At 40.9% G+C, this 70051-nt stretch overlaps 6 protein-coding genes across 8 annotated transcripts; 1 reads left to right on the top strand and 5 right to left on the bottom strand.

Moving 5' to 3' along the window:
• Positions 1-12453: 12453 nt before the first annotated feature.
• Positions 12454-23650, bottom strand: LOC111216303 (cGMP-dependent protein kinase 2-like). The gene is made up of 22 exons (XM_022737792.1): positions 23396-23650; positions 21168-21257; positions 20507-20569; positions 20262-20388; positions 19894-20060; positions 19636-19749; positions 19233-19338; positions 18897-18960; positions 18462-18539; positions 18246-18334; positions 17460-17525; positions 17231-17278; positions 17087-17128; positions 16841-16952; positions 15875-16011; positions 15669-15758; positions 15088-15229; positions 14688-14851; positions 14253-14369; positions 13873-13935; positions 13578-13653; positions 12454-13243 (listed from the first exon to the last, which is right to left on the bottom strand). The coding sequence occupies exons 2-22, from the start codon at positions 21253-21255 to the stop codon at positions 13157-13159; spliced, it is 2040 nt and encodes a 679-aa protein (XP_022593513.1). The 5' UTR covers positions 21256-21257; positions 23396-23650; the 3' UTR covers positions 12454-13156.
• Positions 23651-25623: 1973 nt separating this feature from the next.
• LOC111239071 (phospholipase ABHD3-like) lies at positions 25624-30841 on the bottom strand. Of its 2 annotated transcripts, none has more exons than XM_022768836.1 (9): positions 30452-30841; positions 29212-29372; positions 28910-29092; positions 28706-28751; positions 27800-27912; positions 27474-27647; positions 27334-27382; positions 27058-27223; positions 25624-26892 (listed from the first exon to the last, which is right to left on the bottom strand). In XM_022768836.1, exons 1-9 carry the CDS (start codon positions 30569-30571, stop codon positions 26687-26689), a joined length of 1218 nt encoding a protein of 405 aa, XP_022624557.1. In that variant the 5' UTR covers positions 30572-30841; the 3' UTR covers positions 25624-26686. The 2 variants fall into 2 exon arrangements, with proteins under 2 accessions (XP_022624557.1, XP_022624566.1); XM_022768845.1 differs by having other exon boundaries at positions 30703-30841.
• A 3869-nt stretch (positions 30842-34710) lies between these two features.
• Positions 34711-38501, bottom strand: LOC111239355 (cathepsin B-like). Its single transcript, XM_022769220.1, has 10 exons — positions 38420-38501; positions 37601-37724; positions 37382-37467; positions 37092-37206; positions 36822-36937; positions 36660-36745; positions 36443-36586; positions 36221-36337; positions 35062-35190; positions 34711-34976 (listed from the first exon to the last, which is right to left on the bottom strand). The coding sequence occupies exons 2-10, from the start codon at positions 37721-37723 to the stop codon at positions 34900-34902; spliced, it is 993 nt and encodes a 330-aa protein (XP_022624941.1). The 5' UTR covers position 37724; positions 38420-38501; the 3' UTR covers positions 34711-34899.
• Positions 38502-38903: 402 nt separating this feature from the next.
• fdft1 (farnesyl-diphosphate farnesyltransferase 1) lies at positions 38904-46279 on the bottom strand. Of its 2 annotated transcripts, XM_022769211.1 has the most exons (8): positions 46068-46279; positions 44002-44099; positions 42754-42937; positions 42473-42601; positions 41598-41789; positions 40907-41083; positions 40283-40435; positions 38904-40186 (listed from the first exon to the last, which is right to left on the bottom strand). In XM_022769211.1, the coding sequence occupies exons 1-8, from the start codon at positions 46164-46166 to the stop codon at positions 39959-39961; spliced, it is 1260 nt and encodes a 419-aa protein (XP_022624932.1). In that variant the 5' UTR covers positions 46167-46279; the 3' UTR covers positions 38904-39958. The 2 variants fall into 2 exon arrangements, with proteins under 2 accessions (XP_022624932.1, XP_022624924.1); XM_022769203.1 differs by lacking the exon at positions 46068-46279 and having other exon boundaries at positions 44002-44449.
• Positions 46280-48821: 2542 nt separating this feature from the next.
• On the top strand, positions 48822-52858 carry LOC111235948. Its single transcript, XM_022764527.1, has 3 exons — positions 48822-48977; positions 49169-49312; positions 50484-52858. Exons 1-3 carry the CDS (start codon positions 48964-48966, stop codon positions 51655-51657), a joined length of 1332 nt encoding a protein of 443 aa, XP_022620248.1. The 5' UTR covers positions 48822-48963; the 3' UTR covers positions 51658-52858.
• gata4 (GATA binding protein 4) lies at positions 51935-60789 on the bottom strand. Its single transcript, XM_022764538.1, has 6 exons — positions 60048-60789; positions 54531-54697; positions 54297-54422; positions 54066-54147; positions 53677-53825; positions 51935-53410 (listed from the first exon to the last, which is right to left on the bottom strand). The coding sequence occupies exons 1-6, from the start codon at positions 60568-60570 to the stop codon at positions 53285-53287; spliced, it is 1173 nt and encodes a 390-aa protein (XP_022620259.1). The 5' UTR covers positions 60571-60789; the 3' UTR covers positions 51935-53284.
• Between the last annotated feature and the right edge of the window lie 9262 nt (positions 60790-70051).

Below are 70051 nucleotides of genomic sequence, written 5' to 3'. Positions count from 1 at the left end.
AGACTATAAAGACAGTTCATTAGTCTGTCCGTGGCAACTTTGACAAGCACACAGATGTAAATCTTTAAAAAATGGCTCACAAATAAAGAGTTTCACTTTTTTATAAAAAGCCCTGTAATTTTCTCAAACAGCCGGACACTAGTTTTTTTCTTTCTTTTTTTTTCTTTTTTTTTTGTCAAACTTGGCTCAAAAAATAGTAAATCATGTATTTGTTGTGGACTATTTCCAGTGACAAATTAATGTACATTTTGTGCTCTAGTGAGCATTTCTGGCAGGAGGATGGTGGAGGTGTGACTGAGTCAAAGCTACAGTGCCCATGTTCATGGCAATGAAGGAATATGTCACCCGGTGCAACGATGTGGTACGTTTATGTGTTTTTGGTGTAACCTTTATCATGTTTTTGCTACATAGACAATAATTGTTAGAAGAAACAACTCATTGGTTTCAGTATTTTCATGGGGTTCATTGACCAGAACAGGATATCACCAGCCTTTGTCCTTTAAAGATTAGCCCTGGAAAAAAAAGAAGAAAATCAGAACAATGTGTCTGGACTAAAATACAGAATACATCATTCAGAAATAACTTTCACAATATGATTCATGCTCTGTTTTGTATATGAACAAACCGCATTCCAATACGCTGTAGTGGTTTTAGTCATTTGTCGTGAGTTTCCACATAAGAATCATTCAACATTTGTCCCAGATAAACAACCTGCAGCAGACTGTTCTGTGCAGCTGAAGGAGACATTGGTGTTGTAATCACATGAGCACAATGACGGACACTGCCTGATAATGGATCAGGGTCGGCAAAGTGATCTGAGTCACAAGTTACAAAATGTTCTTCATGGCTCACAAGCACAGCGTGGAGCGAGAAGGCTGCCACTCGAGTCGCTGCATTGACACCTTCACCTAATTTGTATATCTTCACTTCGCATGTTTTGCTTTGAGGATTTCTTTTTTTGCACACTAAGACGACTTTCCTAGAGGCAGTCTTCTACTTCCTTTAAAAACAAAAAATACAGATGCAACATGGAAACTGCAACGTTAAGAAAAAACTCACTGATCAGAGTCTGAAACTGTTTTCCTTAATGCGAGCTGACAAGTAAATGACTAAAGATAGAGGGTGACATTGCACGTCACCTTCCAGCTTCTGCCCTGTCAAGAGACAGACGGATCCATAAACACACTCTCAGATGCTGCATTATACGGAGAGGACACGACCCACAACTCTGCTCCCTTCAAATGGGAGCCAGAATGACTCACAGATGTGAGCTGCTTGTAGACTGACTTTATATAGATGCAGAAAACAGCAGATTTTAGCCTTTTGTTTGAGTGTTTAAACATGCGTAATCAGTCTCACTTCATTTTTTAAACACTGTAAATTTAGTAGAACCATAAAAGTTTTGTTGTAAGCACTGAGTAAACTCATCTTTGTCTGCTGACTCCGTGTAACTGTATAAGTGAATCCATCCACAGTCACTCAAAGCACGGCTGCTTGAGATATTCTTATATGGAGAGAGTGAGTGTTTTGTGTCCTGCAGACAAGCAGCCACACAGCCAGTCCAGTTGGAGATTGTTTGGCTCATTAGTGATTCTGTCTGCAGTGACATCAGAGAGAAAAAAAACGACAAAAAAACAGTGACTCAGCTACCAAACATAACTGTCTCAGGTTGGAGAGGTACATGGAGAGAGCGGCGGTTACCTTGCACATCGAGAGTGAGCTCAACTGTGTGTGTGTGAGTGTGTGTGTGTGTGTCTAACCAGGCTGAAAAGCATGTTTTACTGCCCTCTCTGGTTTCAAGTTTCAAGTCTCTTTCACCGCTGGGTGGGTGTGGTAAGGAGTATGCTTAACCACATCCAACTGTGATGTCATGGTGTACCGACGCACCCTGGAGTACGCTCCTACATCACATCAGGAAGGTGAGAAGTTAAATTTAAAGAAGTTAAAGCCTTATAAAAACAAGTAATCAAAGGAAAATTGGTTACTAAGTGTTTGAAGAGAATTGTTGAAGGATAGATTTGACTAACTTGTCCTAACTTAACCTTACCCTTAAAAAAGTGTCAACTCCCACAGTTTAATGGTCAACCTTGTGCAGGTCAGATTTTTGTGAGCAGATGAGAAGTGATCCCAACAACAGAATTCTGTTTAATATGAATTAATAGAAGTGTGTGTTGGGATAGTAACAGATGTGAGAGCTCAGCATGCGCACTGAGCTAAAAGCTGGGAGGTTGGTGGCAAGAAATGAACTTGCACCGCGGAGAGAAAATCACTATGTTTGGGTTTTTCTAATCCACCTCAAAGGCATTACTACAACAGGGAGGCAGGAGTGGCACCAGACAGACTGAAGTGCCTCGCCCCAGGACACTTCAGCGGCAGGTGTGGAGAAAGCACAGCGCGCACCTATCTGCCTCCACTAGGAGGACCATCAGTAAGTATGCTGTTCTACTTATCAGCATTACTGCCATCAGGATACCACTGCAGCAGCATGTGTGAATGTATTTCTCTGAGCAGCATGTGCAGGATGTCAGATACTCTCAAGTGGCCTAAATACAGTAAGTAATGTAAAACAATTCTGAGCCAAGCCGCTGTGACCGCAAAAAAGGCTTGATTATTGAATACATTAAAGAATAATGGTTTTGCAAATGCTGTTCAATACTGTTCAGTGGATTCCACTGTGGCACCCATCTCCTGCACAGTATTGACAATCTCAGCTGAATAGGACGTGTCACTGTGGATACAGAAAAGGGCAGGACAGTTGACATCCTTTGAAAGTCAGTCAGTGATCATCAATATCTGCTTTTGTCTAGACAATAACGCCTTTATAGAACAGTATGACATTTTAGTCTTTTTGCTTGTACACTTCCTTGTAAACAGATCAGAAGATTGATCCCATTCTTACATCACGGTGTTAACTATGGATGTAGTGCCAGGAGGCAATTAGCTTAACTCAGCATAAACAGTGGAAGCACAGGGAAACAACTTGCCTGCCTCCATCCAAAGATAAAAGAAAAGGATTAAAAGTCTGCTATGCCATGCTAGCAGATCTGTGAGGCTATACTAGCAGTGTCTTGTGCTAAATCCTAACGTCAGTGTTATAGCCTCAGTTGGCAGTTCTGTACTTAAATCTTGTTATTTTAGGAAATACACACACACACACACACACACACACACACACACGCACACACACATATATATGCATAAACATATATATATATATATATATATACTTGATCACTTGATCACTTTCTTGCTGAGGGTTAGATGAGAAGCTCGATGCCACCCCTGTCTCATGTGTACAGTACATATGCTATATATTGAGCTGGAAGCGTTAGCTTAGTTCAGCACAGTCTGGAGCAGCTACCTTGTCTCTGGCCAAACATGACAAATCTGCCCACCAGGACCTCCAAATCTCATAAGTTACCACAACATGTTTTTACACCTCAGTTTTTGTATAAATAAATCTTGACGAGGTTAATTAGGTAGAAAACTGCAAGAAAGACTACCCTCCAAACAATAACCCACTCATCCTAAATCTCTGAAGATGATTTTCCAGCTTTGCTCCACACAGAAAAATATAAACTATGTTAAACATGGGTGACAGCCCCTTACTGTGATCTATTAAATCAGCTAATCACAAAGTCTAAAAGTCAACCTGACAACAAAGACCAACTCTTTAATCCAGAGGGAAATGATTTCAACTTTGACCTTTAGCTGAATTTAACAGCATTTTCCTGTTGTGTCCAGGCTGTTGCAGATAGGATATCCTGTCACGCTGAGAGGATGAATGACATCCTGACCTTTACTGCTTCCATACTCCGCAGGGAGTATGAATAGATACAGTTAGGGAAGGTGTCCTTGATAAGTAATGACAGTAACCCAGCAATATGGCTTTTTCACCAGTGGCGTGCCGTCGGGGCAATCAAGACAAGCTGTCCTTGACCACTTAAAGCTAAAAATAGACATCAATTAGAGCGATACCAAAAGGGAAGCAATATTTCTCCTTTCATATCAGGATCTGATATTGCCTGTTATAGTTATTGCATTATATGCATGCACAGATGAACGTGGAAACTAAACATACGTATTAGAAAATTACTTTGTGTATTCAAGTGTTAAGAGGTAGCAGTAGCAAGTAAATGAGTAAATTAAACAGTGATTTATCATCTCTGTGCTTACTTTATATTCTCTAAACAGTCTTATAACATACATATAACAGAAGTCGTCTATTTTGGAGAATCTCATTTGACCTCAAAATCCTGCAGAGGTTGAAACATTTCCAAGAGGCTGTGCAGCAGGAAGTCTTTCCCCAAAGCATTAAAGTTAACGTCACAAGCTCAGGTCTGGACAGATTTCTACTCCATCACACACATTTGTGACTTAACACCGCCGCACAGAAGCTTGTGCTTGTATGCCCTTGAAGTTTCTTGGGAACTTGCAGCTGCTGTGGCTTGATGCTTCAGCTATATCTTTGAAAAGGTTTGAAGGAACAGGTTCCCCAAGTTCTTCCTTTTATAAACAATTTACAAAAGGTGCTCTTAAGTGTATCATCTAAATGTGTTTGTAAGGATTATTTGAGATGGCTTGAGTTTGACTAAGTGTGTAAATGCTCAGAAAATGGTTTCCTGCTCATTTAATCTAATTAGAAATCAGTTCATGAGACACAAAGCACAATAAAAAAGTCAAAAGAAAACAGTTAAGCTGGAAATGTAATGCAGCTAATATCATAACAAATCATAAACAAAAAAGATCTTTGGCATTTTTAAGCCATAAATAAATTTTTATCTTAGAGTATCACAAGAAACCAAATCTTTGCAACATTTTTGCCCTTTAGCACTAAACTGTATTCTGTATTTTTATATTAAAAATTGATTGACTGTAACATGAAAGGAGGTGCCCTCTTGTCAGCATTATTTTTATTTATTTTTTCAGTAAACACACTGATAAACCCACTTTACATGGCTGCCCATGACCAAAAGGCAACTAGCTGGTGGAGCATTTAACCAGATATTTCCCTCTTGCCTTGCCTTAATGGACCTAATTGGTGGAGACCAAAACGGGGATAAAAGCATAGTGAATACTGGACTTGCATTCAATCCAAGTGGCCAATAAAATCTATAAATACTGTTTGAGGTAACCATATTTAAACAGTAAAGTTTTCAAGTTTTTCTTGAAGTCAGACAAATTTTGATTTGTTGCTGTCTCAGCAGCAGAGAGCTGTCAAGGCTGATGGAGGTCAGTGAGTCACTAAAGTGACAACAGCTGTCACTGTACCATTTAAAAAAAAATCCATTTCACTCTACACTTCAGCCTCTGCAATTTGAACAGATGTCTTTTGTCTGAGATGTGTAGTATGCTCCAGTTTCTCTTAAGTCTCAACTGGATAAACTAGTGGAGTAGAAAATAGATACAAATGTCAACCTCTGAGGTACAATATCCCTAAATGATTGAGTCTTCACTGGACTGGTTGCTTGGAAACTGGTTGCTTGATGACAAGACCGGATATCACCTGGCCGCTGTTTACCAAGAAATTGTTAAAGCATTTAATTAAACAAGATGCAAGATGCAATGTGTTCATTAAAGCTATGTACATGTTGCTTAAAGACCAGAAGCAGGGACAAAGGTAGACTGATTTTGTTTGTATGTTTGGCAGTAGATATAATTTGGACAGACACACACAGTTTCCCCCTGTTTCCCCCTGCTTCCAGTCTTTTAGCTAGGTTAACCCTAAGTTTATCACACAGACATGATATTAGTATTGTAGAGATTAGTATTGATAAATGGTATCTTGAGAAAAATGGGATGTTTAGTAGTATTAGTAGTAAACCTTTAGCGACAGGAGGTTGTACTTTAGCAAACGGATGATGGTTTTGATGATGGTCAAAGAACAGCAACTGAGAACACCTTTGTCAAATTGACACAATTTTAAAAGAAGCATTTTGATTTGTCACAATAAGAAAAACACAGGGGTAACTAATGATATGAAAACAGACAGAATATGCAGTATTGCAGAAGTGTTCGTGTGTGTGTGGAGGTTTGTTAAAGTGAACAGTGTGTGTTGAGGACCCGGGTGGCCTGAAGATAGAAACCCCTCTTCAGTCGTTCAGTTTGGCGCTGGTACCTGCAGAGGAGTCTGCCTCACCTCACCTGCACTTTCCTGCGATGGCATGTCAAGGTCTACTATAATTACACTACGATCGTGACTTTTATAACCTGATGTAAATTGAAAGCTTTTGTATCCTGTTCTTTTGACTTTTCTCCTTATCATGGTGCAGTTAATCGTAGCGACATCATACATTTAAATGAAAGATATGAAACACAAACTCTGTATACCTGCTCAGATCCTGAAGTGCTCCGCTGAAGAACAGTAATGACACATTGTAGGTACCTGTAAGTGCAGCTATTCCAGGGGGATTCGTGTGCATTCATGCACAAGAGAAACCCGTGACTGGGGCCAAATGAGGAAGCAGTTTGAGATCCCTCTACATACACAGAGAACTTATGCACGACCAAACTCCTGTAACTTTGATTGGTGTGCAGAGAGCCGTGGCCTGTTGGAAATCTGAAATAACTCTCAGCCTCTTGGGAAACAGTAGCAAGTAAAACGTCAACATTAAACTTACAATGGAATAACACTCACAAAGTTTTAAACGTACACATATTCAGCAGAAATCTGTGCACATTGTCCATTCGGCTATCGCTGGCAAGCTGCATTTTCAAGTAGGTTTCCATGCAATTAGAGCTGGGAGGTGAAGGGTAGAGGCGGGCAGAGGGATGTAACACAAGATGAATCATACCGTTATCCAGTGTTTGTTTGTATTTTTAACATCTGGAAAATTCTAGTCTTCATCCCTTTGTTGTGAATGAGTGGGGTTTCCATCATCAATCAACAAACAGCGATTAAGAAAACATACACAGAGAAGCAACTCAGTTGTTGCGACCAGTCTCTGAAGAGTTTTAATGAACCATTTATTCGAAGGACACACAAGCAGAATAACTGACATAACATCAGTTACATGGACGACTGCGGTTAATTCAAAGCTTAAACTTCCTCAATCAAATGGCTTTGGAAGAAAATCTCGGCTTCAGTGAACATTGAGATCAGTGAACAAGATGTATTTACCAACTGGCTGTACTGCCAGCGTGAAGGCCAATAAAGTGGATAGTTTAGCAGGAGGCAAAATCACAGCAAAGTCACACTATTGCAGGCCTATTGCAACAGGTGTGGCGTGGTGGGGGTGGGGTTGGTCAAATAAATAATAACTGCCAATTCTTTGCAGTCACAACAGCTAAAACACCCTGGAGGGAAAAGCCTGTTAAAAGTCAGGGAAAAACAGAGGGAAGGAAATCTCAAAGGAAATCTCACACATGTATTGACACAAGATGAGAGTCCTACCTCTGTAAACAGGAACGAGTAAAGCACAGGAGGGAAGTGAACTGCGAGTAAGAGCTTCCATAGACGACATAGCAAGTTTTAGCTTTCAAGTTCTATTTTTTTATTATTTTTTTTATTATATATTTCCAGTACATGCCAAGACACTGTATGCATCTTAAAGTACATGTGAGCTTTTTTTGGATTGATATTCTCTGTCAGACTAAAGCTGCTCTAATCAATATTTTTTATATTATTAAAGGATTAAAAAAAAAACTATAACTTAAAAGGAATTACATGTTCCTCTTAACTCTAAGGAGTATAGCATCTTGTGGCTAGTTGTTTTGGTTTATGGCCCACAACTTGAGTGCTTTGGTTCAGTCTCACAGTTCTCATTGGTGTAATTTCGAAGCAAAGCAGGCAAGGTTTTATTTTTGCAGAAAAAGCTCTCGTTAACTCACTGTACACTACCTGCCCAGCGCTCAAAAGACAGGGAGACAGATAAAGTTTGTGACCAGCAGGTGAACATCGTGGAGCAGACATTTCCCTTAGGAGTTGGTGGAGACCAAAAACAGAGCTAAAAGATAGTAAATATTGGACTTCTGCAGCAAACCACCTATTCAGACTTGGTTTAAACATTATTCCAAAATGGTTACACCCTGCTGCTAGCCACATCATCACATCATTTAAGTCAGCTGCCTTTGCTGTGATAATGTAGTCATTAGAAACCAGATACAAACAAATTGATCAGGTCCTTTTAAATTAGTGTTGACTGATTCTGTTTGCCTTGATAATGAATTCAATTTAAGTGTCGCAGTCAGCGATAAAAGCGTTGCTGCCATTTTGACAATGTTTGGTGACACCTCTGTGCTTCTTGGATGGGAGAGATATTGTCACATCTCAGTCTAAATGATTTGCCATGAACATGGCATTCACCAGGAGGCCAGAAACACAACTCTTGCTGTGTCCCTGGATGTATAAATAGAAAAACAGCATGTTAGCACATATAAAAGGTGATAACATGTTAATGTTGAATTTTTTGTGCCCAAGCAGCCAGAAAAAAGGAAAAAAACTTTTTATACGATAAGATAGTTTGGTGGCAGTATTTGAGACTCTTCTTTTAGTTGCAAGTAGATGGATGTTAAAGTGCAGTGTGCAAATGATTTGTAGTCTTACAGGGGTTGTAGTTATTATGAGTATTCCCATGGACTATACCTTCCCTGTCTCTTATAGAACGTGAATGCAGATCCAGACTATTGATTGAGGTGGTTACATAAGTATACTTGTGAGAGGCTCAGCATGATCATGTTTGTGCACCGCACATAAACACACCCATACACACAGGCTCATTAGTGTGCTGATGCATTAACTTACATGTTTGGGATACAGCTTGCATAAGAAACACACTTATGTTGTACATCAGCTTGCATGCACTCTCCATGTAGAAAATGCCAATCCACACGGAGTAAACTAATAAGCTATATGATGCAGAACTGGACATTAAACGCTCACTTTTAATGAATTAACTGTGCATTGAGCAAAAGAGACCTTTGAGAATATTGTAGGTAATATGAATGGGACTTGGTGTAAAAGATGTTGTGAGGACTGATAGAAGAACAGGGGATGACTCTCAAAAGACTGGTCTTTCTCACAGAACTGAGGCAATAAAAGTGGTAATAAACTCTGGGCAATAAAATCACTGCAGGTCAGCAGGCTATAGCTAATCATTTATCCGGACCGCCCACGCAGACACAGATGCCTGCTCAGATCTCTCAAACATAAAAAGCAACGACCAAGCACAGGAGCTTGTAGACTGAGCACAGGTGCAACCAGTGATTAATCAACACAGGTGTAAACACTGAGTTAAATTAACTCAAGGCTGCTCAGAGGAGAAAAGCCAACCAGAAAGAACAAACCAGAAAAGAATAGCAACAGAACAAAGCTGTTATTTGCTGTGACGCAAATAATCAGCTTCCCCCGGTGGGTTAAATTTAACCTCAGGCTGCAGGAGTCGGTGCTCACAGCACAATGTTCTCAGCAGATATTTCACAGGAAGACAGTGAAAAAGACCTGAGGATATTCACAGAAAGAAGTCAGAAGTTTTTTATCCTGTCTGGTAAACATTTATCATCTGGAGTCTAGACATACATTGACTGTTAGGTTGGTTCAGTAAACAGGATCGTATGACTGTATATATCAGTAGATCTTAGGGACCTTCAAATAATAAATTATGGATGATGACTGAGAATATTCACAGACATATTCTTAAAAATGTTGAACTGAAGTACTATTATGTTTTTGGTGTTTTTCTTCTCAGGCTGGGGTTTTTCCTCCTCTGAGGTAGATGTAGCAGTGAGCTTTGGGTGAACCCCTTCCTTCTCTCTTTTTGTTCCAGCTCCTGCACTTACAGGGAAAGGACTCTCTCCTTTTCAGAGGCCCTCAGCTTCTGCTGCACGTTGGACTCCAGTAACTGTCTATTCTTCATGTTGAGGACCTGGATTCTTATGAAATCTTCCTCCTTGATGGCTTTTTTTCCCTTTAACTTCTCTAGCAGCTCTTCTACTCTTAAACTTTTTCCTTCAAAGATCTGATTCAGCTCTTCTATCTGCCTTCTTCTCCTTTTCCCAGGCTATTTCATTGACAAGGGGCCTTCTCCTGCTCAGTACCCTTCAGCTGCAGCTGAAGGTTACTAAGCAGCAAGTCCATTTCTTTTTGACTTTACTGCTAAGATTCATCCTTAATTACATTTTGCAGGGCCTTCTTTTCTGCCTTCTCTGCGCTTTATTTATCAGCCATAAAGCTCATTTGAAGAAAACTGTTGTTCAAGACCTTGACCTGACTGTCCAAAGCTTCAAGTGTATCCGAGACCTTGGTTTGGAGCTTCATAACCAAGACTACGAATGTTTCTTGACTGAGGACCTTTCCCTCCTCTGAGTTCTTGGGCTCCTCCTGGCCACACACGTCATTTTCATCTTGTGCCAATGTTTCTAGATGAATCACGCTGACTTTCTCTGCGCTCTCAGCCTTGTCCTTTTCGGACAAATCTTTGGGAGTCAAATGATTCTCTTTGCAGCTCATTTTAAGTTGTTGTATATGAGTAATCAAGGCCTTGTTCTCCCTCTCCAAAGCTTTGAGTTTAGGGACAAATGAAGCTGCACACTCGCTCCATTCCCTCTGGAGCTCGTTGAGGTCACAGATTTCTTTGCGGAGGACCTTTTCCCACTCAGAGTCCCTTCACCGCCTCTCCACATGCAAATCTTTTTCTTCATGAAGCTGCAGTTTAATTTGTTGAAGTTCTCTTTGCAGATCATTCCTTTGAGCTTTTTGCAAAAAGCTCAGTTGAGTAGCATTTTTTGCAGGCATGTGACTTTTTTGTGTTATATTTTGTTATAGTTTTCAATAATTTCATTTATTTTTTTTTGGCGTAGTAGTTTGAATGGCTTTTAAGCCTGTTCTCTGTGTACAGCACATCTTGGTTGGATGTAAAACCAGCCTTACACAAGGCGGATACACCAGGTGACACAACCAAATGCTGAGGTGTTTGGCGGACGAACTTGAGTGCAAGAAGGTAACAACCAACGCCATGCCTGTGAAGACCCATGCTGCCATCTTTCATTCAAGACGGAGAGAAAAATAGAGCTAGCCTCTCATCTCCTTACTCATGCCCACTGAACACAGCCAGGGACTGGAAATGTGCTCTGACATAGACCAGAGACTGATCTCCCCCCCCGAGATTGCAGCGACCAACCTGCGACCAGATCTGTTCCTCTGGTCCAATGCCTGCCGGTGCGCCTTAATTGTCGAGCTCACTGTCCCCTGGGAGGATGTGGTGGAAGAGGCCTTTGAACAGAAAAAGCTGTGATACGCCAACCTTGCAGCTGACACTGAGAAGCGAGACTGGAGGGTTGAAGCGCGTCCAATCAAGGCAGGGGTCAGAGGGCAGGCCCACGGGAAAGCAGTTAAGCCCTTGCCAACGCCGCAGAAAGGACCAGTCACTGGCAGTGGCTGAAACGAAGAGATCCCATCTGTTTCCCCAAGTGACCGTCTAGAGGCTAACCACAAGACGCACACACCCAGGTCTGATCAGCCTGCGGCGGGCCTAACATAACTCAGGGTGTCCTGTGATGAAACGCCAAAACACTCAGTGTAAGGCAATAGCTAATGGTCACTTCCAAGAACATCTCGAATAATTGTTGAGCTGAAACTAAAGGGGTTGTAACACCTTTAACTAATGACCAGTAGCTTTAGTGAATAAACTAGACTTAAACCTACCAACTAGACCCTATAGAGTAGCTTTGCTGCAGTGTAAAGCAGTGGTAGCCTGCTATGCCAGAGTAGTTGACAGAGTAGTCGATTTGTAAAGAAAAGAAAAGGATTCACACATTGTCGATTTTTGGTGATTTCACAGGAATCCTACAAGCAGGAGAGTAGGAAACCTCCGTTCACTGCTGTGGAGAGATCATTTTGTACGGTACTGTACATCCTCTGAGCCACTGCTGTCATTGCTGTTAGTGTATTAAATTCTAGACTACAAGGTGTTGTGTATTTTCCTGCAGGAGGGAAACATCTGGCAGTGTATCTTTCCCCCTATGGAAGAAATGTTTGCTTTCATGTGAGTTTTCTTTTTTCTTTTTTTTTTTTTTTGATGTGGAAAACTGGTCTCAGCAGTGGAACCACAGGCATTAACAGGAAGGAACAGGATGACTCTTTCCTCCTGCCTTAAATCCTGCTGCCATGAGAGACAACCGTATCCCTCCAGAGCCTCACAATCAGCTGCAACCAATATCAAGCACATCGGACTAAACCTGTAAGCCCCTCACTCTGTCTCAGGCCATTTTCCACTTTGAGAACATTTTAACAGGCACAGTATTCCCCCTCGTGTATTGTTCATTATCTCACATCGAATCTCCAAATACTTTTATTGTTCACTGTAGGCTGCGTGTGTGTGATTTGGCCACAACAGCAAAAAATGTGCACCATTTCACACTTTATATTGTCATACGTTGGAGGGTAAGTGTTGGAAACAAACACAGCTCACTCAAGCCTGTAAGAGTACTTTTTATTTACTAAACTCAAGTCATGTAGAAAGCTTTCATCAGGATGTTCTATGATCTTTCTAAATTACAATCAAGGTGCGTGAAAATAATCTGCACACAAAAAGAGGGCATTTTCCAAAAACAAAGGAAAAATTGTAAAAGATAGTGACAGTTTATATTAATAATAATAAAAAACTAACAATACTAACGCATTTAACAGCCTTGCTATGAGCAGGTAAGCTTGTTTTATCTCTAAAACTATGTAGATCCTGAAGAACAACAAACTTTAAAGAACAATATTGTTGTGGCAGATATGGCAGCATTCATTTTTCAATTTGGCTTCATATTTGGCAAGAGCTGTCCTTCCTTTCGTACATATTGTACCATATGACTCAAGCCTTTATTGTGAGCTAAGCACTTGCGGATGGGTGTTTTATTCTCGTCGGTGAAGAGAGTCATCAGGCACCAAATCTCCCTGCACTGAAATCACAGACAGTCCTGTCCTCACGTCCTCCACAACACTTCAATAAATATGTTGGAAATTGGTGATTCACTTCAGTTTCACTCTAATTTAATAATCAACTCAGTATGACATGAATTATGCTTTTTCAATATAGAGCTCCTGCTACCATCGTGTGGCCTTAGCCCTGTTTTGGCTCCAGTTAGTTAAGTAAAAGTCTGATTTGGTTCTGTAATGGGGTGATGTGGGCGACTCATGTGGCTTTTGATCCTTTCGGCTCAATAGTCAGAATCAGTAGTCGTGGTCCCAGCCGGAGAACTCCTCGTCTGCCTTTGTCTGGTCCAGAGGGAAACGGTCAAAGTTGATGTAGCAGGGGCCCTGACGGAGAAAAAAGACATTGTTGAAGCACATTGGCTGCATCTTGTGTTCACTTCTTTATAAATAACATGTAAGCATATTTCTTTCAAAATTTTACTTTGATTGTTGCACATATAATAATGCATTTTCAGTGTCATAGAGAACTGCTGAAGATTTGAAAGCACAATATAAAGGGCTATAAAAGTGTAAAAGTGTATTTTAAAGAGTTAATGCACAAAATCTTCTCTGAAAGTGAACCAGCTACATTCTTTGGTTCTGTTTTCTTTAAACTACACAAAGCATGTTACCACTTTTCACACAATAGTAGAAGCACTTGGCTGGAGGTGTGACTTGCCTTGCGTATGAGCCGGACCGTGGGAGCGTCGAGCTGACCCACCCGCAGCTTGTGCCAGTTCATGCTGCTGAACCACCTGAAGGGAAAAGAGGAGGGAGATTACAAGTCAAATACAATGAGAACGGACTGAAATGATTGATTCTAAATTAAAAAGCTCATTAAGCACCAGAGGAGCTTAAACTGACTAAAATAAACATGTTTTTTTTTTTTTTTAAGTCTTTTTTATCCAATGATTGTGTAGTATCGTACCTACTTTACATTTTAACACTTATAAAAGACATGTTGCCGTGGTTACCTGTGATTTCGGACATCTTTGATTCCATCCTTCTTGTTTCCTAACCTCTGACCTGGCCGAGGTCTGTGAACAAAAATGCAAGACGTCAGTCATACGGAGGACATTTACATATCTTTTTTTACATCAGTTTCCACTTTTCAACACATTTGTATTCAGAAACCATAAATACACAAATGCATGTTATAATACAATGTATTGATTTGCAGACACGTTCAGAGGCACATAGGAAGAACTGTCTGAAATGCCCAAATGCTCTATACCTTACCTTTTACATGGTCCAATTCTATATTATGAGAAAGTTATTCAGGCAACACACTGAAGTAATAGATGTATCACTATATAAAATTGTAACCATGACGCAGTCAGTATCGTTCTCTCACCTGCAAAGCTTACTGATAATGGACTTGGCTGCTTCATTCAGGTAAGGTGGATACTTGAGGGCGCCCTCCAATATTTTGGCATAAATCTTCTGGGGCTCTGAACTTGAAAAGGGAGGGCTGAAAGATAGAAAATACGTTTGATGTTAGATAATCTTTCGATATAAAGCTATTATCACATTAAAAGAAAATGTCTCAGAACATCCACAGTGGTTCTTTTGGGTAACCTGAACCTGTGGCTCCAGGCACTAAATGATGAGAAAAGACAGATGTGTTTCACTGCTGCAGATGTCAGCCATACTTCCCTGCTGCCATCTGCTGGTCAGCATTAAGATTTGTCTCATTTTCAATGTATTCTCACTTTGCCATATTTCTGTGACTCTATTGCAGTGATTCTCAAACCTTTTCTGGCAGTATTAGTATTAGTATTAGTATTACCTTCCCACCAGTAGCTCAAAGATCAGAATGCCAAGGGACCAAAAGTCGACTGCAAAGTCATGTCCCTGGTTCTTGATGATCTCTGGGGCCATGTACTCAGGAGTACCGACAAATGAGTAGGTTTTCTCACCACGTACTAACTCCTTGGCAAAACCAAAATCCACCTGTACAGGCACACAGACACACACACACACACACAGACACACAAACACACACACACACACATATAGTATGCAGATCATACACAGGCTCTAGGTATGGAAACCCTTGCGAAGTCCCCCTTAATGCAAAAGCACATTGTGACATTCAGGTGTATTTCCTGAATATTTAATCTGTACTTAGAGCTTAAAGAGGGCACAAATAAATGAGCAGACACACTTCTTCACAGACAAGGACTCACTAATTTGACATATCCCTTTATATCCAGCATCAGGTTCTCAGGCTTCAGGTCTCTGTACATGATGTTCTTCTTATGGAGGTAGGCATAGGCCTCCACCACACAGGCAGTGCAGAACACAGCGATGGACTCGTCAAAACGCCCTCTGAAATCACAGTGACACGCTTTAATTTGCTGTCAAATAAATTTATTGCATCCCATCGCCTTCTATTGCTATTATTTTCATTGGTCTGGGCACGAGCGGCCCTTGGAAATTGAAGTTTATTTTATTGTTGGCACTATAGATTGCATCAGCACATATTTCTCTGTGTCAGATAGTGGCACTGAATGTTGGTGCAATTTCAGTGCATTTGACGTGGAGATCTCAAGATAGCCTGAGGGCGATAAATGAAGTTTCCTACCAATAAAGCCACCACAGCTTTTTAAAACAGTGATTGAATAAAAATCGTCTCTCTTTTATAATATCCTATTGTTTACACTGATTCTACCTTGTGTGACAGCATACACAATATCCTGCTTCATCAAAAAAACAAACAAAAACCAAACAATGCCATTTTATTGTGGCTTGTCGTCTGTTTTCTCACACTTCTTTGAGTTTGGTCCAGATCTCCCCACCACCACAGAACTCCATGACCATGTAGATGTATCGTGTGTCTTTGAAAGCTGCATGAAGCCTACACAGAGAGGATAGAAAGGCAAGATGAATTACTCTCAGATAGTTTCCTGAGCATGCAACTGTTATGCAGTGATGTTAAGTGGCTACACTCAGTGTGCGTTCACTCGCAGATACCTGACGATGAAGTCACACTGGATGGCTTTAAGGATTTTCTTCTCAAACAGCATGTGCTCCTCCTGTCTCTTGGCAACAATGTGCTTCTTGCTGACTCGTTTCATGGCGTAGTATTTGCCATGGTTCACTGTGGTCATCTTAGAATTAAAAAATATAACCCAAAGTATCACAAAATAGACAAAGACATCAGGCTTTGTGATACATTGATGTCTTGGTGGCAGTTTTCTGGATAATTTGGAGGTAGAAAATATCTTTACTGGATGAGTTTAAAAGCACATGTTAGCTGATACAGAGAAAGTTGTAGTGAAATGGAAGAAATGTCAATGATTTTCTTTTTTCTTGAATATGTTATCAATTACATTTAAAGGTCCACAAACAACCTGATCGTTTACTTAAATGTATTTACTTTTGACTAATATTGGTAGTTTGAACTTGGAGGGCCTGCAAGGTCAATCATCCTGTAGCTTATTTTAGGGACTGTATGAAAATTATTAGGAGGGGAGAGGTGGTCAGAAAAGCAGGAGGTTATTTTCTCCTTTGTTAACAGGATTGTCTGATTAAGTAGATTAGTAGCATTTTCTCCAAAAATAGGGAGCTGCTGTGTTTTCGATTCTTTCATGCCTTTTCCTCACGTTTTCCATAAACATATAGTTTTGATATATTAGTGGGTGTTTTTTCCAAGTGAAGGGGGTGGGTCAAAAAGACTCAACCATTCTCCCCATCCTGTTAATTTTCATACAGTCCCTTAGTATTGCCTCATTCCTGTCCTAAATCCTGCATTTCTCTTGCTGGGATTTCAGTCTTATGCATTTCAATCAGGAAAAAAATTTAAGTTAAAGTTAAAGTTTTCCCCCTATCTCAAAGTAATGTTTATATGACAACTACCCCAGTTTGATTTTGGATAAGAGAACTTACGTATTTCACACTCCAGCAAATACACACACATACACACAAAAATACACTCACCAGTTCAACACGCCCAAACCCTCCGACTCCAAGCGTGACAGGATCTCCTAAGAAGCGACCCTCCTGGTACAGCACAGGAACCAGATCCTTAAACCTCAAGGTGGAGGTGGTACTGAGAAACACAGAGAGCTTTTAACTAATGATAACTATTTCATTTCAAGGAGTTCGTTTGTGTGATTCGTATGATTGTGTTACATCTTTTTTTCCTGCATCCACCAAGTTTTATCGTCTGCCACACACACTCACCTCGACTTCTCTGGAACATGTGCTTCCTGCAGCACTTTGGAGCTGGTAGTAAAAAAAAAAAGCGAGAGTCAATACATACGAATTTTGGCAAGACAGAGAGAATAGGTAGAAGTATTAACTGGAAACATATTTTATAGTACGCACTCGTCAAACAGCTCCAGGTGCTCTATGGGAATTGTCTCTTCAAATACCCTGAAGGAAAAGGCGTTGTTAGTCAACCTGTGCATTAATCAGCAAGTGACAAACACACAACAGAAAGAAAACAGAGTACAGGCTAAACCAGGCGACACTGACAGAGAACAAATACACCGGAGGAAATCCAGATCACATCACCTTCGTTTACGCTCAAAATTTAATGTCAAGTCAGACTCACTCCTTGTCAATGGAGAAGCATGTAACAGGGCCATCAGCAGTGCAGGTGGCAGTTCTCAAAACTTCCCTGCAAAAGGAAAAACATTGCATGTCAACCCAGGACAACTGTATGTCATTACTGTATATACCAATTTGTCAACACCTCAGCTGTCAAAAATGAGAGAAATCTTTGAATTAGCAACTGAAATCAATGACATCTTTTAACATTTTGTTTTTCTGCAGCAGGACTGTCATCAACTAGGCCCTGATTAAATAAAATAACAGCGAATAATGGAGGAGGATTGGTTGGTGCAGGATTTTCCAGCACATAGATACAGAAGAGTCACTTTCTCCACAGAAGTGAGGAAACGTTGCATATTTATTAATTCACACTGCACAAATCTGCATCTCAAAAACCTTCCAATAAAACAACACAAATGCTGCCTTATACTCAGCAGTTTAGAGGTACTAGCTGAATGGTATCTTATCATTTATTATTATTTATATATTATCACTCTACATACTGTATTGTTGGTTTTTATGCAGCACCACTGACAGCCACATCAGTCAGCCACACGCTTACTGCACCACATTTGAACAACCTAAAATTAGCTAAATTTAGAGAAACTTCAATTTCATTTCATTTCCTTCTGTGACTCCAAATGACTTGTTCACATTGACACGATCAGCAGGTCTATCCAACCAAAATGCCAAAGATGACAGCAGCCAAAGAGGATGCACGGAGCAGTGGATGTTGCACAAGGCTCTCACAAATATCCTCAGGCACGTGTCGTGTTGCCATGGTTACCGTATGAGGGCCTGTTCCCCGAAATGCTCCCCTTTTCCCATTCTGCGAATCTGCTTCTGCTGCCCATTCACGTTCTTAGTCACCAGGACCTGAGGGGGGAAACACACATGGGAGGCAGGGAGACAGAGTTCATATATATATAGTGTATACACACACAGGCTGGTACAATATCATGTTTAAATATGAGTTTGTGCACACAGCATGACACTGTAATACCTCTCCTTTGAGGATGATGTAGAATGTGTTTGCATCAGTTCCTTCTCGAACTATAACATCTTTGTCCTGATACTTCACCTGGGAAAGACAACACAAAAAAGACAAGGCCATAAAAGAGTCACTTCCACATATTTACACAATGTTCATCATGTGTTTGTCTTGACAATAAAGTCTGTATTTTACAGGAAAACAAAGCTATAAATTTAACTCATGAAACCGTATATAAACCTCGGTTACTGCAATTCAAAAATGTCAACATTTCACATCCAAAAGAAATGTCATTCTTGTGTTTAGCCCAGTTACTATTTATGTTTCAGTTTGTGCAATGTGTTTTAAAATGTGCTGGTTAAAATCACCAGAACTGGATTTTTTTTTTTTATAAGAAAATAGTTATTGCTAACATCCTAGTCCATAATGGGACATCTTATTACACACCTCCTCCATGGAGTCAATGATCTTGGACAACTGGACATCATTCAGGTCCTTCAGAGTACGAGATCTGTGACGGAATCCAAAGAATATAGCAGAAGAGTTAGACGTTGTTCGTGGTCCATTAAGCCAGGAAAAACTTTGTTCATGGTAAGGTGTTAAGGTAGAAAAAGAGGTGATTGGGTAAAGAAAAAACCACCAAAGAGATCCACCATCAAGAACAGATCAGCATTTTGGGATAATACAGTAGTTTCCACAAAATGTTGAGCTATTCCTTTAGTTCGGACAAATTGTGCTGATTTAAAACCCCTACTGGCTGCAGAGTCTATCGTGTGAACTCACGTCTTCAGGAAGCCCATGAGCTGCTCCCGTTTCTTCTTAGACTTGTTGGTTATGATCGTCCTGTAGGTCTGTCGTTCCATACACCACAGACGCACCACTGTCTTCGCTGCAACATAGGTGATGAAAAGCTGAAGTTTTAGTGATTCAGTCTGGTTGACGGTCATAAGCAAAGAGAATGAGTGATTAGACCAAACAGTGAGAGAAACACAAGGCCCTGAAAAACATTCATGCTCAGGGCCCCAAGAAAGTTGTTTGAATTACAGTGTATACACTGCAGCCCCTGTTTTAAACACTACTGAACACACAAATAATCTCATGGCACCACACATAGCACACAATAGCATGCTGTAAATACCTGCACTCGCTATATGTATGTGCATATACAACCATCACAGAGGCTGACCTTTGACCGTTGCTGTCCGTTTGCAGTTGTACAGGATGGCCAACTCCCCGAACACATCACCATAGTTTAGAGTTCGGAGGTCCTGGCCCGCCTGGGTGACAAGGAGCTCACCAGCTACAGGACGGGAGGAACAGAGAGAGCTGCTTTATACAGGTGTGTAGACTTTGCATGAATCTGAATATTAAAAACATCATTTAAAACAACTCTTCATTAGAATTAGAAACACACACACCCACACACACTCAGGTGTGTCCCCACCTGCCACTATGTACATGCTGTCTCCTTCGGAGCCCTCTTTAATGACTTCATCCCCCGGCTGGAAGTTAGATACCACTAACAGCTCCACCATCATGGCCGTTTGCTCGTCGTCGAGGCGGCTCAGGAAGTCATTCTTCTGGATGGCTTTGACTATCACACTCTTCTCACTGGTGATGAAAGATGAGAGAAGTCATGTTGATGTAAGGTCACTTGAAGTTGCTCTCATGCCACATGCAAACATTGTGTAGGCGTTTGATGTTTGCTGAAGAGGCAATTAGAGTGGATTTGTCACAATGGCAAAAAAAAAATCAAGTGCTGTCTTACTTAAATACAGGGATTTTCTCTCATAAGCAGTTCTGATTACCGACCTGGCAGTTTTCTTGACCTGAGTGCGTGTAATCTCCAGGGTCTCACGGATCGGTTCGGGGGCAATGACAGCCGCACGGCTCTTCCTGACCTCTGGTTCAATCTCATTACCGCTGTGGGAGGGAAACTCTGGAACAGGCAAACAGAGGAGCACAAATGGAGGGTTAACTACTCTAAATTGCTGCCACATAGAATCGTGTGTGTGTGTGTGTGTGTGTGTGTGTGTGTGTGTGTCCCTGCCTCTTACCCAGGTCGTGATATTGACTCTGCAGCTCCTGCAAAAGTTTTTCTTTCTCTTGCAGTCGTTGCTCTGTGAGGATAAAAGCAGATTCATTCTTTTATCACAAAGTAGATCCTACTCTAATGTAGCACTTTCTCTGGCATGATTTATCTGTTTCTTTCATGGCAGACATTGATGAAAAAAAGCTACTTTTACAGCCCAACTGACACTGGATTTTTGAGGCACATTTAATTCAACATTTGATAATGATCCTTATCCATCACTTATGTCAACTATTTATTCATTACTTTTAACTATTTCCACCATTTATCCATTATTCATTGTTTATTCATTCATTTTTAGCTAAATATTCCCACCATTTACCCATTACTTATTTCAACTTTTTATCCTTTGCAGCTAGCTAGGTAGTTTTACTATTTATTCATCATTTACCCATTATCTTAAGCTATTATTACAACTATTTAAACTGTTTATCCATTACCTTTAGCCAATCTTTAGCTGTTGTATCTTTGCACCTACCCCCCCCCCCCTCGCCACTGCTAGTTGGTAATCACTACACTATAGTACATTGCTAGATCACAACTGGCTGTGGTCACAACCCAGGTGTGAACCTGTTGGACGGTGGCATTCCTCCTTACAAGACTTAAGGCGGTATGGCTGTGCTTACCCAGGTCTTTATTTTGCCTCTGCAGCTCCTGGTTGATCAGACATTGTTTTTCTAGCTGCTGCTTCAGGTCCTCTAGTTGCTTCTCCATGGCTACAGGGGGAAAACGTACAAAATATGAAGATACATGGGAGGAATCCATAGAGTCATCAGCAGATTAGGTAGATACGTATAGGAAGTTTAAATTAAGCATCTGAGTTGAGACATAAAATACTGCGCCATACACGCTGATATGTGTAGAGATGATATCATATTTAATGTAACTATAAACAAGGCAGTGAGCTCCACTGCCGGCACACAGCGAGATCCCAGCTGAATAATGCAGACTAATGATGGACAGTCAACAGGGTGCTTTCTGAAAGCTGTCACACCCTGCCAGCTTCTGCTAAAGATCTATTACTGTTCCTGTGACCAATGGCAGCACAAAACCTGTCAGTATAAAACCCTTCATTAAACGTTCCCCTGTTGCGGACTGTGAGCCTTCTGTGCATTTCTTTATTTTCTCCGCTTGTGTGCTGCTACAGTGATGTGTGACGTTAACAACCTCTGCTGTATAATTCAGTGTTTAAATTTGAGAGTGGAAGCAGCCAAACAGCGAATGTGTGCGCATGCTATCAAATGAACTGAGGCGGATTCATTAGCCCGGCTGCGTGCGAGGGGTTAGCCGGTATCTCTCTTCATCCAGGAGATCTGCTTCGCAAAAGCCTTGATAAAGAGACGTCTTCACCACCACCAAACGTTACGATCAACACAAACACAAGGCCTGTTAGCGAGGCCTGTGGTGGCCGAGTTGTTTGCCTATGATCATCGTGCTCATCATGTGACCCCAGTTACCACCGCCTCACCCTGAACATTGAACAGCTCTGAGATTAGACATGATGTTAAAGCAAATCATAAAGTGACTGAGCAATACACAGCAAACTGTGACGGGCAAATATAAAATGGTTCCTGTTCCTCTCTCAGAATAAGAGTGTTTCTGTGACGCAGGTCTGTGCAGAAGGTGGCAAGGAGCTGGATAAGACCCTTAGGTGCTTTAATAACTTCTTCACAGCATTCCCAGTCACCTATGTTGGATATATTCCACATCGCCTGTGACTCAGTGTGACGATACAGTCCATTGCATAAAACCATGCAGCTTCACTGCCAAGTGTTAATAGGCCTGTGTCGCAGGAAAGACAAAGCTTAACACTCATTAAAATTTTACAGGGGACGTAATCGCAAAAAAAAATATGTCGCTGCGTGTTGCACCATACTTGGAAGTCAAATATATGCCGGGGTGTTTTATTAACCTGTTGCCTACACACACACACACACACACACACACACACAAAGAGAGAGAGAGAGAGAGAGAGCAGTGCACAAACACAATTTGTAAGCTTTCTAGGAACTTGCAACCACAAATAAAGACCACTGAGGCAGAGAGAGATGATAACCTTTAGTGCCTGCTGGTCAACATTTAAACCATTGTTCGTTTAACCCTGCCCTTTTAGCCTGGGGGGGGGGGTTGTTACAGTGAGCCCCATAAGAAGCTGCCGGTTGTGTATTAGCTGTTTTATTCTTTTTTTTTTATTATTCATGTGATGCAATGTCAAATATATTTTTAGCTGTATCATACGGATGGTGAAAAGACTTTTTAAACATTGACTGATCAGCAACAGTCAGCAACAGACCTATAAGCAGAGATTCGTCTTGTTCATTTCTGGGAGAGAATGTGAAAACAGAAATTAGCAGAGACAACTAAAAATAAGGGGGTCTTTGTGTCTGCACAGCAGGAACACGATGCCAGACAGATCCCCATACAGCCAGCATACTGTACACTCCATACTGCCTCATTACTAATTCATGGCCAAGTGTAACTACAGCTGAAATCTCATAAGATGCCCTGTAATAGGAACCTGCTCCGAGTATGTTTCTAGTCTGGTGGTATGTTTGAAGAACACTCCTTCACTGCGTGTTAGGGTTTTTAGCAGGTGCAGAACCTCATCTTTTTACTTAATAGAATTGTGGTTGCAATAACTGTCATACCTCAAAGAGGAAAAGAAAAAAAGGCGTATTTCGCTCTTTACAAGCCTTTAAAGCTGGTAATCAGTATTTTAAACACACTGAGCCACTTGGCAAAATATGGATCTGCAGCACAGACTCAACAAAGCTGTCAAAGTGACAAAAAAAAAGAGGATTTACATGACATCCAGCGCTCAGAGACACAATAGTTACGTCAGAGTCACACTCACCTGCAGGCTGTGTGTGATCAAGAGAGGAGATGAGTGTCTGCGCAGCTTATAAAGGCCGCATGGATGATAGGAGCCAAACAATCACCCTGAACTGCTCACAAGATCCACTTCCAGTCGAACAGAAGTATTCGCTTTGCATACAGCTTCTGCGACCTGCTTGACCCCCAGACCGGCTACAGACTGGACACACCTGAGCAGACACAAAACATGCAGTCGCTGTCTGCTGTCTCTCTGGCATTACTTCTTCCGCACACTTTCTCAGCTTACACTGCCATGTCTGCTCCTCAGCTTTTACTATTTTTATTCTCTCTCTCACTCTCTCTCTCGCTTTCTCTCTCTCTCTTTCTCACTCTCAGTCTTTCCTCCTCTTTCTCTATCTGTCAGTCTCAGCAGCTCTGGGGTTGAATCATTAACCATAACTTGAGGCTCCACCCATCACACCAGGTAGAGGATGCAGTGGAGAGAAAGCTGAGGTTGGGTGTGAAAAAAAAAAAAGTGCACAGCTGAAGTGTGATTATATACAAAACATGTATTCTAGCAGTTAAGTGTTTTCTCTAAAAATTTAATTGCATATTGTTTGTTTTTTGCTTTGAAAGATACTGATGTGGGACTTCTGTGACATTTATCAGTTATATATTATTTCCGCATTTTCAGCATTTTAGGATCCCAATATCACAGCTACAGCTGATGATAAAGAACTTGGCCCAGACTTTTGGCCATGGCTCTCACGTGTTGACCACACAAAAGGTGCTACTGCAGGCCTGATGTTCCCTTTTTGAAACAGGTGAGGCAAAACATCTCTACCATGTTTGTGCCTCTTTAACTTCGGCTCAGTGTCTCTTGTACTCATTCTGACTTTTTGGTTGTAAAAATGTAGTTACCTTTCAAAGGAGATCGATTGCCGTCAAAAGAGTTTAATAACAGTAACCCGTTTTATTTTGGACACACTATTTTTGGGCTTGTGCAAAAAATGGGGGTGTCTGACAGAAGGTTAAAGTGGACGTTTCAGTAAATGATGTTAATCTGTTGTGAAAGATGACAGAAAGGAGAAGTCAAGACAACGTAGAGTTGTGGGAAACTCTCAGAGCTGAGGGCAAGCAGGACAACTCACAGATTATATCTAGCAGAGTTGTAAAGTGTCTCATTAGGTTTCTGTTTTTTTTTCCAGAGTAAACGCTTCTGGATGTTTTCCAGGCTGAATTACCTGAATCTAAATGAGGCTGAAGGGTTAGCATTGTGACAGAGGGCATTTATTGTTCAGTTAATTATTGATACGACGTCTGGTTAATCAACGACATTAACGACCCCACCGCTCAGAGATAAAAAAAAGTGCTGGATTTCAGCGGTAGAGCTGGAGGGAACTCGGTGACAGGCAGCGCATGTGTTATGAGACTTTTCCATTAGGACCAACATGATGATATGTGTTGATCAAGACAAACCTAGGCTGAGTTAAGTGTTACTATTGATCACAGCCAAAGATGTCTTCATCTTACAATCACTTCATTTAAATTCAAGATGTAAAATCACCAGCTGAAATTAAAATGTTTATTATTGTCATTCTTTAATTCAAGTGTAACTCAATAACCAACAACCAAACAGATAGTCCATAATGCCCAAAGGTCTTTAAGATGAAAGGCAGCCATCTCAACTGATACTGCAAAAACACTGATTATGATTACAGCTCATGCAGAACTTAAAACATAAAAAAAATTTTTTGCATCCATTAACAAAGACACAGCAATTAAAGGCAAGTGAACACGGTAAATATCTGAAAACTGGAAAAAAAACAACTGTATACTGCTAAAAAAAAAATAGCACCACAAGCTTCTAAAATCTTCATATGTTCATGGGTCAAGAATCAAGTCAAACAACTGCAGCTTCTGGTGAAAAATTATATACCTCATAAATTAATAATACCTTGGTACTGGAATAATAAAGTGGTGTGCATGTGTCACCAGTGCTCTACTGGTGATAACAAACATAATAAAACCCTCTGGACATTCCAAGCTGATTTGAAAAGACATTCAATTTAAACATAGTGACAACCAGTGATTAAATCCAAAACAAACGCCCTCTAATAACTACAAACTACTCATTAAATAATTATCATGTGGACTGAAAGTGGTTATGGTACTGACATGATGTGACATTGCTTCATCTGTCACCCATTCAACAACACTACGCATGAATGGCTAAAAAAATTAATAAAAGGGCAATTATAACACAGATAAATTCAGAACCACCAGATATTTATATTATTGACAGCAGGTAAAAATATCTAGGTAATAAGTGCCACACTGAGCTTTACAGTGTCAGCTCATTTACCTCTGATGTGCTGCATGATTTACATAGCAACCAAGCATATTGCAAAAGCCTATACAAGCATACAATACTTTGACATTTAGTTTTACATTTCACTGATCTAGTTTTTTTTTTAATTACATAGCTGATAAACCTAGATCTTACAATTGCATAAGTCTTTTCTTCATGGCAGATGTGTACAGTATATTCCTGCTGTGTGAGTGTTTCCAGGTGGAGATTGACAGCTCTAACAAGTGAACAGGATTTCCTCTAGTGTGGTCTGGTGGTGCATTGAAAAACTGGATGTAAAGAATGCATGCAGGGGGGAAAAACATGGGGCAGTGTAATAAATCCTTTAAGGCTTCTCACACTTCAAGAAAAACAAGTCTTACAAAACCAAAGACGCAAAGGAGACAAGAGGAAAAAGTAACAGTACAATATTACTCTTCTAATTTACATATTTAATTCATTTCTAATTAAATAACATTAAATAGCCTAAAATCCAAGAACTCATTTTCCAACAAGGATTCATTTTCTTTTCATTTTGTTTTCAATACACACTACAGTGCTCTGTGTGAAGGTGGGGCGGCAGGAGAGTGAAACAATATGACAGCAATATTAGGCATCAGCTTATTAGTTGGCTGCGAGATTTCTTTAATGAAAAAAAGCATCCACAGCTCGACTTCAGAGCTGTCCACTTGTTTCGAACCTTCTTGGATTGTTCATTGACAGTAAACCTGAGACAATGAGGAGGTAGATCGGCAGAGTTGCAGTGAGGTCATAATGATTGTACAATACAGCTGGTCACTCTCGGTGCGTAGACAAAGGATGCGCAACATTTGTGTGGTAGCATGACAGCACGCAGAGCTAAGCAATACTTTCTTTTTTGTGTGTGTGTGAATTGTTCTACTGTTATTATGCAAGTGACTTCATACTCATTCACAGCAGGCCGTGAGTCTGTTCTTCAGTGAGGTTCAGAGTACAAAAGGATCAGCTCCTCTGCTCCTCCTCGATGCCACAGGCTTTGTTGATGTCGCTCGGGTGTTCAAAGACTGCTTGGACAAACTGGCCGAACAGGCGCTCCATGTAGCTCTCACCGCGGGGAAACAAACCCTGCAGGAAGGCGATGTGTCCACCGTGAGCCGTCAACAACAGGGCGACGTTAGGCAGGCTCCGGACTATGGTCAACGGGAAGGCTGCGAAGTAGAAGACAGAAAGCAGACAGAATAAAATCTTGTGTAGCGAGGTGACTGAAATATACACATAAAGCGCAAATTAAAAAATAAAGATTCTCAAATCCAAACCCACGATTAAGAATATATACATAACACAATCTCCATCTCCTCCTGCTGTCCACTCACCGTTTTGGGGAGAGAAGGGGTCATCAGCAGCGTTGAGACACAGGATGGGTACCGCTGTGTTGGGGAGCTTTTTGTCCGGGCTGGCATCGCGGTAATAGTCCGTACAAGATTTATAACCAAAAAGCAAAGTGGTGAAGCGTTCGTCAAACTCACGGATCGTCTGTGCCTAGAACAGAGAGGGTGGAAATGAGGTGAGGGTGGAGAAGAAGTGCTGATCACACATAAAGGGAGATTACAAACTGTGACAGAGAGGTGAATGTAAAGAGCAGGGCACACCTTCAGGACATAGTCAACATCCACTACTTTCTCAAGAATCTTCCTGTGCCTGTGAGAACGAAATGAAAGAAAAGAGTCAAGATTGCCAGCTTGTTAAACTCAGTTCAGAAACTTGTGAAACCCCCCCCCACCTTTCTGACCTGGTGACAGCACGACACAGGCCACTTGTGAGGTATTTGTTGAAGAGCAGCCAGTTGAGTGGTTCTTCCATAGAATCGGAGGATTTCTGCGCATCCCAGGGGACAGAGATGGTGAACCCCGCCACCATCCCCGACTCTGTGCGCTTACGGCCCAGGTAGTTTAACAACAACATGCTTCAGAGGGTGAAAGAGAAGAAGACAAAAATAAAAACAGAAAAGATGTTGGGTAATTAAAGGGAAAAGAGAGAATGTAAACAAATCATTGATAAATTTGACCCACTTTCTCAGATAAATGCAAGCCAATGGAAACCATTACACTGACTCACCCTCCCATAGACACACCAGCACCAAGCACAGGGGCATGTGGGTAGAGTCCTTTGACATGTTGCACTACATGCTCAAGATCTGAGGTGTTGGCTGCGCAGTAGGTGACAGGCGTCTGAAGCGAGCAGCAGGACAGAGCAGGAGCTTTACATGCAGCGTTCATGTGCCAGATTTTGTGTCTGACCTAATATACTAGAGCTGGTGTTATTCTTTACACACCTTATTGTCAACAAATCCAATGAAAATACCCAAACCAACTATGCCTTAGTTGGTCTGTCATTATTTTCCACCTTTTCCACAGTATTTGTTGAATTCATTGCTGGTTTTGAACTTTTCCCAAAGTGACATCACTTTTAAATCTGTATTTATTTCCAAAGTGTAACAAAAACAGATATTACTATAAATAATATATAATATAATAATATATATATAATAATAACTTCATACTGGAAATAGCAAAGTGTTGGGCAGACTCACCAGTCCTGTGAGAGCACATTGGCTCTCAGTGAGACCTCAGTGAAAGTTCTTTTATTTCTCTCCCAAATGAATATTAAATAAGAGAAAAAAAAACATCTCACATCTACATCCCAAAATTTGCACAGATCACTGATTTCTTTTTACTCATGGAAATCTGATGGAATCAGGATAATAATCATGCTGATTACAAGCAAGACAACTCTATAATGAGACACCATAATAATCACCCAAGACTGCTGAAACCAGTGTTCCCCACATACTGACATATACGGATCGATCCGCAAAAAAATTTCAGCTCTGCAGAAAATGAAAAAAACTATAAAATGTGAAGCTAGTTCATAAACAAAGTCTGTTGAAATGACAGTGAGATAGGGACATTTGAAAATTGAATGTAAAATGACCATAATTCAAAAGATAATCATTGTACTTACCAACAACTCTTCCCCTGCAACCCCCCTGTTGTTGAAGACCACACACCTGGGGAAGAAAATGTCAATGAAAACAGCTTCAGCACTTAAATTCCCCTCAGTCACATCACATAAGTTTCATGCTTACTTTAATTCAAACTTTCCTGTTAATGCGTCTTTTTGGGTGTAATTATTGAACACAGGAGACACATGAGGATCACAACTGACCTGTAGCCGCGGCGGGTGGCCTGGCTGATGGCGTGGAGCACGTAGGACTGCTTGCTGTTCCCTGTCAGGCCTGGAAGGATCAGGATTGTGGGGCGGGTAGAGGATTTTGGGTAGGCCGCACTGGCCTGATTGTCCACCCAGTCCAGCGAGATCTGACCACCATCATCCGTACGGATCAGCTCACTGAGGGATGAAGAGATGAGGGGAGACAACAATCATGTACTGATAGTGTTTTACTGAAAATTAACAATAAGATGTGAGTTTCAACCAGCAAGAGGAAGATAACAGGAGGTTCTTCCTACTTGCGATAGGCGACGGGGGGTCTGGACTTGAGGACGGCACAGACCAGGGTTTGAAAACGGCCTCCCCAGCACCACGGAGTGGGACTGAAGCGCTCAGCCACCACAGGACAGTGCTTGTGGAGGAACACACTGAAAGCCTCACTACAAACTAAAGCTGGTGTCTGAGAGGAAAAGAGACAAAACGAAGAGGTATGAAAACACCTGAAATTTTGTGTGTGTGTGTGTGTGTGTGTGTGTGTGTGTGTGTGTGTGTCTGTGTGTGTGTCTGTGTGTGTGTGTGTGTGGCAAATAGCACAGTGTTCTATTAAATAACACAACCACATTTTCTCCAATATAAAACAATAAAGGAACATGTTGTATTAAAATACAACAATGATGTATTTAACTATCCAGTGACATGAAGATTCTAAATGTGAAGGTTTTGAGTTTTTCTCTGTTGGCAAGTTATATGAAAACATCATCATTTCAGTTGTTTACAATTTTACTGACTAACTGAATAATTGATTAATTGAAAAAAACAATGATCAGAGAATTAAAGACATTTTTAAGTGTGACGTTTGTATTTGTCAACAATTATAAGTTCTCTTATAAAGGATCCATATATTGGGTATAAACAGTGGAATGGACTTAACACTAGATAGCCCAATATAACATAGCTGTAATTACATATAATTATTAATTTCATACATGAACAAAGAAGTTCATTATGATTAGGATTAAAACTGATAATACCTGTTCCAAACTCATGAACACATATCATTATACATGACTACAACTCTGTTAAACTGAGTATTAATTATCTGTTTACACAGCATTTATGGATAAGTTAGGTTCTGACAAATATCATTAGTCTATGTCTTTATCATTGCATTATAGTAAATTATAAACCATCTATTTATTGTTTATATTCTGCTTATGAATGCTAACTGGGGTAAACTGGTATCAAATAATCATTACTTGCAGCCCTAAACATAATGTCTTATCCATAAAATTAGTATTGCCCTTAACTTTGTTGCACAAAGTACCTTAACATTAAGTTAACATTTCATATACAAATGCTTCATATACAAAAAAAAATCGTGATTAAGATACGATTAGATAAGATGGTTTTTCTAAATGATTTTAATTATATGAAATAAATAGATTGAAATAAACTAACAAAAAACACGATGAATAAATATTGGTTTATAAAGTGGATATGGTGCAGTCATTACCGCTAGCCTTGACCGCAGTGACTGACCTGACACTTGCGGCCCCATAGATAGTACAGTGCTGCCGTGAGGGAGCAGATGAACACCGTGTAAGGTCTGGAAACACACTCCCAGTATGTTCTCCACAGCTCCAAATGCGATAAAAACATGGTAATAATCTATCTAGCTACAGCGGAGAGCTAACCTGGTAGCTGACGGTTAGTAAATGACTCGTTAAGAGACACAACGGAAAAGACAACTGACAGAAAGACGTTAGTTTAGTTAATGTCCGACAACCTGCCTTCATCACCACCAGCTAACGATAACGGTGTTTTACATCCCACCGGCTCTCACGATGACGGCAAAGAGCCGGTATCCTCTGGCAGGACTTTACTCAGCGGTGTTTCTTCCAGGAGCAGTTGATTCCTGGTCTTGGTCATGACCGCAGATCGTCTGTTTGGACAGAAGCTCCAATGACAGAGTCCGCCTCATGTCCTGCTCCGCCTCCACGGGCTGACTTCAAACACGGAAGCTAACTAACACGCATGCGCAGACTTTTATTTTGGTTGGTTTTTTTTCATTTTTAGGTACATTACCGCCACCTTCTGCTGCATGTGCCACAAGGTCATTATTGACTTTATATGAAAATCCTAAATACCAGCTTTTCTTTTAATTCACTGTCTGTTGGGAAATTACTTGTTTGTTTGGTTTAATTCACAACTAAAGTACAATAAAAACTGATACACTCACTGAAGAGGCACTTATATTTTTACCTAATCTTGTTTTATAGACACACCCAAGGTCAAAATCTAGTTTTAATACTTATTTCAATGATATTTCAGTCACTCAGTCACTCAGTCACAGACTTTTAGTCTTTGTCACACACAAACATCATTTCCCAGATTTCTGCATTCACTTATAACTCCACTCTTAAGCAGTAAACTCAAGTCACAAGTGATTCTTTAAAATCAAATGTGTCATTATCTCCCATTTGTAATGAATTATTCACAACGCTGAAGAAATCCCTTTGAAATAATTTGTCCATTGCTCCGTCTTAGTGCTCACACACATGGATGAAGTCCTCACATTTGTGCACTCACACACACACACACACACACACACACACACACACATAGACACACGATGTATAGACACAAAATGTGCGTGGAATTTGGATTTAAATGTTAACTTGTGTTATAAACAGTTCAGTTATATAAATCTGTGAACATGTTTAGCACGATTATTGTTATGCTAAAGTCTCTGTGTGTCAATGTATTTGAGATACAATTACAGCCAAAACCTATTTGGAAAGATGAATGTAGAGATATAAAAACTGGACTAATAAAGAAAATGTTTTGAGGTCTCACATATTACATGTTTTAGAGACGGTAAAATGCACAGTAGAGGTAAATACTGGTTAAGAAGGGCAATGAAAACAGTATATAGTTTTATGTGAATAAGGGCTGGGTATTGCCACAGATTTCCTGAATCAATTCCATTCTGATTCACAAGGTCCTGATTTGATTCCTGATTCGATTCCCGATTTGATTTGATTTGATTTGATTTGATTTGATTTGATTTGATTTGATTTGATTCTGTTAGAGATATTTCAGTTACAACATCAATTTTTCTTGAATTTGAATGAGTTCCTCAGAGAACTAATGCTGTAAATTGTTCCTCTAACATGGTGCATTATTAAAAACATTAATGCTTACATTAAGATTTGAACCCAAAGCAGTTACTTTCTATTTAACATGAGCAACAGTTTAGACACATCTCAAGAAATAATAGATGTAATGTGCGTTTTTAATGTGCCCCAGTGCACCAGCTACACTGTGTATGAACAGGTACACACAGCTTCATCTTCAGAGCTCACATTGAGCTTTGCTTTTGTCCAGCTTTTCACTGTCTTCATAGTTTATCTGAAATGGTAATAACCTGAAATGCAGCCACACACCTGCCTTTAGACTTGATGGTGACTTCATTGGGACTTCATCTGTCATGTTTTTATGTATCATGTGCAGAGGTGTAGTGTTTGTTTGTTTACGTACAGTACTTTACAACTATGGTGCTCGTGCACAGTTAAATTGGGGCTTGTTTCAAAGGGTCTCTAACTACTGTTCCTATGGTCCTAAGTTTATATTCATTTACTGACTTGTGTCGAGCAAATGAAGAAACAAATTTCCATTCAAAGGAGAAGGTGCTGCAGCCCGGTACCTCTAACATATACATGCAGAAAAAAAAGGAGTAGAAGAAGAAATGGATTACTCGAAAAAAAGGAGTAGAAGAAGAAATGGAACGCTCCAGTTCAAAGCCAACATCAAAAGAAGAATTTCATTGTACGTGTATTGTGACATCATCAGGTGACAGCAATAGATCACTGTGAACGAGAGAACACTTCAACACATAACACAAACACCACTGACACAGACGTCTCTTCAGAGTGCAGAGTGAGAATTTACACAACAAGTCTTCAACAATCACAAATTTCACAAAACTCAACCAGAACAAACGACCACCACCCAACAGGTTGTGGACAAGAGCCAAGACCAAATGATGGTGTCCAAGGAGATTCAGAATGAAATCTTCAACCTCAACATCCTGTTGGGTAAGGAGAAGGCCAACTGCATAACAGAAAAAAACTGGAGGGTCCAACTTTCTCAAGAGTTGGAGCAGACCAAACAACAGTTGGCCAAGCAGAAATTTCTGAAGGAAATGTACATCAACAGGGAGAAGGAGACCAGAAGAGAGCTGGAGAGGCTCCAAAAATACACTGATGACGAAACCCTCAGCACCACAAAGATTGCCACTCAGGTGCGAAGCAACATCAAGCGGAAGAAGAAGAAACTCCTCCAAAAAGATTATGAGGAGCTGCAGGTGGCACATTTAATCAGCCAGGAGAAGTTCACGGCTGAGTTCCAGGGGGAGAGGGAGAAGAACAAGGCTCTCCAAGAAGACCTGGAGAAACTGAGGGCTTCATACCTAGAGGTCACCCAGAAGTATGAAGCTGATGTCCTCACAGTCAGACAGCAGGCTGACAACCTTCAGTGTGAGCTTGAGAAAGAAATCAAAGTTCATGCTGTCAGGGTGTCAGAGCACCTGCTCCTGGAGCAAAACCTGAGGGCTGAGCAGGACGCCCACCATCAAAAGATGGCCGAAGAAGTCAAACTCGCACAGCAAAACACTGCTGAGCAGGAAATGCTTCTGCGGAGAGAGATGGAGGAGCTGAAAACACAGCTCAACACTCAGCTTTCACTCAACCATGAGCTCTCGACAGAGCTCAAAGCTGAGAGAGAGAACAAGCAGCCTCCCCAAGAGAACATCACCAGCCATCAGCGCGAGGAGAACCAGGAGGAGAAGCCTGCAGATAAGCCAGAGAACAAACCAGACAAGCAGGAGGAGCCCCTCCTTAATGCTCCACTTGATCCCAAACCAAAACCCACGGAAATTGAGGAGTGTGAGGAGTGTGAGGAGATCCTGCCGACCAGAACAAATAAATCAAATAAACTTCCTGGGTCTCAGGAAACCACAGAGGTAGAAAAAGCCCAAGGTGTCTACAGTCTACGGCGACATCTGAGCTGAATTTCCAGCTGACATGAATTCTTTCTTTCTTTTCTTTTCTTTTTTCTCCTTTTTTCAGGGGTGAATGGGTGGATTTAAAATGTCAATAATAAAATTTTAAGTCTTAAAGATATATTTCCTGCATATTTTGTTGCATTTAGGGTCAGGCTCAAGTATGGAAAAACAACTGTTCTTTCTTTACATTTAACTCCATCATTTTAAATGTGTATGATTTCCTGTGACATCTTAGCATCTTTTTTAATCTGAAAGAAAAAACAAACAAACTCTAAACTGAGCTCTGAATAAATAAAACATCTAAAGAAAATTGTTTTAGAACGAGAGAAACCAATGTGATGTTTGACCACTACATAAAAGTGATGAATTAATAATGATTACTGTTGGTAGTTTAGAAACTGGTTGTTCACTGTGATCAGGTCATAATTAATGGTTACTGTAAAAACAAGTGACCAAAGGAAAATTAGTTACTAAGTGTCAGGAAGTGTTGGCTACGTGCATTATGATTCTCGTCCACCACTGCCTTGTTGAAACACATAGGCCATAATACCAAATACGCACACATGCCCATATCACATATAAAGTATCTGAAGTTTCACATATAGGCTGATTTAAAAAGCTGTATTCATACTTTTTTAGATTACTCTGAACTTGTTTTTATTTCTTTAAATTGCCTTGTGAACCAGTAAAAACAGCCTACTGCATAGCCCACTGAAAAAAAAAGAAAGAAACCTGCAGATCAACACGATGGTTTATTTAGAACAATAACAATGCAAAAAGGTTCTTGTTTCACCATGTTGTGCATTTTAATCTCGGTTGATTACATGAAATCTATAAAAATTTAAATGCAATGGTTAAAGTTTTTACAAAAATAAAGGTCTTTGTTTTAAAGTCTCTTGATTACAGCCAGGACTTATTTGATCTAGTTGAGTGGGATTCCTGTAACCACTTCTGACTCAATACCACACTCGTCATTTCCACGCTTGATCTTGAAGAAACCTGAAATCAGAAGACGCACAAACATGACTTAAGTCCAACATCCAAAAAACGATGTTCTCCACTCCCAAACACTGTTTTCTTGTACCTTTGTCTCCCCAGTCACTATTCCAGGAGTTTGCCACCAGCCAATAGGGCGTCTCATTCTCCTCTCCCCAGCCCAGGATCTTAATGGCATGACCACCCAGCATTTCTCCTGTCACATGCTGATACACACCTATAATAATAATATCAAGTACAATCACACAGGGCTCCATACATTAAAGGACAACAGCGGCGGTTTTTGATATTTCAGTCCATTTAATACTGATGTTCTGTAGAACAAACTGAGCTTTTAGTGGTGTGTTCAAGTAACTCCAGCATCCAAGATGTAAGAGTCAATCGCTATATTTTTGTACATTTACACTATGTTGTAGGGCAGTGGGTCCCAACCTGGGGGCAAGGACAGTCACTCTTTGGTATAACATATAAGATCTTAACCTGTGGCGAGGGATCTTCATTCTAAGTGGTCACGAGACACAAAGGCAAAGCTTCCAGTTGGTTTTACTCTGGAATGAGGTTAAACTGCTTCATAGGAAGAAAACAAAACAAGAAACTTGTCATGGTTTGCTATGGCAGACACCTTTTGTTAGTTTTGTTTGGACTTTTCGCACTTCCTGTTTTATTTTGAAATTGGTTTCCTTGTGTGTCAATGTTTTTGCTTCCTGTCTTGGTCCTGTTTCTGTGTGGTGATTGTTTGCCCCGCCCTAATGTGTTTCACCTGTGTGCAATCACCCTTGCCTCCTGTGTCTATATAGTCTTTGTGCTCCCCTCTGTCTGGGTCGGTTCGTCTGTTTATTTCTGGGTTTGTCCTCATCGGTTCATGTCGTCTGTTCGTGTCTGGTTGGTCGCAGAGCTGTTCTCGTCCTGTTCATCTCCGGGTTTGTCCTTAGTCTGTTCTTGTTGCCTGTTGTCATCCCCTGTGGTTCCCTGTGCTTGTTTGGTAAAGTTCTTTTCTTTAATAAACCTGTCTGCACCGTCTCCCAAGTGTTGGCTGCATTTTGGGTCCACCCCTACTTACCACATACCCTGACAAAACTAAGGTCATGCTTTAGAAATAGGTCAGCAATAATGAAGGTATAAGCAGTTTGTAGTCACAAAGATTTACCAATTAATTAATTAATACACAATACAGGTTCTTGTTTTGTATTTTGGTATGTGTAGGGGAGAGGTTTGTGTGCATACAGTGTATAGAGTATAAGGCTCACCAGTCTTATACAGCAGGAAATCCTCATAGACAGAGAAAGCTGCCTCCACAGGCCCGTTCTTGTACAGCTCGGTCATGATCTGCTCCTGCTGGGACGGGACGCTGTACGAGCGTCTACCTGAAAATGGAGACACAGAAAAGAATAACAAGACAAGGCATGATAGAGAAGATACTGTAGGGGTGGGGTGGGGGCGTGGGGATAGATCATTTTAAATGTCTATACCGAAGTGTTTGTCCTTCTGATAGGATGGTGAGTATCCATCGATGCACTGCTCCTCACACTTAGGAGTCTCCCCTTCGCCCTGACATGGAGGACGAGTTCCATTTACATGATGCTCACAGGGAGCGATGGTGTAGGGCCTGCAGCCTGTAACACACAAAACCACCATCAGTTTCACTTCAAACTTTCTAAACAGTCGTGTAAACCAGTTCCCACCTACCAACTTTGGAGTCATACAGGCCTCCTGTCACAAGCCCTTTCTTAGCCCAGAACTCCCAGGCAGCGGAGGGAAAACCACCATTACAGCTAAAAAAACACAAGTGTCGTTCAGTGTCCATGCAAAAGACCTGAAAGATACTCATTTTGTTCCACAGATACTCACCCCATGCCACATTCATCACAGCAGGACAGTAGATCTTCAGCTGAGATCTCCACAGAGATCTTACCATTGCTGTGGATACATAACCTGTCAGATATCGCCTCGACCGCCCCAAAGGCCTGGGAGAAATTTAAAAAGGAACACTGGTTTGAGAATAGGTAGTTGGTTTTCGGTTCCCCTCAAAACTGAACACCTTAAAGCACATCCACAGCCTCCCGTCATTAAATATCTTCTTTATTCTGTACTTGTTTTGTCTTTGTTTGTCAGTCTCACCCAACAGGATCCACATGAGCCCTGGTCTCTGATTTGTTGGATTGTGGGACAGTTGGGCCACTGCTGGCGCGGGTCAAAGCTGTCTGGAAGCTGTATGCCGTCAACATTGTGAACCCTGAACATGAAATGACAGTCACTAAAGCAGATAAGACGAGCCCGCTGACTGTCACCTGTTTGGACATGTGAGAGACTACACACACACACACACACACACACACACACACACACACACACACACACACATATAAATCCATGCCCACACACCCTCATGTGCTGTTGTTAAAACTTACACCTCTGGCAGCTTGGGTCCGTTCAGTATGGTCCCACACAGTCCCTTCACATAGCTGATATCAACATTATGGAAGTTCTGCCCGGCCTGAAGCAAAAATGGTGGAGTTAAAGTTCAAGATTAGACACGTTACTACATGCAGCTCACCAAAGTCTGTGACAACAAGGTTTAGTCGACAGGAATGCGGTAAACAATGATCAGATGATTAAGATGGTCTCACTGTCCAGGTGGTGTTGGCCTTGTTGATAAAGTCGACCATCTTTGAGGAGAGCAGAGGCAGATGAGGCTGTGACCAGGTGACCGAGGCGGTCGCCAGCACACAGAGGAGGACGAGGCGATGCATCCTGCAAAAGAGACGACAGTCAGCAAGCAGATTTTGAAATAATTCCCTCGGCTACAACGTGTTGTTTAAAATGCTGAGACGTTACAGCATGAAGATCACAAGGTAATGACACTGCGATATATTGGTCAGGATTTTTTTTCTGTGATTACACAGGATTTTGTTGATTATTCATCTCAAAAATTTAAAATGATTTTCCCTACGGTTCCCTTATTTCTGTAATAATTTAAATCCACTTTATTCAAATGTACTTAAAACTTGAGCACAGTGGACTTTTCTCTTTTCTTCATACTGAAGAAATAGTTTGAAGTTGGACAGAGCTACACCTGCTTCATATTTACACAAGCACGACACAAGTAAAGAATGCAAGTTGCCAGTGATGTATTTTTCTGTGTGACTACCTCTGTACTTCTGATATGCCAGATATATTATTTGTAACTACAGCCAAGTTAAACCCATAGCTAAGTTAAACCAGTTTAAAAGGATGGAAATGGAGTCTCATCAAATGAGCGACCAACTATTATTTATAAAACTATCAGAAAAAATATCAGGATTTCAGCTGAATGTGAAGCATAGTTGTTGCTGCATCAAGCCAAGCACACACACTAAATTCTTCTTTTTTTTTTCTTTTTTTTTTTTTTCAACTCAAATGATGATATAATCACCAATTATCAAAAATCTCCTGAATCCAGTTCTTACCTGTGCTGTTTTTTCCTTGATGGATCTTATTCTGGGCTCTTCCTGAACAAAACACCTTTCTTCTTCAGTCTTCTCACTATTTGTACTTGTTTTACAAGACTCAGGTTATGGAATCACATGTCTGTTTAATGAGTGCATCATCAGCATGAATCTCATGTGACTAACAAAATGTCTTTCCAAAGGTTACAGGTGCTCTTAAACGGCAGTGATAATGGAAAAACATGCCATCATTTATCATTATTGTTAACTTTATGAAAATCATCCCCATTTATTATTTTGTCTAATTAGTTTTGCTTTTTCCATGTATACACATGTACACAGAATATGACGTTATATGAATCTCGAACGTGTGCTGTAAAATAAAAGAACCACTTTACAGAGTAGAATCTATAAAACCATCCGCCAAGGTCGACCCACTAAAATCAACCTGTAAACAGAAACATGACTCGGGTTGTCTGCACAATCAACTTTCAGACTGTTTAGATAATTTCACCTCTTTATTAGTTCAAATATGTACAAATCAAAATTTCACATTACATAGCAATGTTTGTAGCTCTCCTTTGGTTCTGTGCAAGGTTACTCTGTGCTAGCCTTTCTACTCACCAAAGCTGTGTTAAGGACACTTTAGCTAGCAGTCTCAATATGGATCTCTCTCTCATATCAAATGTATCAGAAATTACATTTGTTCAATAAGTCTTTGTTCTTCCTTATTCATTTCAAAACTACATTGGAATTGCACTGTTCTTTTTCTCCTATTTCAAAGTACATAGAGTTGAAACGTTGAATGAACCAAGACAAGAATGAGTGTTAAAATAAAGCTCTGCTGTGAGGGGATGCTATGCACATCTACATAGCACATATATACAGTGCAGATGCAAGTGCACCACTGTAACAGTTCTTATAGTGTTTCTCCTATAGAAACATAACAAGTGGAACATTAAGCTAGCTTTGATTTGACATGAAAAATAAGAAAACTTAGATTTGAGAAAAAATTAAAAGAAAAACTAAAGTTTGGTGACTGTTCCTTGAAATCCTAAAATGGACAGTGTCATGGTTTGTGCATTTAAACATTTCAGACCACTTAACAGGGAACTTTAATTTATGAATTTCTGTCTTGACATATTTAAATCTGCTCAATAATTTCAAAATCAATAATAGGTCAAAATGTTTCAAACAAATCAAACAAAAAAGGAAGAAACACATGATCAGCATAAACACCAAATGACAATAAAACACCCTGAATTGTTTCAATGTGCCATTAATGCTGGTGAATATAACCACACAACACTGTGTGTAATTAACAAATCCAGACGCAGGATGGACTACCACAAATCACTACCACACAACCTAATGAGACCAGCCTGCTACCAGAACCCCTCTATATAAATATGTCCATGGTTCTGTAACAGCCATAACAAAGAGGGCAAAGTGGGGTAGAAGTGCTCCAGAATCCTCTGGTGAGAGGAGATCCAGACCTCCAGAGTGAGCAGAGGGGCGTTCTTAGTCTGTAGCCCCCAGGAAAAGTGAGGGGGAAGGGGTTCACTGTCCCTGCATGTCGCCGGTGCCCTGCGCCTGTGCCGCAGTAGTGCTGAGGTACTGCCAGCTGAGAGCGGCTAGCAGCATGGCAGCAGACAGGTACATGGGCGACAGGTGGTGGGTCCTGGAGGGGAGGCTGGACTGTGACAGCGTGGACTTCTCTCGGATTACAGCCAGGATGTGCAGGGTCTTGTCCCGCGACGGGTCAGTGAGGGAGACCTTCTGTAAAATCTGCAGACAGGGACAATAAGGCGGATTGTGTTCCAAGTGTGTTAAAGTGCAACAATGTGGTAAAAGCAGGAGAGAGAGAAGCAACAACACACCCACCTCCTGGCTGTACTGGGTGATGATGGTCTGCACTGCTTGCATGTTGGTGGCCTCCATCATGAGGGTGACAGCCTGCCCCTTTCTGATCTTCACTACTCCCTGGAACACCATGGGGTTGTTGTAGCACTTTGAGAGTGTAGCTATTGCCATCACCTGGTCAACAGAAGAATAACATAGTGAAGTGGAAGAGACTAAACTTACAGTATGTGCTGAAACAATTTAATCAATTCTGATAAACGATCATTTTCCAAGCAGAAAATGCCAAACATTTGCTAGATTCATTTTCTCAATGGTTAAGATTTGTTGCTTTTCTGTTTTATGTCATTATGTATTGAATATGTTTGGGACTGTTGGTTGGACAAAAGAAGCTGTGTGCAGACCCTGGAAAATTGTGATGCATTTTTTACCATTTTGGACAATTTATAGACTCAACGATTAATTTTACAAATTAAAGCTAGTCAACAGAATGCTTCATACTGAACATAACTGTTAGCGGAAACCCTAAAATGAATTATATCAAATTAAAGCCTGTTGTGGAGAAGATATTTCCCGTTCAAATATCATGTCACACAAATCAAATGAGATCACTTCATTGTTGGGAGTAGGTGACACATCAGTCAGTACCTGTGGAATAGCACAGAAGTTGAAGACGCTCTGGTTGCGCAGGCGGGACAGGTAGGCGATAACATCTGGGACGTGTCGCAGAGCATCAGTGACCAGCAGGTTGAGACAGGACAGAGCCGACTCCAGCTTCTCCGGCTGGGCTAAGTCCTCAAGACGACCTGCAAACTGACTCCAAGCCTGCACCGGGAGACAGAGACACAGGTTAACACAACATCACATGGTACGATGTTCTTTGTTTTTCAGGGAATATATGTTTAAAAAGAGTCATGTCAGTTTTTCTTTTTCTCTCTCCCTCCTGCTGCGGCCATGACAGATGCACAACCTGGACGATTATTCGAATAGCAAACACTGGTTATGACGACAAGCGGTTTAAATCTTAGTAACTGTTTTAGATATTTTCTTTTTCTTAAGAGACACAAATCTATGAAAGACTGGTGTGTGACAACCATGCATGCTGCATACTTTTTTAGAGACAAGGTGAATAAAATCTACACATTCTGCTGATAAAGATAAAATACACACATACTGCATAAACAGAAATGCCAGAGGTTGTATAACACTTGTCTATACACATACATTTCACAATGCACACTGGTAATAAAGGAACATTGAAAAGTATTTTCTTTACATATTACACTGCATAGCTGTGGGCTCAGGTCAGACACGCAGACAAACACACACACGTTACTACCTCTTGTGGCCAGAAGGCACGTCCCTCTTGCGTGTCCTCCAGATAGTCTCGGATGATGTTGGTCTTCTGGAGGAACAGGCCCATGGAATTGGCCAGCTCTGTGTCCCGGCCCACCTCAGGGTCCTCCAGCTGGGACGCAGAGAAGAGCTGAGACAGACCGATGCCAACCAGCCCTGCCACATAGTGGCAATACTGCAGAGAGGAAAAAACAAACAGCTGCAGCGTAACAAAAAACTGGCTCAAACTGAACACACAGTTATGCAATATCCAGAGAGGCAGTAGATTTGTCGGTAGTCATTTAAAGGACATGTGGCGAAATTTGAAGGAAGTTCAGACACGAGTATCACTGAAAAGACATTTCTAAGGCAAAATGAAGCTGCAGTTAAGTGAAACTGTCCATGCAACAGGTTTGTTAGCACAAACTGATCAAAACTCTAATAACATCCCTTATCTTTTCAGATTTTATCAGCTGTCAAACACAGTGCTACAAGCAAATAATGACATATTTCCTTCAAAGCCAAAGACACAAAAGGCAAAGCGGTAGTATATTGTATTGCAATATGTTGCCCTTTTACTCGAAGTTCCTTGTTTCAAGTATTTTTTACTGAGAAGAGTAAGATCTTCATCATGCATGGAATACAGATAAACATATGTCCCTTTTATTTTACTCAAAGGTTCTTTTGGATCTCTGCTCTTATTGTCCACTTTACTCACCTCTAATGTCATGGGCTAACATACAGAGAGCCAGTGTTTGTGTTTTTAAAGATTCAAGTCATTTATTGCATGTTTCCATTTATATTTACAGATGTTGTTGTTATGCTCCCAATATTTCTATCACCATCCTACTATGATGGTAACACAAGGCTAACACTCACCTGGTCCCACTCCTTCATGGATCCCACTTTCTTCTCCAGGAATTCAGCCATTCCCTCTCCCATGCGGTGGCAGATATCTGAGATAACGTCTCTGTATTCCTGAGCGAGGTTTCTGAATTCCAGTGATATCTGGATTGAGAGGACACAATAAGATTGTAGTCATTGTTAACTAAAGTCATTAATCTAAGTGATGAAGCTTTTATTTCGAGAGTCCATCAGTAAATAAAGCCTAATGTAATTATCTACTGTCCCTCTATGGACTACCATAAAGAAATACTGACCGTAGGGAAATCCTCCAGGACCTGCCGGTCTTTCTCCTGGCTCTCAGTGAAGCACCACTCATCCTGGTACAGGTAGGTGTGGAAATCATTCAGCATGGGAACTTTTTTGTCCAGAGGGATACTCATGTCGTCCTCCACTGTGTCCAGCGCTCGCAGCACCAAGTAGAAAATACAAACTGCATGTCTGGATCATAGAGAGAGGAGGGAGGAGGGAGGACATGAGTCAGCTGTGTGTTCACTGGAGTGTGTGAAAGCTGATTGACAAGTTGCCTCGTCATTGATTGAAAAAATGACAGAAATAGCAGACATGTCAAGGCAGGGGGTCTAGGCAGATCAGGTTCGTCTATATGTTGAAGATTCCCTTTGAACGATGATATATAAAGTACACACACACACACACACACATACACACACACACACTAAAGACGAGTGTTTACAAACAGCTGTCATTTCTTTACTGAGAGTTTTGACCTGAACTATGAGCTTAAATTAGACACACAGCAGCAGCAGGGCTCCCTGTGTGTATTTTCCTTTTGAATTCTTGCTGCAGGTCCTCGCAGGTTACTAAAGTCACTGTTACTTTACAGGCACACAGAGCCTCCTCCTGCACGTCTGCATCAAAAGCCTCTGTTTTATAATAAGTTCCTACACAGTACCTCATTATTATTAGTGGCTGACATTGGAGCTGAAACCATTAGTCGATTAGTCAATAGCAGATAGAATGTTAATAAGCAGCATCATTAATTAATCGTTTAGATCATTTATCAAGCATAATTTCCCGTCATTGTAAGTTGAATTTTTGCCTGTTAGTAGGACAAAAGAAACAATCTGAAAATTACACTTTGGTTATTAATCAGCATTTTTCACTATTTTCTAATACAGTGTGGATGTCGCTGCTGGTGTGCATGTAAATTGTTGTCATTTAAATAACTAACTGTGATCAGGTCCCTACGAAAGACTTGGGCCAGCCATGAAGTGCAATGCATTTTGGTATATTGAGACTGCTGCCTGTGGTTGACGTGATAAGTTATCTTGTAGTATAGAATAAAAGCCACAGTATTTATTAAAATCAATTTATTTTTTAAGTCTCAGCTGTTGATAGAAATAGATTATGGAAATGCTTATTACATTTTTTTTTGGCATAAATATTTTTACGCAGGAAAGTGCGAGTGAGGGAAGAAAACATGCCTGCAGACACACCCCTCTGCACCTGGAGCCAGCACAGCTCCCAATCAAGCATTTACCCACCTCAGTTCCCCGTCCAGCGCCTGAATCACGGCTGCAAAACTCCGGCTGGTTTGGTTCAAGTACAGGTAGCATGTCCGCAGACTCTCACTCATGGACTCCTGGCAGGAGAGACAGAAGAAGACCGAGTGTCGGTAAAAGCATGCGGGTCTGAAGGCACTGGAGGGTCGCGCGGCCTCCTGAAGGCCCCGCTCCCCTAGCCTCCAGCCCGGCAGGAGGGACCGTGGAGCGGACGCGCAGCCCCGCGGCGCCACCGAGAGAGAGCGCTTGAACACGGACAGGGAGACTGGACACTTGCAGCAAGCTCCGGCCATACATAAACCCCGACAGCACGGCAGAGCCTGCAGCTACGAAATGACAGTGTCCATGTCGACACCGCGGCTGGAAGGTAAGTTTGAAACACGAAGTCCATGTAGAGGACAAGTGAGCTGAGGGGTCGAGCGAGGTGAAAAACTTTTGGGAGGACGTCCAGGAGGGTGAAATCAAGCGCTCCACTGATCTGAAAACAGTCTTAGCTCAGTGTGTCGGCCGACAGCGTCTGTGCAAAGCGTTTGTAGATCTGCTGTTATGATCACGCCACTCCTCCCACCTCTACCCAAAACATGACTGTAACTTCTCTCACTGTTTCCTAACCTGCTTCTAGCACTGAAATGTGTCTGGCTCACTCGATTTTATCCCAACTATTTGTCGCAAGGAACAATACTGCATTAAACAGAAAAAGTGACACCAGTGAATGTAGTGATTTTCAATGAAAACACGAGCCAAAAATGGTAGAAAGCCTTGTTACATCAGCGTATGCAATTAGCTAACATTTCCTCTTGCATATAAAAAAGAGCCAAAAAATAAGTTTAGCTTTGGGAAATTCATCATGCTCGTGTGTTTTGGTTTGTAGATGGATTATTTAAAAAAACAAAACAAAAAAAACAGCTATTTATGTCCATCATGTTAAGGATTTCTACTACTACCACTGCTACTAATACTACTACTGCTGCTACTACTACTACTGTTGCTACTACTACAACAATTGTCAAAACAAAGAAGTAGTTGTTTGGGGAAGTGTGCAGCAAATAATAGAAGTGTATTTTTGCTGACACCTGGTGGGGGACAGTGGGAAGGACAGTAGGATGTTATATTAATATAACACTGTATCACACTGTTTGGTAAGATCATGTGTAACCATTTATTTTGGTAACAGCAATCAAAGTCTGAGAATCAGATCAGACTGAATTCCCATTTCCCTATCAGTATTTGAGTTGTGGTCAGAGGTCTGAAACTGGGCTACTTTTGCTTTGCATGACAGTTTTAGCCCATATCCGTGTTCAGCTCACAATATCTGACGGATCATACAAAAGTGTAAATAGGCCTTACTGTTTAACCGGTGATACATTGATGGTCAGTCATGAAATGCACCTCTGGTTATTAACAATATTAATTAATACAAAATGTTTGATCCTACAGCCTTGAAAACAATTCACATGATGCATGATTATTATTGGGTTAACGTTGGTGTGGGCCACTACACGCGCTGCCAGCCAGCTTATAGTACAGACTGGTTGCAGCCTCTGCAGGCTCCGTCTCTCTGAGGGTCACATTGGTGTTAAAACAGTGGGATTAGCCGTCAAACATGCGCACATCATCTCTCCTGGCTGCTGAATCCTCCAAGCTCGTTATGTAACCTAAATCCCAAGTCAATGGTCACCTCAGTCTCTGTATATCTGAGCCAGCACAGGAGTGAGAGTCCTGATCTAATCTGATTTTGACTCCAATTACCTGACTCTGCTTCCATCGGCTCATTAAGGAGCAAAACTGTTCACCGCGCAGGTCAATCTATTACGGGTTGTATACACTAAGCATGTGCAGACCTACTTGTTAATGGGCCTACGTGGGTTTCCATGTTGCCACAGTGCAGCCTGTTCATGCCGATGCTGTATAAAAGGGGAACATCATGTGCTACTTGATCCGTGACACGAATACAGTCATGCATCCTACCTGCGCGTGGATGCAGTCTAATGGTTCATACGGCTGAGTTTATTTTACAGTAAATATTTTCGAAAGGATATTTTACTCACATAGTCCAACTTTGGCATGACGGCTCTGCAACCCCCCATCTTAAACTTAAACAGGTTGAATAGTTCCTCCGGGTGGCCCAGTGACTTCAGGATGTCCATGATGCTTCAGGTGTTCTGCTGTGACTCTCACAAATTGCTGCGTGAACCCGGCGAGATGTCCCCCATCAAAGCAATGCGTCGATGAGATGCTGTAGCAGCAGCAGCAGTAGCGCGAGGAAGAATACGGCTTTCGGTCACAACACTCGTCACATCGACTGACGCCTCTGATTGGCTGGCGAGTCATGGGCTTAGCGCTCAGCGTCCAATGAGCATCCAGAGCGTCTGGTGTGATGACCCGCCCCAGCGAACTGTCAGTAAATCGCGGCTTCTGATTGGTCCGTTCATTATCCCAAAGAGAAATTTACCTGCTGAATGAAATTATATTATCCAAGGGCTGGCACCTGTGTGCACTGCCTGAGACGGTCTGTTGTGTCATATTATACAAGTATGGAAATGAATTCACCTTTATAAACTACACGTTTTTAAATGGTCTGTTTGAATAGACAATATTTTCTTTGTATTGTCCAAAAGTGCAATTTTGTTTTTGAAAATCTATAGCAATAAAGGTTACTTTTAATAATTACTAGTCTTATTGTTGTTGTTTATTCATTCCTCTATAGTATTTGAACAATTCATATGATTAAGATTGTCAATTTTTTTAAGATAAGATAAACTTTTGATCCCACATAGTTTGTTTTAACTGTCACAGCTGCAGAAGCACAACAGTTTAGGCATAGTATAGATGAGTAATTAAAAAAACTAGACCATGCATACAGTATGACTATCTACACAAGTGAAGAAAAACAAAAGGAACAAAATACTATACTATTAGTCACAAATAAAGTGTGGAATCAAAGAACTTTCCAAGAAAAATAAATACAAAATGATGCATGAATTGTTTCTTTTTAAGATAGTTTTTATCATGAGTTAAAATTAGGTCACAGTAGGTGTCTTAGCCCTTACACATCTACATGTGGAGTAAAGCCTGCTGAGTCTGACCTAAGCTGAGTTGCTTCATTGCCAAGTGGACCAACAACAAGTCAGCAGAGGACATCCACAGTCCAGGCATGACAGCATACCCAACTCCATTTGTTCCTAACATCTCTGTGACTTTCATTCGTACATACACTTTCACACACACATGCACATAATGATATTATGGATTTACACAATAGCGCACATGAAAAGAAAGAAAGGAGAGTGAGACGCTGTATATTGTACAAAGAAAAACAAAATTAAACCCACTGATTAAGACCTGGCTGAAAATATTCCCATCAGTAATTGAACTATAGTAGCTTTTTAGGACCTGGGAATATGGGGGCAACTTCACAATTTGATAAATTTGGACACATGAGCAGGTGAAAATAAGACTTTTGTCATAACAAACGGTAAGAAAAAATAAGTTATATAGTGATATAATAGTTATAAACACATGAATCAGGAAAAAGATCCTTTTATAATAGCAGTTCACAGAAGATATATTGACTTGTCATAGTAGGAAAAGCACTTGTCACTTTTGATATTAATGATGGCTCTGTTCTGTTCAAGTGTCCCACTAAGTTGTGACAGTGAGCGAGCTCGCAAAATACTAGAAGTGTATAGTACACCCCATAGATGAAGCTGCACACTGTGTGACAGCCTGCAACAAGCCTGTCAGTAGCAAGAAGCCTTCATCTCTCTCTCTCTCTCTCTCTCTCTCTCTCTCTCTCTCTCTCATTATTATTATTATTATTATTATTAACTGTATTTTTATTATCAACAATGAGTTGAGAACAATTTCCCCTAGGGGATAAATGAAGTATCCATCTATCCATCCATCAGAAACTAGAAAGAGAGGAAAACACAGATCCTGTTGAACGTGTTTCTGCATGACTCTGCTTCACAGCAACAGTGTCCACATGCCTTTTGTTTGAGCGTGACACGTTACCCTCCATCAGCTAAAACACAAAGGAGACTGTCATTATGGTTCGCTGAAGAATTACACAACACAAAATCACACTAATGACATTTGTTTTGATAATAAAGAGTAAAGGCATGAGACCTCCATATTTGCTTTTGACGTCAACATGTTATGTTCCCCTCTAGCAGGTTTGCTGTGCGTCTTGTTTTTTTTTTTTTTTTTAGTCCCTTGACTGAAAAGAAAACAACAAGTTTCAGATCAATTTCGCTCAGGCAGCCTCACAATGATATGGCATATACATGAAGTTTGGGGTCATGGAGGGAATTTTCAGCCCTGTGAAATATTAAATGTGAACGCAGGAAAATTTCATAGCTTTTGCTCAGGGGCACACAGCTGGGAACTGTCAGCCAACCTCTGGTACTGTATGTGTGTCACTTTTTAGCCTCCAGAAATCATTGAAACCCATGGCATAAACCAAAAGCACCCTATACATCCTCATTTGTCTTCTTCTCTTTTAAATTAGCTTATTGAGGGAAAGCTATGACACCTTCCACTAAAGAAGAAGAGTGGGCTTTGATCTGTGTCGTCTGCATACTAGTGTGAACCTGCCAAACTGGAAAAAAAAAAAAAAAAAAAAAGGGTCACTGAGGATACAAGTTGATGAAACACACACACATTCACACAGCAGTATATCAACAGTGGACATGTTAGGTAATATCAGTAAGTCCCCGAGCATTACCAGGAGGAGGAGCTGAGTGCTGACTGTGGCAAACTCTCTCCAGCAGTCATATTCATCGAGAGTGCAACAGTTTAAACGTAGCTTGCTGTTCAGTTTGTCACAGCTTTGCCTCCTGTGATCTGAACTCACTCTGAGCTTCGACCAAGTGACTGAACCGACCAGAGAAAAGACAAAGCAAATTTAAATGGTTTCTGAACTACCAGGTGTGAGGAGACTGGATGGAACTTCCCATGTGAGTAAACTCAGATTTCACATTGAGAAAAAATTCCCTGTGACCTGGAAGAGAGGCTGTGAAATTATGTCCTTGCATCCTAATGTGTCATCATCTCAGCGGTGTATCAGTGATGTGGCCATTGGTGATCTGTGAAATATACAGTATACAGCCGCAGCTCTTCGTCAAGTCAGTCTGTTGTTTTCACTCAGGTTGAGCCGTAAACGGCGTCTGTCTCATGGAGATGAAAAGGAGCCTCTGCTGTCCTCGAAGAAACGCGTATCCAGTCTCACAGCTCTGCGGGACAGATCTCAGACTGACGGCTCAGACAGAGCCACACAGCACGCCAGACTGAGGTAAGTGTCAACTGAAGAAGAATGACAGTATATGTGCATGTGGGCGAGATCAGATTGTTTGAGGTCAGATGGGTTATTTCAGGCATCTCACTGTTGATATTACTCATGTCACATTGCTTTTACTCTAAGGCTTTTTGGTTTAGCAAATGTCAGGGTGACAGTATTACGGTATATCCTATTATATGCTTTATTGTACTATTACGTGTTTTATTTCACAAGTGTATTTCCCCTTATGACCACACTTCTCCACTGGTGTAAATAAAATGATGCTTTGCAAAAAATTCTTACTACAGGTCAACGTGACGCACAAGGAAGTACACAAGTGGTGGACAAGCTGTTTGCTAAGAATAGTTTGTGAGAGGATTTGTAACTTTCGTTTTGCATTAACAGTATACTCCCTGTGTTTGCACGAACACCTCCATTTTTCCAGTTGTTACTGAAATTTACACAGTGGTAATGTCTCAGATCCTAAATCTAATCTAAATTTTAGGCTCATCCGGTAGAATAGAAATCCAATAGAAATCAAGTATTATTGAGAGAGTTTGTCCCAACACTGTTGCAGAGGTTCCCACAAACGTGTTGCACTTGTAGGTTGGTTTGCTTTCACCTTCAGTCCAGTTCATCCCAAACCAGCTCCCTGAGGTTTGAGTCTGCTCCTCCATCATGTGAAGCCACTGTCTGGTTCTGGACCTCTCATGTTTTCGGTCATTGTCTTGCTGTAGCCTGACCAACCGGTCTGTCTCCCTTTTTCTCACCACCATGATATCAATATACTGTACTACTTCCTGCAGTAACACAGTTTATCCCATCACGAACTTTGTACAGACAGAGGGTTTGTAAGTCAAACAAACTTGAGAAACCTGTTGGAATTGTTTGCATTAACTTCAGGCTTCATTTACTGAAGTTACCTATTTTTTATCCTTGAAAAAGGCCAGTTTTCTATGAAAATTACATGATTTTTCAGTTCTTGGTGAAATCAACTTTTTTTTCTTTTTTTTTTTTTTTCTTTGGCCAGTGTACTGCTTACCTTTGTACCATTTAAGGTTTTTCACTGAACTCGACCTGCTGAAATTTCAATAAAAACTGGAAAATTGGGTTATTCTATGTTTTGTTTTGTTGGCATTCTCTCAAACCTTTACATCTTTAAAGTATATATATTTTTGTGTTACAGGACGAGCTGTGGTCGCCTCTGCACATGTGAAGCCTGTGTGAATGAAGAGGTTAAATACCTGACTAACAACAGGCGCTTCTTCGAGCAGGTATCATCCTGGGCTGACACACAATACTCTGTGAATAAAGTGCTGGAGCATCTCACGTTCAGACAAGCCACCGATGACACTTTCCTCAATGACCCAGTTAACAAGAAATTTTTGGAGTTTCACCATGACATCACTGAGGAATGTGGCGCAGAAGATAAACAGCATTCGTGGGCTGTTATTGAGAAACAGGAGGAGATCATCATGTATGGACCTTATTATCCTAACTACAACAACGGAGAACACAGCGAGGACGTCATTATTAAACAAACACAGGAGCTTCTGGAGTCAGAGGAATCCTCAGAAGACTGGAAGGTGTATGTTTTCACCATGAACAGCCCGTGTTTGGCTAGAAACACTGAGCCATGCATGTTAAACCTGGTTCAGAAAGCTCAGGAGTGGTGGACTGTGTATGGGGTAAAGACTCATATTGGTTATGTGAGATGCTGGGGCTTCAAAGGAACCAAAGAAAATCTGTTCAGGGACGTTGACTACAGCCAAGTGGAGTGTATAAAACAGACTGAGGACCATGAGGACTATGTCAAAGCAGTAAAAAATAGAACTGATCTCAATCCTTTATGTAAAAATCTGACTTCTGTAGTTAAACACCTCCTTACATCTGTAAATTTGAGTTTCCCTCTGATGACCGTTGTGCAGGTGCAGGACTGGAAGAGTTACTTCAAAAGAATGCAAAGTATTTTTGAATGCAAACCAGAGGATGAGAAAGAAGCCTTCACACGGGAGCTGAACACCGCGATTGAAGCTGCACGAGGGCCGCTTTCACAAAAAAGTGCGAGCTTTGAGGAACATTTAGAAAGCGGGAAGGCATTTCCACTTGATCGCGCTTTCAGTCCACAAGTGTCTGACGCCCTCCAGGGTCGAATGAAGCTCGCGTTTCAGCAGTGTTGGAGGGAGATGGTACAAGACAAATACGCAGAGTTAATCAGGGAGAAGCTGACTGAAGACTTCAATCAATGTGCCGTCCAGTGTTTTGTCCAAGATATTGCAAAGTTCACAAACGCATACTTACAAATCGGAAGGATACACTTTTCAGAAGAAGAGTCAAAAGGTCAACAAGCTGTTAGGTAATTACTCAGTTGACAAGCTATAATGACACTAATTATTCCACAAATCTTTGGTATGCATTTGAAGCAGAATGAAAGTCACTAAACCTTTACATCATACATACCATTTGCACTGTGTCAAGACGCTTTTATCTTTATTAGGTTCCTCAGTGGAGCTAGAGTCGCACACAGAGGACGGCCATCAGGTAGTGAGAAATACACAGACACATGTCCATCTGTCACTGTGTCTTTACTTACAATATATCACAAATGGTGTATTACACAATTATATTGGAGTGGAGTTTTTTTTTTTTTTTTTTTTTTTTTTTTTTCTATACATATATGCTCATATAGTTGTTATTTTTGGTAATTACATGTGGCAGTATCCCACATTTACACATGTTGCCTCCATGCTCGTCCCAAACAAACATCCTGTACAGTTTTGATACAGTACTCCTTCGCAGAGTTTATCAAACAACCTTCATATAATAGATATTAATTAGATGATAATGATCATTTCTACTGAAGGTCATATCACTGGTGTTGAGGAGTGATGGATGTCAAGAGCAGTTCTCTCTATGTTACAGTAAGTTTACAAGAAATAATTATCATTTGTTTGTCTTTGTAGAGTTAGCTAGAAGCACTGTGAAATTTCAATTTTACTTCACTGTGATGCGTATTTAAAGGATCAGTTCAACCAAATTACAGATTTAAAAAAAAAAAAAATCTTAAATAACAATCAGCGATGTGTTTTCTTGGTGTGGAGATAAAAGCTGCTAAGACTTCTGCTGCCACCCCATTATAACTGAGGCGCTCAAATCATTAAAAGACCACATTTGATGAATTCAATAGCAACATGCCTTACCAAAAAACAGTTTCTTTGAATGAATCAAAGAAAGTCACAAACAAAATACTGAACACTGACCACACTGAGGTCATATAGGACATATTTCGTCCTATCCTGAGACATTGCTACCGAGTTTTTCAAACATCATTTGCAAATGTACCACTGGGGTAAGTGTTAGTGTAATAAGTATTTATATGAATTGACCCTTTAAGTACAGCCACTGGTGCTACCTTTGACATAAAAATGTCCTGCTGTGATTCTTTACATGTTTTGTATATCTATCATTTCTTTGGCAAATTGTGCATAAGAATTGTCCATATTAATATGCAAAAATGAAGAAAAGGCAAATATATTGAAATAAAAAAACCCAGGGAGATTACTGTCGTTTGTCACGGGCTTATGTTACGGTTTTAGTCGAGTACTTGTGTGGCACAATATGAGAGAGTGTCAAAAAGAGCTAATCTTCTGTCACAGTTGCATTTTCTCACATCAAAAGTTGTTGTGTGGATCTAATCAAAGAGCTGCTCTTCCACGATTGTCTGACACAAACTCCATCCGGTCCTTGATTGCAGTGATTGCACACACAGTAACTGTGCAGTAATGTTTACGCACTCCACTTCTGTACTGGCTGCCATATTTCCTTCCCAGATCTTTGTACTGAAGGCGCTGTTTGTACGGTGAGCTGGAGGCCGCGTAGGACCATCTGCACCCAGAGCACAAAGTCCACTTTCCCCGAGACTCTAGTCTGTCAGGAGAGCTGATTCGCTGTAGATGAGCTGGTTTGAGATGCTGGGTTGTAGATTATCTAAGCCAGGATTAGGTTATTCCAGGGCTCAGTTTTAGAGCCAGAAGACCCGCCGTGGCCTCCAGGCGACATCTTGAGAGGAATGGCCCCTCCTTGTGCTGCCATGTAGGCTGGCAGGGCTGAAATCTAGAAGGACACAAGAAAATGGTGAAAAGACCAGTACAATTTGTCGTATGTGGCTATTTGAGCATATGAGATCAGAATTTGGGCTGCAGTCTCCTCCTGGTCATACTAGGTCTTTTCAACTGGCCGTTCGGTGATACAGTTTTCTGGGCTTGTTAGACAGATGGAGCTGAATGTAAATGTTGCTTCTACCTATTCTGTCAGCACAACCAGAGCTTCTCAAAACATCCTTGTGCATATATGCTCCCTGCAATGTCAAAGTATCTCACCTGTGTGTGTGTGCTGTGGTGTGTGTACAAGCTGTGGGTCTCCGGCTCCGTCTTTATCCGACGAGGCTCCTCTGTGGTGGTGGTGGTGGTGGTTGTGGCGCGGGGAGTGCTGCCTGGTGTGCCTGGAGTCCCCTCACTGCCTGGAGTCCCTGTGGAGCACAGATCCATGGTCATCACACATGGACAGACCAGTATATGTATATGGGCTTTGTGACATGACACACGCGCTCGCTCAAGAGGTAAGGGTGAAAAGAGAGGGCTCCAAATGACTGTTTTTGGTTTGGAAACGGGGCTTGTTCAAAATCCATAAAACTCCAAAATGTTTGGGCAACTACTGCTTCATCTTATTATTTAATTAGAGTGAATACCATGTGTTTTTTGAAGCTCACCAGTTTGGGACTTGTTGAGGTTCTTGGGTTTGCGTTTGCGGGTCTGGATCCCCTCTTTCTTCATGGCCAGGGGTCGGGGTACCTGTCGAGACCCCAAGCAAAAGGACAGAACCAGAGTGAGGTGTGATTGTGTAACATCCATAGAGGCTGGTGAGAAAAAGAATGTCAACACTAAGAAGTACTGTCTCTTTTCCTCTCCCTCCCTCCCTCCCTCCCTCCTTTCTCTCTTACCCCATGAAGTTTCATGTAGAGGCCACAGGCGTTGCAGACCGGCTCCCCCTCTGCGTTCCGTCGCCACAGGGTGGTGGTGGTGGTGTGACAGTTGGTGCAGGACAGGCCCACCCTCCTCGAGGCAGACTGCCACAGATAAAACATGTCAGTCAACAATGAAGACAGAGAAAGAAGTAGTGGATTCATCTTTCATTTACTAAAGAGGCGAACATATCTAAATCAAAGATGACCCACCAGTCGTCTTTGGGGTTTGATGAGAGGTCTGTTGATGCCGTTCATCTTGTGGTACAGCCCACAGGCATTACACAGGTAGTGGCCGGTACCATCCCGCCTCCAGAGGGGGGTCGACATCGCCCCACAGTTCACACACTCCCGCCCCTCAGCAAAGTCATCAAACAAATCTGAGAGGACAAGTGAGAAGTCAAGTTACTGGAGGGAAATGTACTTTTTGGTTGATGATGATTTGTTCGGACCTGCTGTTTCTCTCTTTATCTCTTAACATCCGTTTAAGGATCTCACAATACGAGGCTACATGAGATGAAATGGGTTCATCAACTCTCAGGCTTGGAAAACACATTCAATACTTTTTCTGGATAAACTGAAATTTGCATGTCGGTCAAGCTGAGGCGTCGGTCAAGGTTGTTTTTCTGAAGATCTTCACCAGGGCAATTCAGTCAACCGCCACAAAGACTGTTAAAATGATCTTAATATAATTTCCATGTATTACTTAGAGCACCTGTTCAGCTCAGTTCATGGTACCAAACCAGGATATATTGAGTGATTCTTAGAGGAATGAACATCCAGCTGGGCCTGTGCCACAAAGATTCTTTCCCTCCACTTTCATAAACAGTCTCCTGCCGACTGGGTGAGTATGTCGTGCAGTGGCGCCTCTACACCAGCAGGAGGCGCAGGCCCACAGTCACGCCGGCCCACACAACAGCAGCCTGGAATCCCTCCTTATCTCACAACTCCCCTCCAGATAAAGAGTCGGCTAGAAATAGAGACAGAGTAGAGCTCTATCATATTCAAATAGAGACTCCATTTCTATCTATCACATCTCCTTGTCCCTCTCTCTCAGATAGCATGACATCTGATGAATGTAATTTTCACTCGCTCATCTGGCACATAACAGAGTATCTTCCAAGAACCACTTAGCTGTTCAGAGGAGGGCATCAATCTGTGGAAGTGACAGATTGGCTTTTTTCTTCTTCCTTCGGTTAGTGATGATACAAACAGCACAGCTTATAATATTCATCAGTGGCGTTAATGCCGAAAACAGCTTGAGGAACTGCGGAAATCATCAACTTAAAACTCATTTAAATTGCATAATGTCTTTTTTTTTTTTCTTCTTTTTTTTTTTTTGGAACCGTACACCTCACTGTCTGTAATTACTGTCGTTCAGAGAGTATGAATCTGGCCTCCATCTGTTCCTCCCTCGCTGCAGAGAGCAACAGGAATGGCAGTGAGACATACGCAGGCCTCCTCCAAGGCTGAGAGCAAAACAGAGACAGCAGGGCGAGCTAACCTTGAGCCAGTCAGCCATTGTAGCCAACACAACGCAGCAACGTAAGACAATACACAAAAAGAAATACTGCACCGTCCACGTCTGTCTGAATGGAAGTTTTTTTTTTTTTTCCTTCTGTATAAATGTCGGTGTGTGTCTTTATCAGATACAGGCTGGAAATCAGGCTGCAGTGTATAAACAGTCACGCTAATGCTTCAGGAGGCCGAAGGTGAAAATGGTATAAAAGACTCAGTCGACAGCGATGTATGTGAGGAGCAACTGTCTGTGCAGCTTTTAAACGCTGTCTCTGAACATGACAGTGATAAAGGTCAATCAGAGGTTACAGTAGCAACACGTGAAAGGGACAACGTTTATTTGCTCAGCTTCATATTTTATTCTTTTGATGAATCTCGTGGGATTATTGTAACTTTTTCCGCACTACACTATTGGGCTGTGGAGACTTTACTAGAATAATATGTGCTCAAAATATCAAAAATTTGATTAATAGAGTAAGCCAAGAGTTGCTATATGAACTAGTTTAACCCCACACTGACATACTACATTAATATACTTCATACTTATTAACAATTCAACACCTAGACAGGCCACTCAGTGTTTAAAAGTAACTACTTAAGATATATTTAAGGTACTTGTACCCTACATGAGTATTTGCATTTTATGCTGTTATACTTCTACTTCAAAATATTGTACGTTTTACTCGACTATATTTATTTCATAACTTTAGCTGCTAGCTACTTTACAAATGAAGATTTCACATATGAGCCTGTAAAATTAGATGCATTGTTATAGATTACACTACGACAAGAGTAAAGTTCTGCTTACTGTCTCAGTAATAACAATCTAATGATAAATTGTATACTAACACTCACAGGAGCCATTTATCTGCATTGATTAGGTTTTCTATTGATACTTGAAGTGCATTTTGGTAGTTATAATATCTACATACTGTATACTCAAGTAACATTTACAGTAAAGGCATTTTAGTTGTGATGTGAATAATACTTTTTGCAGTTCAGTATTATTGCTTTTGATACTTTTATTCATATGTTTGTGTATATCTAAGTATATTTTACAGTCAGTGCTTTAAAATTTTTACTTAACTAAGAGTTGTACCATTTTTTTTCTTTTGAAATGTACACTGCAAAGAGAGGGAATGTTATATTATTAAGTCAGCTTACTTTTTATTTTATATTCAATAGCTATGAAGAGTCATGTTTTCCTTATGACGTTCAGGGACATCTAGGAGTGATAAGGTCTTCTTATATCTTCAGAAACTGACAGTTATCCCAAACAGTAGGCTATCACTAAAAATGTCTTCTTGTTGTTGAACAAATGATTTGTCTGTTTCCATTTACAATTTAAGAAAGATCAAATCTAACAAAGAATGATCATATCAAGGTAGAACATGATGAGCTAAACAACTTCTTTTTCACTAAAACTAAAGTTTTAACAAATTTGTTCATAAGCCATTTTAAATTTAAAGTTATTGTGAGGAAAAATAAGGTATACTGTGAATAAACATTTAATTTAAGCAATTTTTAAATAATCAAAAACATTTTACAAGAATTTAAGTTCCTCTCTAAAGCCAGGCATTTGGCAGGTTAAATATGAATGAGACATTTTATGTATTTATCTTTGTAAGAAGGCTGATTGTTTTTTTTTCCTTTAATTGCCTGAGAAAAGTGAAGTTATTTTACCGATGAGGGAGTTTCCCTTCTATTCAACAAAGGAACAATAGAGACTTTCACTGAATGGCTGAGTGCCACTGAATCAAACACTGAGATTTGATTTAATTTGATGTTATTGTAAAACAATCAGCTTCAGCCTGTCACTGAAAGCGTTTTCTTCCATCTACAAACACGAGCAATCAGTGAACGAGCTTTACAGTGAGTTCAGCATTGATTATAGTCAGATGAAAAGGTCAGATTGGATCAATGCCGTTATCTGTTGCAGCTGATCTTTTTCTCTTTCTTCGTCAAACAGTTCCAGGGGATGACCTCGTAGAAGAACGTTAAAGCTTTTCAAATGATCAACACAAGCATTACATCTCAACTGGCAGACAGGAGGAGGAGCTGGTGAGTATAAACGAGGAATTAATCAGCTGTTAATTAACTGTTAATCTGATTAAAACAACCATATAATAATAACAGATACGTCTAACAATGACCATGAGCATCAGAAAATGTTATGATTACATGATACTGCATTGGAAAAACGCTCACTTTGAGAAAAGGTGCAGTGATGGAAATGGTTGAGATCCTATCATCCTGCAGCTGCCAGAAAATATAGATAATGGAGAAACACGGGTCAAACACAGCCAATTCTGATTAGTAATTTAGACTACACAAGGTGCAAGTCAAAGCAATGAAAAACTGACAACCTAAGCAAAATCGATGTGTTGTGAAATCGCTGTGGTACTATATGGTCCAGAGTGCACTGCAACCTGCAGCTATAGGCCGAATTCACATCCAGCACTGTGACCTGAGGGACCCCTCAGTCAGATCTGAGCTTCAGCTGCAGTCCACTGTTAAGATTATAACTACTCATTTCAATTTATGTGTAGAATAAAGAAATATGGACTTTGATTAAAAGAAAAGACTTGAGCGCTGCACTGCTGATCAGGATCAGTTTCTCCAGACACAATTGAATCAAATCTGATCTGATCTGAGACCGCATTCAAACACAACTCATAAATTATATCTAATACTCATAAACTGTGTTAACACCTCAGGTTCAGTTAAATATTAATTTACTATGGCTTCAATAATGTCTCTGATTCATAGAAATATACGAAGCATGTGTACTTAGCTGTAAATCTGACTTTTAAATGCTTTTAAAACATCTAAAACATCCACTTCATGAACTACACAGGTGAACTCACTCAGAATATATTCATATAACATAATATATTCAATCTGACATATTAGGCTCAATTTTTTTTTATTAACGATAGAAAATTATATGTACTCCTAAAATTTAAATTGCAATTAAACAACACAATTTTTTAATACGCTATGAAACATATTTATCCAGAAGTAGGATACAAAATAAATATTACTTAATGTTGCTTTTAGCTGTTACATGAGACAGAAAAATGGTCCTTATATAAAGCCTAGTTAACAAAAGTAATAACTACATCTAAAATCCTGTGCATTACGTCGCTCCGTTACGTGTGTGGTTTGACTCAAATGATTAGGCCTGTCTTTCATTGATAATCCTACATTTTATTCTAGGAGCAAGAATAAGATTGGGCTGCAAACATTTTCGACATTTCGATCCAAGCTCCTGACAAAAAACACTTTTGAATCAGGAATCGTATTGTGCATGAAAAACGAACAGACTAAGTTACAGCAGGTGACAATGAGCCCTTATTGTCTGCGGTGAATTTATGGCCCGACGCTTCTCATGTGGCATCACTTTCTAACATTCATTACGAGGTTAATCAGGGTGTTTTCGGTAGGTGTGTTGTTTCTATCAAACGAGATGAACACACCAAAAAAAAAAACAGTCACAAAAAAAAAATCAGTCCCAAAGTCAGAGCTTTCAAACATTTGAAAATTAAATAAAAAAATAGGCATAAAGTTTAAACTTTGCCTTATAATTCCAGGACGTGATTAATTTGTTTTATTCCAGGATTTGTTTTTTTACTCAAAAATATAAATCACATTTAATCGTGTTGAGTTGTATTATTATAGTCAAATATTTTAATATTTATTTGTTATTTTTAAATCGTATTTCAGGCCTTTCAGATTATATCCTAGCAATCTAGTGGTTCAGATTATTCTGTCAATTCATTCTGCAATAATCTTGATTAGATTAATTATTTCTGATACAAGGTGACAAAACATTTTTTTTATCATCAGCATATTATTGCAATAATGCAGGTTTATATTTTAAAATCTGCAACAAGATTTTTTTTTCTTTTCTTTTCTTTTTTCAAGATATTTCTGTTCAAAAAAAAAAAATTTTTTTTTCGATTAGTCTTTTCAATCTTTCACCTCCTTCAGGCGTATTTTTATTAAGTGTATTTTCATTAATCCCTGACAAATCAAATGAATTACAGAGACATGCTGCTGCGTTCCACTTTCTTGAGGCTTATTTCTGTCTGGAATATCAAAAAGTCCAAACAGCTTTTCATTGCGGGAAAAACAGAAAATATTTTGCATGACTCTCACACAAGATATTTAAATGCCAAAATAAATTTGTTTTGTTTTCCTGGTTCTCACCTATGTTTGGGTGCCGTGTTGTGCCTGGAGGAGCACCAGTCTGGAGACCGTGGAGGACCGAGCTATCGAAGGGGGACGCCGGCCACGTTCCGCCCATGTTCGGGCTCATGTAGGCCGGGTAGGGGCTGTGGTACGACCCGCTGAAGCCCCGAGCGCCGTAGTGCTCCCTCCCGTTTGCAGAGATGTTTAGCGGGCTGCTGTATGAGGCTGCCGTCTCCCGGGCCGTGGCCACCACAGAGGACAGAGGCGGGCTGGTGGAGAAGGTGAAACGCGGAGACACCGGGGAGTGGTTGTACGAGGGCACCGAGTCTGCCCCCGGCTGCGCCCAGGCAGAGTGGCTCGACACGGGGCTGCTTTGCTGCGACGCATCGGGCGTTTGGAGGTAAGGCAGCGCCGGGATCATGGGGGTGACGACCCGGGTGGTGGGCACATAAACCGGAGAGGTGCCCGCCGAGGCGTTGTGGAGAAATCCGGCCTCATAGGAAGGGGGTCCGTGGTTGGTTGTCATTATGCCCTGGTACATATCCTCTCCTTGAAGCTGGACATCCGTGTTGATAGAAGGGATAATGATAGTGTGGATGCAGTTACGCACAAAATTACTGAGTGTTAATGCAAAAACTATGTGGTCTTAAGCAATCAGCTGAACCCCCTCGTCCTTATTAAAATCAGATCTGCTGTTCAGTCGAGCACAGCACTCGGCAGCGTTCAACACAAAGTTAAGAATAAGAGAGAGGAGACATGAGACAGGAGGAGGAGTGAGAGACTATACCCTGTGATCAAGATCCAGCTGTTATCATCTCTCTCGCTCTCTCTCTCTCTCTCTCTCTCTCTCTCTCTCTCTCTCTCTCTCTCTCTCTCTCTCTCTCTCTCTCTCTCCAATTCCGAGTTCAATGAAGCTTGAAAACTTACAAAAAGTCGACCGACCAAATTATGTTCTATTTTTATTTCCTCTTGAAAGGTTATCTGAGGTCCCGTGGAGTTGAGTGATGCCAACCAGAGATTTCAAAAAATGTCTTTGCTTTCTTATACGATAGACTTATAGGATATAGGATCAATAAGAATTTTTGCTGTGCTTTTTTTTTTTTTTTTTTTTTTTCCCCTGTGGGGTTTCAATCTATTTTTATTTGTGAGTTAAATGTTTTTATTTTTGAGTTCTAGGCATAAGAACATTTTGGGCAGGGTTGTTGGTCGTGCATTGGTCTGTATTCTTCCCTGATAAATATTTATTTCTAAATCATTAAAATCTTTTAAACTATCTGTAAATCGAAACATTTTGAACATTGATCCTTTAAGCAACTTTTTCCTCTAAACTTTTTCCTCTAAATACCAACTCGTCTTACCATTTGTCAAACTGGACCATTATTTTTTTCGTTAATCTGAAATGATAAATGATGCGTCAGATATACACCATGCCTCTGGGTGGTTTGTTTGTCTTTTTCAAAGTTGCTCATTAAAACGACGCCTGTTTTCCACTAAATGGCGATAACTTTATTCCCGTGTTATCTTTTCCAGAACATCACTATGATGTGTGTGTGTGTGTGTGTGTGTGTGTGAGTGTGAGTGTGAGTGTAAGTGTGTGACGTGATATATTTAAAAATAGGTAATAGGTACAATCATAATCATTTGATATCTGACTTATCTGCAAACGTGTCCTCTAAATATTTCTCCTATCTTGTTGTAGCTAACTTAAAAACAAAAAAACAAAAAACAAAAAACAAGCCACTTAAAAAAGTATTTTGCAGCAGGCTGGTGTTTTACAAGACTAAAATAGATTATGAACGAAACTTTGATTATTCTGGTAGGTGATCAAGAGTTCTGACCGATCGACTCAAGTCACCTTCCCAAAGTTTTCTCCGACAGAAAACTTATTCTAAAGAGAATAGGAATAGGAATATTCTAAAGCGCGTGTCTGTAAAGATCCTATTGCCCATATGTGAATATATCAGCTGTGACCTGGAGGGTCTCACGAGCCACTGATTTGTTTCAATTTCTTGTCATAAAGTCTTGACTTCCACGCTGTGTTGAACTGGTGTTTTCGAGTCTTATATGAAACTTTCGCTCAGGCCGATTTTTTTTTCTCCTCATGACACATGAAGGATAGTGCTGGATGCTTGACGCGCCAACTTAGTCGGAAGTCTCCGGCGGCTGTTGTCCTCATGAAAACAGATTTATACCTGTCATCAACACCAGTGAACGTAAACACACGAGGCCATTTCATTGTGCAGCCACTTCCCACTGACAGCCTCTCATTGAATTATGTGACTCTACACAGGCTGCCAATAAAGGCCCCGGTGCGCGCGCGCGTGCGCGTGTGTGCCTGAAACAGATGGGAGCTGGGGTACGTGCAGTTTTGTGATTGATGTACAGTTGCCTTTATAGTAGAAGGAGCCAGTTTGACTTCATAATGCAGAAAGGAAAATTCACCATCTTGTATATTATCTGATAGAAGGCTATTAGACCATGATTATCTATGAGGAGGTCTATTTATCAAAAAAGTCAGTTTGATCAGTTTAACTCAGAGGTGTGAAACAAATCATAGGAAATGTGTTTCTTCAATGAGTGTATCCAAGTTGCAGTGAATATACAGGGATATAAATAATGAGACATAACAAGAAATTAATTGTGACTGTCTCTTCTCTTTTCTCCCCCACATTCAGAAATGTTGCAGTTTGACAAAGTTGTTTTCTAAGTAAGACATGCCAGTGTGTCAGCATGGACTTTAGCAGGGTCCCTGGATCTGGCCCAGCTAAATGGAATAAACCTCTCATTAATGCTGGTAATTACAGTTCAAGTTTTCCTTATATAAGGCCTTAAAATGGATACTGTGAAATGGGCCTATTGAAAAGTGCAACTAATACAAGTGAGCAATAAAATCAAATGAAAAACTTTAATGTCTGTGTCCTTTGCTGGGCTGATCAATCGTTTAAAACACCAATAAGTTTCTTAAAAAGAGGAAACAATCTGAAAAAAATATCTTAAACTACATGAAATTTAAAAAAAAAAAAGAAACGTGTCCTAACTCGGGCATGACAGACGGCTGTTTGACCCTCAAGAGGCCTGAATGTAAATTGTGATTTACGTGAACGCTGGTGCAAAACATATGTTTTAATAGTTTACATGATCCCCTACAAATAGATCAATTAAAACAAAAAAACTTAATAAAATGTGAATTTTTTTCAGTGTAACAGGTGCAGAAAAATCGATAGATCTATCTGTCTATCTATCTATCTATCTATCTATCTATCTATCTATCTATCTATCATGAAGTTTCATTTCAGTGACATTAGTTATACTGTAGTATTGATTCTCTGCCCCCCCCACCCTCTCTTGTAGAAGTCCAGGTGAATAGAGCAGTATTGCCTCATTGGAAATGGGGAACTGTCATCAATGTGTAACTGCAGGCTGATAACACATCCACCAATTGCTGGCTAATAATATCAAGGCGTGTTTTTGTTCGCCTGCGACGGGAGCAAAAGTTGCACCAAAGTCAGAGATGAATCATGCTTTTTATGGTTCCAGTTAATATATAGAGGTTCAGTGTGAAGAGGGGAATGGATTGACGTAGTAGAGCTTGAAATATGAAGAGATATCACAAAAGAAACATGGAGGAATTTTTCTGTTAGTCTTGCAGGTTGTATTATGGGAAGGTTAGTGGGTAAGATAATCACTCGGTCATCATTCGGCAGCAACAGAGTTTGGTGTCGTTCTTCTTCGGGGCTGCTGTTATGAACTACGACACCCTACAGTCTAATCTGAGCTCATATAGGGTGAAGAGTTTACAAAAATACCAAAAAATCAAACAGAGTTCATCCTCCTTTCTGTTATTCCACAGTACAGTGTGTGTTTTGATTTGTGTGTTTGCACATGCCAGGCTGTATCACTGACAGTGACAGAGGCCAGAGCTCATCAAAACTTTCAACCATGTGTGTGTACGCGCGCGCGTGTGTTTATAACCATGACTCTTTGCAACTGTGTGTGTGTGTGTGTGTGTGTGTGTGTGTGTGTGTGTGTGTGTGTGTGTGTGTGTGTGTGTGTGTGTGTGTGTGTGTGTGTGTGTGTGTGTGTGTGTGTGTGCGCGCACTGTCTGTTTGCTGTCAGTGTGTATGAATGAGGAGGTGTTGGCTGAGGGACTAGATAGAGATGCTGGAATGTGGTGGACAGCGGCAGACTGTTGCAGAGGAAGGTGTGTCTGTGTGTGTGTGTGTGTGTGTGTGTGTGTGTGTGTGTGTGTGTGTGTGTGTGTGTGTGTGTGTGTGTGTCTCCAAACCAGGCACCAGGAAAACTGTCCCCGTCCTGGCTGGGGCAGAGACTCAATCATTTGGGGGTCGGTGACTTACTTTGGCCCTTCTTCCTCACACACACACACACACACACACACACACACACACACACACACACTGGGGCTTTAGACTCCTGGCTCCAGGAAGAAGACTTCAAATGGGGAGGCAGGAAAACCCAGGAGGCAGAATACCCTGTCAATATGAGCCAACAGAGACCAAGGAAACACACACACACACACACACACACACACACACACACACACACACACACACACACACACACACACACACACACGTCACTCAGTTGTACTCCTTGGTATTCTCCATTTGCATGCAGTTTTGCATAGTAAGCTGGAAGTCATCATTCTTTTTACAAATGGCCTTTCATCTCCTCCGCGTGTGTTCTTGCTGACCTCACCTGTTTGTCTTGTTTTATCTGATCGGGCTGATCATCGAGGATCCACTCAGGTGATAATGGTCACGCTGAAACAATGCTAATCAATGTAACCTCACTGTGTGTGAAATGAGCTCATAAAGACCTCTGATTGCGTCTGATGACTCTATTTGTACCGTACTGAAACTTTATTCATCACTAAACTTGATTCTCTGTGTGTCTGTTGTCATTTCCCTGGCCACTAATTTCAGATCACGTCATGCACATCCCACTAAAACAATTTATTTGTACATCATCTGGTGTCGTATGAAAATGACAGTACTGGTTTGTTGTGTCTTGGTTTACTATGGGGTTTTCGTAAGCTTTTATAATATTTTGGTTAAGGTAAAGTTGTGTATATCCTACATGAGGGTCTACATCTATATATTCAGAGTTTATATTTATTAATAGGTACAGTATTATTGTGGGATGCGTGTGTGTAAGTATGTGAGTGTGTGGATTTGTGTGTTACTCTGAGGTATCTGTGTTTTATACTTGCAGATTAAGCGGGTTAAGTGTGTTTGACCAGGTAAGGTCATGGAGTCACACTGAGGTGACACGAGTCCTCTCAACAAGACACCTAGGCCTCAGCAACACAGATCATCTCTCTCTCTTTCTAACACACACACACACACACACACACACACACACACACACACACACACACACACACACACACACACACACACACACACACACACACCATTAACCAGGAGTGTGTTTTTGTATAAATTATTAACTCCTCAGTTGCAGGTTCTCATATGTGTTGGGCTCAAGTGCTGAACTGGACTCTTGGTTCACACTGTTTGAAGAGCAGCGCAAACACATCACAGAACACTCAATTAAAGACGATAAGAATTCAATTATCAAATTCTCTTTTGTCCCCGATGGTCTCCGGCGCTTGTAAAGCTACTTAACCAATTCACTTGCACAAACGTTTGAATATTTCTTTGACACTTGCATGCTGATATTTGAAATTCCACCCCTGGGTGTTGTTTGCTCAAACGTCAGCTATAAAATTGAAGAAAATCCTCATGAAGTTCTGCGAGTGACTTGTTATGGTCAGGTGAGCGTTGGTGTGCAAAAGGTTTCGTATGCAGAATCCACCACTGACCAATCATATTGATCTGATATCTGACTGACAGCCTCATGGTGGGATGTCCCATGTCACTAAGAGTGTGTGTGTGTGTCTGTGTGTGTGTGTGTGTGTGTGTGTGTGTGTGTTCGTAAGCTATGGCAAATGTATTTTTAGCATTGAAGACTCAGGGATCCCAGGACCTCTCCCTGTGATAAGCAGTGGCCAAAGTCCGTAGGCGAGTGAAGGCCTGAAGAGCAAATAGGGAACACACACATACACACACACACTCAGAGGCAGTGTTTAATATGCTGATACACGGGGCTTAGTTGCAGTGTGATGTGGCAGGCAGATGGAAAGCTGTTTGTTTGAACGTGGAGGGGCAAGTTGGGGGTAAGATTCAGGTTAGGCAAAGGTGAGGTGACATCATCAAAAGTTTGTGCAGAGTTCATGCAGAGAAGGTTAGAGAGGTGTCAGTGCAGCCACAATGTTGCAAGACGATGCAGAGCGGGATGGAGAGAGAATAAGAGAAGGAAGGATTGGAAACAAGTGTGTGAACGTTTTTTTGTAAATGTCAAAAACTCTCCTGTCAGTCAGACGCTGGCTCCTCCCTCTCTAAAAGCACTGTAAGAGAAAACAAAAACACAATGAGGAAGCCCGAGGAGAAAAGGTGCCTCAATCCAGGGACAGTCATAGCGCACATGCCCGATAACAGCAGGGATATTTCTGTTTGGACAAAGAGGGGAGGGGCTGCGCAGGAGAAAAGTTTAACAAATTGGTGAAGTCTGAAAAAAGAAGGTGAAAGTGGACAGGGAGCGAGAGAGAGAGAGGAATGTCAGAGAAAGGAGGAGAAGGGAGATGCCAACCAGACAGGAGAGCGAGTGGAAAGCAAAGGAGGCTCCACACTCTGCACTGTCTTAGTCAGTCTGAGAGTCTTATCCAACATGGCTCTTTAGTCTGTAGACCCCAATTCCCGCTCTCCTCGCCCATCCCTCCCGTCCCTCCGCTCCTCCCGTGCTGGCCGACCGAGCGTCTTCCACTTCCCCTCCAATTCAAGCCACTCCCCCATCCGCCCCCCCCCCCCCACCTCCCCACCCACGCTCCCACAGCGCTCCTGCATCTGCTGTGCTTGCTTGTGGACGCCGTTATCAGGTCCAGAGGCCGTGACGTCAGGGGGGCCCGCTGGTGCTGGGGGGTGGGGGGGCCGGAGACGGAGGCTGATAGTAGCAGGCAGAGCGTGCCTCCACACAGGCTGTGGGACCATGGGCCCAGCCCACCTCTGACCCAGTGCCCCGCCGCACGTCCACTCACTGAAAACACACACAGACACAATGAAATGCTGTACGGTTAATTTCATGGAAAAAACACACACACACAACTCTGTGGAATTTGGGGTATTCTGAGAACCTCGAGGGAGAGAGTTGCTCCAATTATAAATAGTGGATATTTTTGAAGACCCGTATTTTTTTTTTTTTTTACACAGAAATGGTTAAAATCTCAACTTTTAAGCCAAAAAAATTTATAAATAAATTAACATTTCACGCATATCTCCTCTAAATCTTTTTTTCTGTCTTTGGGAGGTTGCTATGAAACGCATTATGTAGGGAAATCTTTCATAAGTAATTATAAATGAAGTGAATAAATTGAAAATCCACACATGGACATCAGCATTTTCTGGAACCAATGCATATCTAAAAGACATCCAAAAACTATGTGGCTGTGTTCTCATCATTGGATATGAGCGTCTTCTGCTTCCACAGCCCTCTAGATAAACAGAAGGATCACATCCACAGCAGATATAAATTGTGGGCAGTTAATAAGCTGTTTCTCTTATGAAAATTCCCAAATGCCGTGCTTCTCAAATCGAGGATCTTCTCATCCCACTTCTATAAAAAATAGCTCGTCTGTTTGCCTCACACACTATCCCAAGGCAGCAAAATTGTTGTTCATTTGTTATCTCCATCATTTTTCGTCACAATATTTCAGTGGTGACCGATATTCATTTACAGAAATAAGTGCACAAGTTCAGGGAATCACCTTACGTGTCATAAATTACATGTTTTCGACCTGGCTCTAAAGAAATCATTTCCCCAGACACCCACTCATGCTTGATAAAACTGTGTATCAGATATCAAGTGGAGAATAAAAGCTGCCTTTTAGGTTGAAGATAAAGTTGAGGTTATTTCTATGTGACACTCGTCAGCCCGTGTATTCTCATAAAAAGACATTTGCAGCTGCAGTGCAGTTGACAGTTGTGATGTCAGGGTTTGCTGTTAGTCCATGACGCAATTAATTCACTGGAGGAAAAGTCAGGGAATTTAATTGCCAAAGACTAGGTTAAGGAGCACTTAGCCCCAAGTGTGGAATGGCTATTTGTCATGCCAGAAATCTGTAAAGTGTGTGTGGTGTGTGTGTGTGTGTTGGTGTGTGTGTGTGTTGTGTGTGTGTGTGTGTGTGTGTGTGTGTGTGTGTGTGTGTGGTGTGTGTGTGTGTGTGTGTGTGTGTGTGTTGTGTGTGTGTTGGTACGGGTCAACAGGTGCAAAGTGGAACGGCCTTGCAGAACATGAAGCTGGCAACTTTCACATCATTAGTTGCAGGTGCAGCACTCCAAAAAGTGCAAAACACACACACACACAACCTAAAAGTCATCTAAACCTTGTTTAGTTATCATACATTGTATCCTCCCAACCACCCTACTCAACTCTTTCTTATTTTTTAATTCTGGTTTGACTTCTTTATAGTAAAATGGGAGAGACCGCACCATCAATTCTGCCAGTTACACACACATCTTCGTACTGAATCCAGGTCTCAATTTTGACTTACCTTCAAAGTGAGACCTGGATTTCAATATCTGAATTCTGCTGCTCTCCATCTTACATTGAAACTTTATCATCCAACCAAACTTGATTCTCTGTGTGTCTGTTGTCATTTCCCTGGCGCACTAATTTCAAGATCACGTCATGCACATCCCACTAAAAACAATTTATTTGTACATCATCTGGTGTCGTATGAAATGAACAGTACTGGTTTGTTGTGTCTTCGGTGTTTACTATGGGGTTTTCCGTAAGCTTTTATAATATTTTGGTTAAGGTAAAGTTGTGTATATCCTACTATTGTAATTATTGTGGTACGCATGTGTGTAAGTATGGTGAGTGTGTGGATTTGTGTGTTACTCTAGGTATCTGTGTTGTTATACTGCGATTAAGCAGGTTAAATGTGTTTGACCAGGTAAAGGTCACGGAGTCACACTGAAGGTGACACGAGTCCTCTCAACAAGACACCTAGGCCTCAGCAACACAGATCATCTTCTCTCTACTTTCTAACACAGACACAACAACACACACACACACACCATTAATCAGGAGTGTGTTTTTGTATAAATTATTAACTCCTCAGTTGCAGTTCTCATATGTGTTGGGCTCAAGTTACTGAACTGGACTCTTGGTCACACTGTTTGAAGAGCAGCGCAAACACATCACAAAACTCAATTAAAGACGATAAGAAATTCAATTATCAAATTACTTTTTTGCCTCCCCGATGGTCTCCGCGCTTGTAAAGCTAACTTAACCAATTCACTCGCACACAAACGTTTGAATATTTCTTTGACACTTGCATGCTGTTATCATTTCGACCAGTACTGTCAGTACAAGTCATTTTGTTATTCCTGTTATTCGTCACAATACTTTCAGAGGTGACCCTAATTCATTATAACAAGACTAATAAAGTGGCACCCACAAGTTCCAGTGGAAATCCAACTTTATCTGGCCTCATCAAAATGAAGCATGATTTTTCGACCTGGCTTCTGAAGAAAATGCAACCACTAGCTTAATAGTAACTTTAAATAGCATTGTATCAGATATCTACAGTGGAGAGATAACAGCTAGCTTTTAGGTTGCAAGATAAATTGGAGTGTTATTTTATGTGAGCACTCGTCAGCCCGTTATCTCCATAAAAGACTTGCAGCATGGCAGTGCAAAGTTGACAGAGTTGTGAATGTCAGGGCTTGCTGTTTATGTCCATGACGCATTAATTCACTGGAGAGAAAGTGCGAGAATTAATTGGCCAAAGGACTAGGTTAGAGGAAGGCACTTAGCCCCAAGTGGTCGATGCCTATTTGTCATGCCAGAAAATTTGTGTAAAAGGGCTGTGTATGTTGCTGTGTGCGTTGTGGCGCGTCGGTGTTGGTAGGCCGTCAGACAGGTTGCAAGGTTCTGAT

The sequence above is a fragment of the Seriola dumerili genome, unplaced genomic scaffold (assembly GCF_002260705.1).
Source record: "Seriola dumerili isolate Sdu_G_001 unplaced genomic scaffold, Sdu_1.0 BDQW01000025.1, whole genome shotgun sequence".
In the NCBI taxonomy this organism is placed as follows: Eukaryota; Metazoa; Chordata; class Actinopteri; order Carangiformes; family Carangidae; genus Seriola; species Seriola dumerili.
This window is presented reverse-complemented; position numbering and strand designations above follow the sequence as displayed.

What these genes read in the sequence shown, in the direction of transcription:
- LOC111216303 (XM_022737792.1), bottom strand. Translation starts at nt 21,255, where the DNA reads ATGGAGAAGCAACTAGAGGACCTGAAGCAGCAGCTAGAAAAACAATGT. An exon ending in CAGGTCAAGAAAACTGCCAG is followed by an intron (nt 20,061 to 20,261) that starts GTCGGTAATCAG and finishes TTTCATCACCAG; the next exon opens with TGAGAAGAGTGTGATAGTCA. An exon ending in ACGGACAGCAACGGTCAAAG is followed by an intron (nt 19,339 to 19,635) that starts GTCAGCCTCTGT and finishes CCTATGTTGCAG; the next exon opens with CGAAGACAGTGGTGCGTCTG.
- LOC111239071 (XM_022768836.1), bottom strand. Translation starts at nt 30,571, where the DNA reads ATGTTTTTATCGCATTTGGAGCTGTGGAGAACATACTGGGAGTGTGTT. An exon ending in TATGGGGCCGCAAGTGTCAG is followed by an intron (nt 29,373 to 30,451) that starts GTCAGTCACTGC and finishes TTTTCCTCTCAG; the next exon opens with ACACCAGCTTTAGTTTGTAG. An exon ending in CCCCCCGTCGCCTATCGCAA is followed by an intron (nt 29,093 to 29,211) that starts GTAGGAAGAACC and finishes TTCATCCCTCAG; the next exon opens with TGAGCTGATCCGTACGGATG.
- LOC111239355 (XM_022769220.1), bottom strand. Translation starts at nt 37,723, where the DNA reads ATGCATCGCCTCGTCCTCCTCTGTGTGCTGGCGACCGCCTCGGTCACC. An exon ending in TTTCCTGCTGTATAAGACTG is followed by an intron (nt 35,191 to 36,220) that starts GTGAGCCTTATA and finishes TTATTATTATAG; the next exon opens with GTGTGTATCAGCATGTGACA. An exon ending in TAGTGACTGGGGAGACAAAG is followed by an intron (nt 34,977 to 35,061) that starts GTACAAGAAAAC and finishes TTCTGATTTCAG; the next exon opens with GTTTCTTCAAGATCAAGCGT.
- fdft1 (XM_022769203.1), bottom strand. Translation starts at nt 44,312, where the DNA reads ATGGCCGGAGCTTGCTGCAAGTGTCCAGTCTCCCTGTCCGTGTTCAAG. An exon ending in GTGCCTTCTGGCCACAAGAG is followed by an intron (nt 41,084 to 41,597) that starts GTAGTAACGTGT and finishes CTCCCGGTGCAG; the next exon opens with GCTTGGAGTCAGTTTGCAGG. An exon ending in ACTTCTGTGCTATTCCACAG is followed by an intron (nt 40,436 to 40,906) that starts GTACTGACTGAT and finishes TCTGTTGACCAG; the next exon opens with GTGATGGCAATAGCTACACT.
- LOC111235948 (XM_022764527.1), top strand. An exon ending in ACACAGCACGCCAGACTGAG is followed by an intron (nt 49,313 to 50,483) that starts GTAAGTGTCAAC and finishes TTTGTGTTACAG; the next exon opens with GACGAGCTGTGGTCGCCTCT.
- gata4 (XM_022764538.1), bottom strand. Translation starts at nt 60,570, where the DNA reads ATGTACCAGGGCATAATGACAACCAACCACGGACCCCCTTCCTATGAG. An exon ending in AACACGGCACCCAAACATAG is followed by an intron (nt 54,698 to 60,047) that starts GTGAGAACCAGG and finishes TTGTCCTCTCAG; the next exon opens with ATTTGTTTGATGACTTTGCT. An exon ending in TCAAACCCCAAAGACGACTG is followed by an intron (nt 54,423 to 54,530) that starts GTGGGTCATCTT and finishes TATCTGTGGCAG; the next exon opens with TCTGCCTCGAGGAGGGTGGG.